This window comes from Gymnoscopelus microlampas (genome assembly GCF_963454915.1).
Source record: "Gymnoscopelus microlampas genome assembly, chromosome: 19".
Lineage (NCBI taxonomy): Eukaryota > Metazoa > Chordata > Actinopteri > Myctophiformes > Myctophidae > Gymnoscopelus > Gymnoscopelus microlampas.
Genome location: NC_139956.1, coordinates 44,671,185 through 44,743,273, shown reverse-complemented (window position 1 = coordinate 44,743,273; position 72,089 = coordinate 44,671,185). Strand labels below are relative to the sequence as shown.

At 41.1% G+C, this 72,089-nt stretch overlaps 2 protein-coding genes across 2 annotated transcripts; both read right to left on the bottom strand.

The window, feature by feature from the left end:
• Nucleotides 1-17,093: 17,093 nt before the first annotated feature.
• ap1s1 (adaptor related protein complex 1 subunit sigma 1) lies at nucleotides 17,094-44,648 on the bottom strand. Its single transcript, XM_084042192.1, has 5 exons — nucleotides 44,463-44,648; nucleotides 30,100-30,278; nucleotides 20,587-20,695; nucleotides 18,293-18,430; nucleotides 17,094-17,296 (listed from the first exon to the last, which is right to left on the bottom strand). The coding sequence occupies exons 1-5, from the start codon at nucleotides 44,463-44,465 to the stop codon at nucleotides 17,249-17,251; spliced, it is 477 nt and encodes a 158-aa protein (XP_083898318.1). The 5' UTR covers nucleotides 44,466-44,648; the 3' UTR covers nucleotides 17,094-17,248.
• A 5,058-nt stretch (nucleotides 44,649-49,706) lies between these two features.
• serpine1 (serpin peptidase inhibitor, clade E (nexin, plasminogen activator inhibitor type 1), member 1) lies at nucleotides 49,707-57,708 on the bottom strand. The gene is made up of 9 exons (XM_084042185.1): nucleotides 57,569-57,708; nucleotides 54,180-54,427; nucleotides 53,403-53,627; nucleotides 52,885-53,079; nucleotides 52,381-52,579; nucleotides 51,996-52,096; nucleotides 51,546-51,632; nucleotides 51,096-51,179; nucleotides 49,707-50,510 (listed from the first exon to the last, which is right to left on the bottom strand). The coding sequence occupies exons 2-9, from the start codon at nucleotides 54,424-54,426 to the stop codon at nucleotides 50,464-50,466; spliced, it is 1,185 nt and encodes a 394-aa protein (XP_083898311.1). The 5' UTR covers nucleotide 54,427; nucleotides 57,569-57,708; the 3' UTR covers nucleotides 49,707-50,463.
• Nucleotides 57,709-72,089: the final 14,381 nt, after the last annotated feature.

Here is a 72,089-nt window from a genome sequence, read left to right as displayed (position 1 = left end):
GCATGCAGGGCTCAGCCACACAAACACAGCCTTGGACAGAGAAAAGCCAATAATGGCTGTTGTTAAAGGAAGCAAACAGGTGAAAAACATATTCAGTTTCATCATCAGCAAACAACCAAGCTTCATCGATTTGCTTAAAGGTCGACTATGCAAGATTTCTGGTTTGTGTGTACAAACAGAAAAGGTGTGTGTTGTTAAACACACTCCCTCCCTGTGTTTATATATATATATATATACACATACATACATACATACTACATATATACATGTTTATATACATATATAAAAGTAAAGAAAAGGCTGCATGCCACGATGCAGGATTTATTTAAATGAGAACCAACGTTTCGACCTGGAACGGTCTTCAGGGAGTGTGCGGCCCTTTCTTTACTTTTACACTTATTTACCAATGTCAGCAGCACCTCACCAATACTGGTGTGCGCCCTCCTCCCTTTTGTTATATATATACACATATATAAAAATGAAATTTACACAGTTGACCTTTAAGGTAAGTAACATGAAGGCTGAGGCTGGAGACTGGAACGTTAAGAGTGTCAGCAAGCTTGCAGTAAAAGTTGCTCATACAGTGTAACTAATTCAATTAAACAAATATAATTTTTGATAGGCCTATCATAAAAAAAAACCTTGTTCCAAGGCTTTGCTCGATTGTTAATTAAAACAGTACTTAATTGAGTTTGACTCAATGAACGTAGTGTCGTTGGTACAGTTATCAAGCTAGAAGTGTAATTAAGGGATTTTAAGGTTGTCTTTTCGAGATTTTTGCATCATCTGCAGCAATTCCACTGTCTGACTATAGTCTCGCGTGGCCAGACTGTTGCCTCCCACAAATTTCAAATGCCTCGAGCACAGGGCAGAGATCATCGTTATACTGTAGCTGCCTGAAGGACAAACTGAACCATAACAAGATAGGCTGTACCAAAACAATAGCTATTAGGCCCAGTGGAGACATTTAGGCTCTTACACGCTGTCAAATATCATAATGTATTGTAGAAGTATTATAAGTGATGGTATAATATAAAGGTTAGATATAAGCAGCCATATAACTTCTTCCTCAAGAGTCATGAGGTTCTGTGAATGCATTGTGAAAACAGTATAGCAATTTGTTTTTTAAAGCAAGTAATCCAGTACTTCAACTTGAGTGAAAGATTCACTGAACAACTGTCACTTGTAGTGGAGTAATATTTAACCAGTAGTATCTATATTTTGACTCAGGTAATGGGGTTGTGTACTTTGTTCTTCACTGAATGCCTTGTAGATGGTCGTCCCATTTGAAAGGCTCCATGCCAGGCCTTTGTGAGCATCGACAGACAAAGCAGCAGTCCTGAGTCATGGCCTTGTACGCTGCCCTCTCAAAAGGTCCCAATCTTGCACCCGTTTCTTCAGTTTAGCACATTTCACAACCTGAATGTCATGTATGTGGACTTCACGCTGGGTTTAAGGTTTCAGAGAAACTTAGTACAGATATATGTTCTTCTTCAGTGAGCAATGAGAGAAGATTGTGTTGTTCTGATACAAAGGGTGATTGGCACTACAAAAAATACAGAGACATGTCCTCAAGCTGGAATATTTGTTCAGACCCTAGCATTAAAGGCTCCAGACTACTAACGATGACTTTGCCAAAATTACCGTCACCTTCTTAAACTAATGGCCTCATTGTTTTTTTTTAAGTTTTTCAGAAAAAAATTTAAACTGATCCAAAACAAAACTATACATTTCTTAATCATTTCACCCAAAACGTTTATAACAAATTATGACCATTAACATAAAAATAACACTGTCTGTCAGTTATGTCACATAAGAGATTTAAATAGGTTTAAATAGGATTAAACCTGACTTAGGCCAAATGATTTAGATTGTCTCCAAACTTTTTTGGCCTAAGTCAGAAAACCATGTGACTAAGGCCAAAAGATTGCCTATTTTGGCCCAAGTCACACCAGGGAGATAGGCCATTATACTAAAAGAAAAGGGAACAGCATGATCCTTTTCAATTAGGAGATATGCGATTTTACCAGAGGTGGCCACTGACATGAGGAGCTGACTTAGACAAAAATATAATTTTCCTCAAAACATGACTTATAGGCCATTAGTTTAGGAAGGTGACGAATATAATGTAAAGATTTATATCTCAAATGGTGGCGGGTCACATGGGCTAAAAAAAAGGCTACAATAGTGTGTCTAAAATATACAATTGTTTGTCCCTAGAAATACACAAAATATAAATAAACATGCAAATTCATATATATGGTTCAAAAATGCTAATTAAAAAAACTATGGCAAACCATAGCATTTTAACAATACACAATCAATTACATCCTAACAAAATAACATAACTTACAGTTTTTCACAATTGTTAACACACGTTTCTCAAAACAATAACGGCTTTCTCAAAACTGCACACCCAAACTGCAAATCTCACTCACAACATGCTAAACCCTACTCTCCCTTTGCAAAATGACACTTTGCCATCAAATCTTTTAACTGTTCACAAAATGGAACTCGTGTTTTCATTTGGTACACACAGCCATATTTTCAAATGACACACACAACATGCTAAACCCTACTCTCCCTTTGCAAAATGACACTTTGCCATCAAATCTTTTAACTGTTCACAAAATGGAACTCGTGTTTTCATTTGGTACACACAGCCATATTTTCAAATGACACACACATACCATTCATTGAGTACACACAACTAAGCATGTGATGCACACTACCAAACATTTACAGCACACTGCAAGGCAAAATTGAAAACACAATCATAGAAATGGAACACACCATATGAATGACAATGACTCGAGAATGAGCCATTTCTCCTTTTGTAAAATGACTCAGTGTAGGCCTACTTTTTTCATAGTCAAACATAAAACAAAACACAAATATGCAGCCAAAAATGTTTTATTTCTCTACATGATTTAGGCATCATGCCTCCGGTTCATGTCTGGCCAGAGGGCCTCATCCACATCATAGGCGATGTTCTCCCTGTCCAAGCAGCGTTGGAGGAAACGCCTCGAGTGGCGCATGAAGCCCTGACAGACCTCAACAGTGACTAGGGCTGCAATCGATTTTCACGATTTTTGTATAATGACATTTTTCAATTTTGATTTTTGATTTCAATATATTTTACTAATCGAGAATCGTTTGTTTTGAAAAAATCGGAAAAGATTAGGAATCGTGACCGCAAGAATCGGAATCGAATCGTGAGATAGCAGAAGATTCACACCCTAACAGTGACGTCGCCACAAGCCTCCTCCATGGCTTGGAGCAATGGGACCCGGCTCTGTGGGTTTCGTTCATTTACCTTCCACCTCCAAGCTCAAAAGAACTCCTCAATGGGATTCAGGAAAGGAGAATAAGGTTGAAGGTACAGAACGGAAAAATGTGGGTGGTTCTGGAACCACTCACACACTGGAGCAGCCCGGTGGTGCAAATTGCTCACCAGACCTGAATGTTTAAAGATTTGACTATTTGTGCGTTGTAGGTTGATGCTTTGAGATTTTATGTGAGAAGTGTGTGCAACAACTGAACATTGTGTGTAGTTTGGACAACAAGGTGTGTTGTAGATTGATGCTTTGAGATTTTATGTGAGAAGTGTGTGCAACAACTGAACATTGTGTGTAGTGTTTGGACAACAAGGTGATAATGTAATTGACATCAGAGTGTAAAGAAGGAAAGTCAGAGTCTAATGCAGATAAGGAAGTGCGAAGTAGTGCCAAATTGGGTGGAGCGATTAGTACATGAAGTTGAGGTTGTGAAAATTGTGCCGAATTTTCACTTTTTGTGTGTTAACAATTGTGAAAAACTGTAAAGCAAAGAGGCAGGGAATATATGGTAACTAACAATTGTTTATTATGTCCTCTAATTCTTCTGTGTGGATGGTATTATTGACCTGTCCTTCAAGTTTATCTTGTCTGAAAAGTAATTTCTTCTTTTCTAATTCCTCCTCACTCAGTTCATGTACCAGTTCTTCTTTTATTTCCCTCTTTCAGTCTGTCTCTAACTGGATTCGTGGGACTTCACTGCAACTCTTCACAAGACACAGGAGATGAGTAGCATCTTTTGTTCTCTTTCTTACATGTTTGTCTTTATTCCATTTACCCAGTGGCGTAAAGTAACTAAGTACAGTTTTAATTTACTGGAGTATTTCCAGTTTTCAGTACTTTTACTCCACTACCTCTCAGAGGCAAATATTGTACTTTTACTCCACTACAAGTATTTGAAAACTTTAGTTACTAGTTACTTAGATTAGATTTTGATTATTACAAAACATACATTAACCACTTCAGCCCTACATTTCAGCCATTTGAAAATACCCGATCTACCAGCTCACAATGTGTCGCATCGCGACACGTTGTTAACTTGTAGATCTGCTATTTTCAAAAAGATTTTCATACAGTTGAAAACTTGAAATGGGACATTCTGCATAATGAGTACTTCCTACTTTTGGTCCTTTAAGTACATTTTGATACCAATATTTTGGTAAATTTTGAATTACAGACTTTTACTTAACGGAACAGAGCATTTCTATATAGCAGTATTGATACTTTCACTTAAAGTAAAAAAAATGGAGTACTTTTCCCACCACTGCATTTACCACCACCAACCTTACGTGAGCCACAGAGAAATGCCTTTGATACGGCATTCAAAAGGTAAACAAACCTCAATATGTGAAATTAAAAAGCACGTCTTATAGCTGAAACCTTGACAAACATTCAAGAGCATATACGCAGCAGTCGTCAAGACATCAAGACAACACGGGACACGGTCATTTACTTTAAAATGGTATTTAATTTCATTATAAAATTACATTCACACATTGAGTCCCTTTTGATGAACCGAAACCATACAACAGTATAGGCTCTATTCACAGCAGCCATATTATGAAGACATTCACAGGTGTTACCAATGATACTAATGAAGGCTCTGTTCCATTCTGCTCAAACAGAGTCAGGGTGCTGATATTGTGCATGGTGGCTCACTGGAAACACTCTTTTACACCAGTGGGTCTACAGTTGGGGTCCAGGGACCCTCAAGGGCTTCCAAATGGCCCCTTAAAGGTGTGCAACTCTGAGAGTGTACAAATGGAACCAAATGGACCCGTAAGGGTCCATTTGGTTCCATTTGTACACTCTCAGAGTTATGGGGGTCGTGGAAACTGTGCTAGACTAAATGGAACAGAGCCTTCATTAGTATCATTGGTAACACCTGTGAAGGAAGTGATAATATGGCTGCTGTGCATAGAGCCTATTGAACATGCCTCCGCTAGCCTGCATGCCGTTAGGGCCCCGTACCAACACTCTAACCCACACCCTGTCTTCCACCGGGCAGTCAAAGACCTTATCAAAGACTATTAGCTATAGGCAGTGGTGGAAAAAGTACTGACATTTCTTTACTTAAGTAAAAGTATCAATACCACAATGTAGAGGTACTCTGTTACAAGTAAAAGGCCTGTGTTCTAAAGGTTACTTGAGTAAAAGTACCAAAGTATTGGCATCAAAATATACTTAAAGTACCAAAAGTAAAAGTACAAAAAATGTTTGAAAATAGCAGATCTACAAGCTCACAGTGAGCTTGTAGATGTATACTATAGAGTGTGCCAACGCGTGGTCACCACGGGGGGCGTTGGCATTGGGCGTGGCATTGGGCAATGTTAAGTCAACCTGGTTTTTACCCCTCAAAGATGTCCGCCGCTACCAAAAGACACTTGTTGACGCCCCTTTCAGGAATTTTGGCACGCTCTATAGGGCGAAAGTGGTTAATGTGTGTTTTATAATATAACAATTTATATCTGCAAAGTAACTAGCAACTAAAGTTTTCAAATAATTGTAGTGGAGTAAAAGTACAATACTTGCATTCCGAGATTGTGGGGTAGAAGTAAAAGTATTGGAAATGGGAAATACTCCAGTAAAGTAAAACAAATCCTCAAAAGTGTACTTAAGTAGAGTACTTGAGTAAATGTACTTAGTTACTTTACACCACTGTCCATAGGTTTATCAGCGTTATTAACTCATCAGAGAGCCCTGGGGCGTAATGATCACTTTAGATAGAATCATCTGAAGCTCAATAGGCTCTCTTCACAGCTAGCAGGGCGGAATTTTGATACCATAGTGCACTTGGTGATACAAGCGCGAAATTTGGCACAGATGACCTTCATATGACCCTAATTGATAATCAACCTCTGGCCACGCGGAATTCCTAAGATTTCAAGATGGCCACCACCAGTTTTCAAAATGGCTGCAACTGGGCCAATGTGTTGGACTATATCGCTTTGCTGGGGCTTATTTTAATATAAGAGAATATGTTCTGGAGGTATTCCTACCATGTAAGATCAAAAATAACATTAGGTTCCAATATGGCGGCATGTATTCCAATATGGCTGCCGATAAATTGCAGAAATGTGCATCTGCTTATGGTTTATCCACATGAGCTTGTAGTACATGTATTTGTATTAATTACCATACACAGAATCCATTTATGGAACATTTGAAAGTGATTTATTAGCTTGGTAAAGCTTAGTGCTTACTTTTTGTTTTGTTATCAAGTCATTATAAACACATTCTCATTTACAATGGTGGCTGGGCAAGTGACAGGCCAGTGTACTAGCAACTGCAACCAGAGAGGGGTGTGCAGATAAGTCCAAACTTAAAGCATTTGCAGTGTCCAGAACATGCTTTTTTACATCCACATCGTGTCAGCTTCTGGCATAATTTGGCAAACAGGACTGCACAAGAGTCACTGGCCCCATATATGTCCTGCTTGGAATGCACTTCACTTGCATTCACTTCCTTGTAGGAACTACTTCTATGAAGTTCTATCGTACATGAGTACTATGAACTCCTCAATGACTTGCATATGTTTATCATTTATTGCAACAGGTGTTGAACCTAATTTGGAGAAGTTGTCTGCCATGCTGACCTTTTTCCCCTTCCATGGAAGGACGAAACTGTGTGGCATCCCCTGAATGCATGAAAGAAGCAAAGACCTGATGACTTTGATTCAATAGCTGATGCAATTTCATGAACGGGATCCATCTGAGATCCTTCCCTCCTTCCAAAGGCAATCCACAGCTAATTCAAGCCAAGTCTTTGAACAAGTGAAAATGTCAGTATCTGAGGCAGAGCTGCAGAGGATAGCATCTGACACACCATGATTCGCAGCTCCGATACTGACGTTGTTGTCATAGCAGTTGCACTTGTTCATATTAAATAAGTCTGAGACTTATTGTCAGTATCAGCTGAGAACGCAGGGGTCTTATAGACCCCCTGGTATTGCTTAGGTGGAGCGCCACACTCACCGTACCTACTCATACACTGATCCTGATCGAACCCATGACCATGTGATCCGAAGGTGAAAGCTCTACCGACTGAGCAACCCAGACACAAAGACTTGGCTTGAAAAAGCTGTCGAAGGACCTCAGATGGACCCCCCTTCATGAAAATGCATCAGCTATTGGATCAAAGTCATCAGGTCTTTGCTTCTTTCATGCGTTCAGCAGATGCCATACAGTTTTGTCCTTCCACGGAAAGAGAAAAAGGTCAGCACCTGTTTGAGAAAATATCCCTATATATATCTAAGTTTTTGTATTTATTGGTGAACATATTGAAAAGTCTGTTGCCCTAGGTCATTAAAAAGCTACCAAATCACTTTAAAATGTGCTATAAACAGATTCTGTGTATGGTAATTAATACAAATACATGTGCTACAAGCTCATGTGAATGTACATCTATGCAATTTATCGGCAGCCATATTGGAAAATATGCCGCCATATTGGAACCTAATATAATTTTTTTTATCTTACTTGGTAGAAATACCTTCAGAACATATTCTCCTATATTAAATAAAGGAGGAAATCAAAGATTTACAGCCCCAGCAAAGTGATATAGTCCAAAATGTTGGCCCAGTTGCAGCCATTTTGAAAACTGGTGGTGGCCATCTTGAAATCTTAGGATTTTTGCGTGGCCAGAGGTTGATTATCAATTAGGGTCATATGAAGGACATCTGTGCCAAATTTCGCACTTGTATCACCAAGTGCACTATCGTGTATTGAAAACGGCAAAATTCCGCCCTGCTAAGCAGCCATATTATGAAGAAATGCACAGGGGTTACCAATGGTACTAATGAAGGCTCTGTTCCATTCTGGTCAAACAGAGTCAGGGTGCTGATGTGGGTCTAAAGTTGGGGTCCAGGGACCCTCATGGGCTTCCAAATGGCCCCTTACGGCTGTGTAACTCTGAGAGTGTACAAATGGAACCAAATGGACCTGTAAGGGTCCATTTGGTTCCATTTGTACACTCTGAGTTATGGGGGTCGTGGAAACCACTGTGCTGGACTAAATGGAACAGAGCCTTCATTAGTATCATTGGTAACACCTGGGAAGGAAGTGATAATATGGCTGCTGTGCATAGAGCCTATCACCATTTCGATTGTTTTTTTTTAAAGCAGAAAAGGAAGAAAAGAAAGGAGACGGGTTAAATGTGCTCAAAGGGGGGGGCATGGATTTACCCACATTAACCCTGGCATCCCTGTTTTGGGCACATTTTGTTCAAAGACAGTGAAAATAGCCAACATACATGTATGCTTGTAGATTGGCTATTTTCTCTATCTGTAGTATAAAGAAGCATCTAGGGCATACAGTACATGGTTAAAGCAAACAATACTCATGAAACAAGAGGGGGGGGGGGTGTATTCAAAATATGATGTATAATAATGGAATGTGCCTTTTTGAAAACAAAATAAGTTGAAGCAAGGGCAGCAGAAGTCAGGTACAAGTACACAATCCCACAAAGCAAAAATACCTTTGACTGCATTTTGGGTCCTCAATCAAAATCAAATAAAAAAATGACCAGCCTTGTCCTCTCCAGCGGGTCTACGGGAAAGGACAAGGCGGTGTTGAAAAAGAGGGTTTTTCATTGATGCAGACAAAACACGTCTTTGGAAAAGCAAATCGCCAAATGAACGAGGAATGTGTGAGCATTTACATTTTTGCATGCACGCACGTACATCATAGACTATCTGAAATGTCTTAAAGGTCATTTATACTTGATTGAAAACGACACTTTCAACTGAATAAAACTTCTTTGAGTCAAAAGAATGCAAAATAATTGTACGATAGTCGTTTGACTAAGTATAAATTAGTCTTTAGTTTGCAGTAGCTACTTGCATACTTTAAAATGGGTTTACTTCCCATTCAATCACTCTTTTTGTTTGTTTTGCCATTAGTTTTTCTTACATGTCGGCATATTAGACCCGACTTTAGCGTCACGTCACGTAACAATCACAGATCGCACATTTCATTGAGCCCTTACTCGTGAAACATGTGTTAAACATTCAGAGTTCAGCAAGTACAGTACATCATCTCACACACACCAAAAAAAAAAAACATAAAATAAACAACATTTAAAAAATAAGCTCGGAGCCTCTGCCTGATGACCACAAAGCCTAATATCTCAGCTGGCCAAGGGAGATTCCCCTTTAGGCAGTGGCGGACTGGCCATTTGGCGTACCGGGCATATGCCCGGTGGGCCGCTGGGCCAGTGGGCCACTGGGCAGAAAAAAAAAAAAAAAAAAAAAAAAAAAACATTTTTTTTTTTTTTTTTTTTTTTTTTTGAGAAATATATTTTTAAAAATGTTTTAGGGTTATTACGGTCATATCCGAGTCGCGCGGCCCAATTATTAGTTACGTTAATGTTTGGGCTGGGATGCTTTCCAGCAGGCGCCTCAGTGCGGCCGCAGAGTTCATGTGCAGGGCTGGGCTGGCTCAGTGAAACGCCCCCCCCCCCCCCCCCCCCGTTGACAAAATGGTGGGGGGGGGGGGGTTGTGGGCCGGTCCGGACCAAAATGCCAGGGCTGAATTTTGGTCCCAGTCCGGCCCTGCCTTTAGGCTAGCGGTTAAGATGCCCACGGCGGGAGATCGGGGTTTGAATCCCATGCGTTACACTTACAGTAATCTCAAGAGTTCACATGGAGCCATTAAGATCGGGAACGCATACAGTGTTTAGATTTCTTTGCTATAATCATTATTTTATACTTTGGGCTATTTGAAAATAGCACATCTACAAGCTCATGAGCTTGTAGATCTGCTATTCTTTTGAAAAATCTTGAAAATTTCTGCAAATCTTTGAATATACATGTTTTTTAATTTAAAGCCAACATTTTTAACTCTTTGCTTCTGGGGATTCTACAAATGTCTTCTAAATCCTGACGGTTTAAAAAGAAAAAAACTTATGTTACTATTATATCAGTGGTTCTCAAACTCTTTTCATATCAAGGACCCCTAGGAATAGCCAAAGAAATCTGAAAATAGACACAGATGCGTTCCCGTTCTTAATGGGTTAATCAAGGCAGCTAGGAGGCGAAACCGAGACTGAGCTGCAACCCAAAAGACGCTTTGGGGGTTTAAAAATTCGATCATTTACAATTAGGGACAGCAACGCACCTCATGCTGTGCACCGGAAATAGCCAATGAATGTACAATACAAGCTCACGATTCCGGTGCGCAAACAGAGTATAAATCAGGCTTAACACTCCCACCACACAAACACACCCTGTGTACACAGTCAAAAAAAAACACTCCATTCCCAACACCCACACCCTTGCGTATTATATCGCACACTTCAAAGCCCATGACAAAATCTGTGATCAGGATGGAACTACACACAAACACAAAAATAGATCAGAAATATCCCCCACCCACCCCAAAAGGCCCATACCATGAAATCCTGTATTAAGTTGAAAAGTCACATCAATTGATAACAACGAAAAACCTGCCAACGTTTTGAGGCAGCAGAGACTTTCATCATGACTGAAAACAGTGACTCAGAGTTAGATAAAACAGACGGGCTACAGGAAATACAATTATAAATTAAGAGCAGCATTTGGTTGCATTTTGTTTGCCTCCGAATGTTTCCCGCATGTCATCAAAAAACAAAAGGACTCCTTAATTCAGACGATGGGTATTTGTCCCTAATATATTATATATACTGTGTGTGTGTGTGTGTGTGTGTGTGTGTGTGTGTGTGTGTGTGTGTGTGTGTGTGTGTGTGTGTGTGTGTATATACACACACACTGAGAAAATTGGTTCCTGGAACAGTGGCTCATGAGAAGTACTGACGTAGTTTATGGACAAAGATCAACTTTCATGTCACATAGTGTTGTGTGTTATTGAATGTACTGGGGTCCTGGCTTCATGCTCGGGACCAAAAATTGGGGTCCTTGTCTGTGAAAACACACCGAGATGGAAATATAAACTCCTACTATAGAGCAGGACATTTTAGATTGTTGCGTTGGCTATTCCAAAATAGCAGATGTACAAGCTTGTAGATGTGCTATTATTTTTTTACATTTGAAAAATCTGGTGTGAGAACTAACATTGACTTATGGTCCCCCAGGAGTCCGTACTTAATCCCCCCCCCCCATCATTGAAAATAGCAGATCTACAACCTCACAATGCGTCGCAACTACGCATCGTGTGAGCTTGTAGAACGGCTATTTTCCCAGAGCGTTCACCCATTATGACATGCACAAAACAGGGACACAAGGGTTCGTGTGGTTTAAACTGCACGCACAAAACAGGGACACAAGGGTTCGTGTGGTTTAAACTGCAAATCAATGTGGAACACCCACCAAGAAAAACTCTTGCTTTGCTCAATACAGCACAATTTAAATGTCTTGAATGTGTGCATTAATTAGCATATTCATTAAGTATTAACTAAAACAGCTTGCAGGGAACTTTTCTTGGCTCCAAATGAGGTTCATGTTAAATCAATGACTTTTATTGTAGAACTGTCCAAACTCAATTGCAATTGTAGATCGCAGTAAAAAGTAGCACTTGATAGCGTATAGCGACTACACACATCCTCTTTTACACCATAGTATGAAGCAATTAGATCATAAATAAGTCAAAACACAGCAGTAGAATACACCAGTCCTCGGATAAAATACATAAAATAGAAAGCTGCAGATGTCAAGATCAATTGTCAGTTCAACTATGTGACAAGTGTTGCACACCTTGGTTAAAAACAGTAACAACGCATTGCATAAAGGACGACCCTGTGAATCAGTGGTTCTCAACTAGCAGGCTCATGTCGAGGCATTCTTCACAAGGCTCACAAGACTTGTTGGAAAGGCTGTGGACGGCCAGCGCCCCCGTGTGGTGGAAGAGCGCAAGCTGGGCACATGAGGTATCAGTAATGTTGACAGTTAGGGGGAAAGCAAGGCACATGACGTGAACTTTACTGCATTCCAAGTGGTGTGATATGTGTCTCTGACAAACTGAATACAGGTAGTTATCGACTAGTTATTAGTAGTTAAGAAGTTATTTACTGCTGAACGGTACGTTTATAAGGAAACTTTCATGGCATATTTGTTAAGTCACTAACGCTGTTCACCTCCTGCATATACTGGAAATAGCCTAGCTACAAGCTCAAAACGTGTCACATGTGACACGTTTTGAGCTTGTAGATCTGCCATTTCCACTATTTCTGAAAAAGTTTAGAATAATCGTTTCCATGTTGAGAAATGTTCATAATATGAACTATTAGGACGATTATGCAAAAAAATAGTGATTATCTCAAATAATTGTGATTAGACAATGATAATTGTGACAGGCCTACCGACAACATTTGTTATCATAAATCATAAAATGCTGCCACAGTTTTAGAATCAGAATCAGCTTTATTGTCACATCACAGGTTTACAGGTGTAAAACAGTGGGTGAAATGCGTTTTTGTGCCAGCGCCATCGTTTTGTTATTTCCATACAAAACAAAAGTGAAGGAGAACAAACTCTTGAGCGGTGGATCACTTGGCTCATCCGTCAACGAGGAACGCAGTTAGCAGCAAATGTCCTTCAACAGGGGGAAATGGACCTCTAGCGCGGCCATTTTAATACCTGGATATCATTCTGACCTGCTGTGGGAGATTTGCGACAGTTCGTGTTTATGCATCGTCACTAGAGAGGAATTTCAGGTGTTTATATCGACTAGAACGAAACCTGGACTTCTATAAATATGTCACCCAACATCTACAGTAGGGGTGCAGGATCGTCCACACAAAGTTCTGAGACCTGAACATAAACCACTCTATAATCGTGTCTATTTCTCTGTACGTATGTGCTGTACAGTATGAACAGTCTGCTCAATAATAACTGAGCATTTGGTGACAATCCAATCACCCTGAACTCTTGCAGTTGAGCCACAATGAGCCAATATAACCAGCTCTTGTGATCAGACGGACAGCTGTGATTATTCTAATATATACACTTATTCGTTATGAGCATAAAGCATACTGCAGCATGCTTGTATCCTTCATAGTACAATGCTCAGCGTTACAAATCCCTTTGGTTACATTTGTACACTGAGTGGACAAACGGATACATTTAACACTGAGGATTTTACTGTGTGTGAGGTATGACACCAGCCAGGCTCAAATTGCATGATGATACGGCAACCCAGGAGATACTGGTTGCGTTCGTTCACCCACTCGGCAGGCAGCCGTCGAGGAGAAGTCAACACGGAGAAACAGTCTGCGATCCCGTTCGGTTTAGCAGAGAGATTAGGAGAGAGCAAACAAAATGGAGAAAGCGGCTCCACCGAAGTCGGTCTCTCGTTTGCCCTTGCCCATGATCTCCACAGAAAATAATGAAAGCCAGAGGTGGTCAGACCAAAGGTAGCAGCCGCTGTCATATAGGCACCAAGAGACCCCGGCTGAAAGTTCAAGCACTTCTGCCTAGACAACCAACAGCGTAGGTCTTGCCCAGCGTGGTCGAGTGTTGGTCTTTTATAATAAGGTTTTAAGCTCCTTGCGAGGACGGGCACAAGATTCAGAGAACATGAAGCCCCAGGTCATAATGGACATCGATCCGGATGCGGCTGGTGCAGTGCAAATCCATTCGATTCCAGTGCCCGGTTTTCAAGTGGACGGCGCACAGCGGAACACCACAGTGGCCCAGTTTTTGCCAAAGGTGGAAAGCGAAGGCCGGTGACCAACAGTATCTGATCTCCAAAGCATGAATAGGCTGTTAAGGAAGCTTTCACTTCCTTAACAGGTGTTACCAATGATACTAATGAAGTTCTCAGATTTTTCAATTTCCACGACCCCCATAACTCTGAGAGTGTACAAATGTAACCAAACGGACCCGTAAGGGTCCGTTTGGTTACATTTGTATATATATATATATATTTGTACACTCTCAGAGTTACACACCCGTAAGGGGCCATTTGAAACCCCCTTAAGGACCCACATTTTAGTCCCACTGGTGTAGCAGTGTTTCCAGTGAGTCGACATGCATAATAGCAGCATCCTGCCTCTGTTTGACCAGAATGGAACAGAGCCTTCATTAGCATCATTGGTAACACCTGTGAATGTCTTCACAATATGGCTGCTGTGCATAGCGCCCTATTGTAACAACAGTGAGCTACGGAGACAGCCGTTACACCTGGTGCAGGAGCACAAGGCCACAGAGACCCTCAAGGGAAAATCAGGAAAGAAAGCTGCAATCTCTAAAAAAGGTGAAGCCGTCTGCGGCCGAATCTGGACTTGTGTCCAGACAAGCCTCAGCTGTGCCCAGACGAAAGCTGGCAGCTCACCAGGAGACTGTAGCACGCCAGAGGGATGAGCTCCAACTTTGGAGAGATGGATCCGACACAACCGTGTTGATTTTGACAGCAACTTTTGATTTAGTTTTAGTCGTTGTCTTTTGAATAACATTTAATTTAGTTGTAGTCATATTTTAGTCATCTGAAATGTTTTAGTTTTTGTCTAGTTCTAGTCGACTAAATATCAAAAAATATATGTATTCAACACAAATGTTCAAGTTCATAGCGCGGTGCCGCGCTATTAACTTGTAGATCTGCAATTTTTAGTCACGGGGAACCAAGACGCTGGACGTGTCCGGCGACACGGAGGCCGACAAGCAGACGGGGGAAGCAGAAGAAGACAGATGTCCTGACAAGGCTTGCACTCAAAGAGCAACTTTGATAAATAAAGCAATATTGTGTTCATAAATACACTGGGGAGGGGGGACGCCGACTGCATGATGAACGCAAAATGCGAGGCCTTTGCACTAAGCCAGTTGAGAACCACTGCTTGAGGGCGTCTTATTCCAACAATGCATCTCATCCCACCTCCCGTATCAAACATAGCTCGTCTAACCTCATGTCCCACTAACTAAAGAGGTTTTCGACGTGTTTATCCAACCCTTTGCGTCCGTAGTACCAATGGTCCGAGCTTTAAAAAAACAAAACAAAGCAGTGATCTAAATGGCGCTTTTCCATTGCATTGAACCGGCTCAAATCGACTAGCTTTGTCCTCCACAGCATGTAGGATCCCCTCAGTGTAGCTGGTCATCACTGCATAGGAGTGTGCTAAACCAGTGATTCTCAAGCTTTTTTATTATCAAGGACCCCAGCTTACTATGCATTATACTGTAGCTGGAAAAGTAGCAGGTGCTTTACCTTATGGAAAACCCCCCCAAAAAAGTCGAGTCGATTCCATGCAATGGACCACAATGGAAATAAGCTCTCAAGCCTTTTTGTGTTTTATCCTTTTGACAGATATGTACAAATAGATGGTCATATATATATATGATTTTTTTTTTCAATAAAAACATCAATCAAAAAGCGCCGTAATAAGTGTGGACCTGCCATTATCCATGGTTATAATTTTGACCTCACTTAAAAGTAGCTGTAGCTGGACTCCTACATCCAGCCCTAAAAAAAACAGTCCACACCGATGATTTCGCAACTCGTAGAGTTGCAGCTTGCAGGGGTGCTCCTTCCATTCCGACATCTCGCCACTCCGACTAGTGGCTTCCGCGTGCCGTTAGGGTTAGGTATAGGGTTCGTTAACGTCGGAAAGGCGACATGTCGGAAAGGCGAAATGCACCCCAGCTTGCAGCCAGGTGCAGCGGGCTAAATCAGTGGTTATCAACCTTTTCAGGCCGTGACCCCCCAAAATAATCATATTTGAACTGGGGACCCCCCAAAATAATCGTATTTGAACTGCGGACCCCCCATTTTGTTTGATCCCTTCCACAGATAAATATCTATCTTCAAATAGCTATTTTCACTATTATATATTTTTTTGTCTCTTTCTTATATTATTTGACAATTTAGCTAATGTTTCACCAGTTTTCATAGTATTGTTTGCTGATTACTTTTGATCCACTAATAGTCTTTTCTGTTTTTACATCCATATCCACAGATATCATCATGTCCTTAAATTGTCACTTTACTATCATCTGGGACCCACAGGTTGAGAACCACTGGTCTAAATGGACCTGTTGCAGGTCGGTGCAGTTTTGGGATTCTGTTGCAACTTTGGTTGCAGTTTCAACTTGTTGCGTTGCGAATCGTCGCTGTGGACTGGGCTTAAATCCCCCGCCCCCAATAGGCTCTATGCGCAGCAGCCATATTATCACTTCCTTCACAGGTGTTACCAATGATACTAATGAAGGCTCTGTTCCATTTAGTCTAGCACAGTGTTTTCCACGACCCCCATAACTCTGAGAGTGTACAAATGGAACCAAATGGACCCGTACGGGTCCATTTGGTTCCATTTGTACACTCTCAGAGTTACACACCTGTAAGGGGCCATTTGGAAGCCCATGAGGGTCCCCTGGACCCCAGCTGTAGACCCACTGGTGTAACAGTGTTTCCAGTGAGCCAACATGCAACAACATCAGCACCCTGACTCTGTTTGACCAGAATAGAACAGAGCCTTCATTAGTAACACCTGTTAATGTCTTCATAATATGGCTGCTGTGAATAGAGCCTATTCATGAGAATCGGTCCCCTCCCCTCCCCCACAACCCAACAGCACACCAAAAAAAAAAGGCCATTTCGCACCCTGTGCACAGGGGCCGTACACGGCCACGCGTGTACGGTGCGAAACTGGCGCGGGGCTTTGCCGGTCCTATTGTTTCATCTTCATCAAGTAGAAAGTGTCTCGTCTTCCCTGTTAAGACTTTTTGCATCTAGACACACACGCACAAAGTCTGAGCCGTCTGGAAGGTTCTACAGTCCTGTATTCTTGTCTGCCGCTGACCCCCCCCCACCCCCATCCCCCCCTCCCACACAGTACCAAGAGCCGCAGATAAAACTGCGTTTCGAATCAATATATGCCTCCCCTCCCAGCCATCCTCTCCTTCCCTGTGCGTGGTTTCTGACTCAGGTTAAAAAGGTGGAACTGCTGTCGGTTCGAAGTGTGTGTGTGTATGTGTGTGTGTGGTCTGTGTACTATGCCAGCCCCATCTCCTCCAGCACGCTCCTTGGTGACTCGTCTTCCTGTAGGGGGAGGCAGAGAGACAGGGGAAAAGTAAGAGAGGGAGGCAGACAGGGAGGAAGGGATACAAACATGATGCCCCACAAAGCCAAAGTGCCGTAACTACGGGGAAAAAAAGTAGCTGATAAATGGGTTTAACCCATTAAGACCTGAGGCCGATTCTAAAAACGCCTTCCAAATCCTGACCCAAGTTTTCTGAAAAACTTCAAATATGTATTTAAAAATTACAAAAAAATGATGTTGCTATATACTGTACATAGTCTTGAAAGGTATACTTACAAATAGGGGTTCCCACCAAAAATGGGTTAAAAGTGTTTCAACTGGTCAGCCAAATGAGATATCGGCATATAAGTGATATTACACTAATTGTATATCTGTTCTTGAGGCAATTGTTTATCCACCCAAATTAACGAAGGCTAATTTGACCTTTGGGATACACAAATAAGTCGGTGTGTCCAAAAACTTTGTTACTGCACTTTGTAGGGCAGAGTAGCCGACAAACAATCACGTAATTTCTGGCTGTCCCTATAAATATGGACGCCGGGGTTGAAAGTGGGTACAGGAAGGGTTAATAGTGTTGCAGACATGAGCTGATACAGTGTCCAGACATGTACAGCTTTGTTCATATGAAATAAAAATGTGGGAATTATTGCTAATTTGCAGGAATATAGAGCCATTTAACAATTATTTTAACCAACAAATATCACTTACATCGCCCCTTCTAAAAAGGCCGGTAGAGCGAGGTTAATTCAAGAGAAACTCAAACGAAAAGGGTACAGTATGAAATATGTGTTCTTTATTGTGATTTTTGGTGAATTCTGACTGGAATTGGAAATTACCTGGGAAAACTGGGTGGTTCTGGCAGCGTGTGTGTGTGTGTGTGTGTGTGTGTGTGTGTGTGTGTGTGTGTGTGTGTGTGTGTGTGTGTGTGTGTGTGTGTGTGTGTGTGTGTGTGTGTGTGTGTGTGTGTGTGTGTGTGTGTGCGCGCGCGCGCGTACCTCTTGCAGCAGGTCAGCTTGTTCGATGGCTTTGAGGACGCTCTTCTTGGACGTGTCTTGGATCTCTCCTCCCATGAGGAACTCGTCCAGGATGAAGTAGGCCTTCTCAAAGTTAAAGATGATGTCCAACTCGCACACCTACGCCAGAGGACACACACACACACACACACACACGTACATATAGCGTCAGGGCTGAAGCCTCTTTCAAACTTTTCAAACACCGTGCTCATGTGCGATGAGACACGTTTCAGGTAAAGAAGTTATTCAGACACCGGGCGCTCCGACTGTTCTGTACCAAACAGAGGTGTAAAGTAACTAAGTACATTTGTTTTTTTAGGTATTTGTAATTTACTTGAGTATTTCAAATACTTTTACTTGTACTCCAGTACATCTCAGACGGGAATATTGTACTACAATTATTTGAAATCTTTAGTTACTAGTTACTTTGTAGATTTAGATTATTACAAAACATACATTACCCACTTCAGCCCTATATACATTTCGGCCATTTGAAAATAGCCTATCTACAAGCTCACAATGCGTTGCGATCAAGGGGCAAGGCTGAGATATTTACGATGAGGCCGACAAAATGGCCAGAGTGGCGCTGTTTTACCCTGCGCCGACCTGTGGGTTCAGAAAGAATTTATTTTAGCGCAAGTGAATGGGTTTTTTGACAAACTTTAGACTAGATTTTCTTACTGTAATAAAAATTGTCATAAATACTATATGCTTCCAGTCGCTAGTTTAAAGTCTCCTTTCAATCATCAGGATATGCGTTTTGCTAAATTATGGTTCTATTTATTATAAAATTGACGATAAAGTAGGCTATTCTCTAGGAGGGGCGGGATGATTTGATTGACACGCTACACAACCAATAGCATTCATTCCCCGCCCCCCCGCTCTTGATTGACAAGTTACCCAACCAATAATGGTCTGAACTCATTCTGACGCGTATTGAAAGATGGCGGACCTACAGTCTTGCAGCAAAGGCTTCATTTTCGGTCTGTAGAAAGCAGCGGAGGGGGTTTGTCCATCTCATTTATACAGTCTATGGTTGCGATGCGACTCATTGAGAGCATCCTATACCCATAACTTAGATATTGGACTTGGTCGATACAGAGTACCTTAGTCGATACCAGTGTGTAATAATAAATAAAAAAACTAGGGCAGGGGTAGCCTGGTTCCAGCCCTTGGCAGATTAGGTCTGGCTCCTCTCAACAGAGATAGCATTTCTCTCCCTCCGAAGTTGTGAGGGACCAATCAGGGCCCAGTATGCAAATATGGGGCGGGTTTATCACCAGAGGCATTTTTGGAATTTGCCCCTCGGAAATGCAGGTTCCATACAGAGATTCCAGACTAGTATCTACTCTGTGATATTAGTCTGGCCATGCCAGGCTAGGGCAGGGGGCCCAGGGACCCTTAGGGTTCCTTGTGGGGGGGTTACAAATGGACCCTTACAGGTCTGCAACTTTGAGTGTACACAAATGGAGTCTCAGAGTTAAGGATGTCCTTGGAATTAAAACATTTTAGAACCACTGAAATAAGATTTAAAAAATCACACCCTGTGTGAAGGAAGCGGTGCCTTTGATGAGTGGCCTCCTGGTGGCGCTATAATAGGGCGGGGCGGGGCTTCAGCAATTAATGCTCGTCCCTATTGGTGGTGTAAGTCCACATACCAAATTTGGACTTGGTGCCATGCTGCAAACTGGAGTTATAGCTGTTTAAAGCCAGTGGCCTCCTGGTGGCGCTATAATAGGGCGGGGCGGGGCTTCAGCAGTCAATGCTCGTCCCTATTGGTAGTCTAAGTCCACATACCAAATTTGGACTTGCTGGCATGCTGCGAACTGGAGTTATAGCTGTTTAAAGCCCGTGCTCAAACGGACAAACGGACAGACGGACATACATAGTCAAATATAGAGCGGCTGGCACCGCTAAAAAGAAAATCCATTAACAAGTTGCAGCTACAAATCAGTAAAATAAAAACGTACTCTCTCGCCATGCCTTTCGGCCTGGCGGAGACAATAATGTAAATAGTACAGTAAGAGTATTAAACAGTCGTGCAACATCAACTGAGGCATTCAAAATATTACAGTAAACGAAATATCATGTGACAAATTACGTGGTATCGGATCGGCATACTCGCCGATACCAGCATTTTGGACAGTATCGGCAGCTTTTCCGATACTGGTATGGGAACAACAGCAACTCTAGTTATAACACGGAGTGAAACAGGGACGTAGGAGTGCTGCCTGCGGCAGTGAAGAGAACGAGATGAGAGCGGAGGAGTGACTCACGCTGCCAAAGTATTTGTCCAGCAGCTCCACAAAGCGATGGATGACCTCCAGTGTGATCAGCTCATTGTCCTGTTCCTCCACCGCACAGCAGAAATACAGGCTGGCATACCTGCACACACACACACACACACACACACACACACAATCAGTAAACATCCATATCCACAGATATCATCATCTACGTCAGACAAACCACACAGGGTTAAGTTTAATTTACAGCATACTCCTTTGCACAACGGTTGCTTGCCGAAAATATTTTTTTTCACACGGTTTTTCGGCAAGAGACACTGTCATACGATCATTAAGAATACAGTAGTGCATTATCAATATCGTCGATCTATCATCATGTAAGAATACATAAGTTCTAATGGCAAGTACTGGTGTTTAATAGCTGCTATACACCAATAGCCATGCTACCATTAAAAGAAAGTTAGCTATACTTCAAAATAAAGGACCCATCTTATTCAATAATCGATTGATTGATTGATTGATTAACACGCTTGTAGATCAGCTATTTTCAGAGAAGAGGTTTGGTGCAGAGGTGAAAAAGAGCTGACCAAGTACAGCGCCAAAGGTAAAATGTACTAAGTATTGAGGGTTTAAGTGGTTAAATGTCTGAACATACATTAACACATTTACTGCCAATCCCGAGATATCTCGGGACATTAAATCCACCGTTACCTGCGGATACCGAGATATCTCTAAGCTAATCTAAGATGGCCAGTGGGGAAACGTCACAGCCACGTCACAGCCAAACGGATATGACGTTTGCAGCCTGTTATAGCCGCTGATACCACAGAAGAAGAAAAAGATAGAAAAGTGTAAACATTATGAGGGCTCGTACATCCGTCGTTGCTGTTTATAAACACCATCCGATCGCGGATTTTAATGGATATAATTTTTTTGTGAACGGTTCAAAAGGCTATAAAACTCAAAACGCTGGCAGTGGGTGAGTACCTTATGAATAAACTCTAGCGGTGAATGTGTTAACATGGATCCAACATAGTAATAGAGAAGATAATGTGTATGTGAAACAAACCAACAACAAGTCTATGAAGACATCTATGAAATATATGACAAAGTTGAATCTGCAACACAATGTTATACAATAGTAGTATATCATCTCTCTCTCAGCTACGGGGTCCTTGGTCTAAAAGATGTTGAAGACCCCTGCCCTGGTCTATGGGATTAACACCATGTGGACAACCTTTCACTAACAACCGAAAGCATCATCACTTCCTGCACAACTTATTTTATTAACTTTACCAGAAGGCAAAAGGCAATAGGCTGCAGCACTCAGAACTGACACTAGATGGTGGGGAATCGATTAAGAGCTCCAACACAAACAGAAAACCAATGGCCAAGCCAACTTTGCCCGGGACCCAATCTAGTGAAAATAGCAGATCTACAAGCTCACAAGGTGGTGGGCCACGTTGTGAGCTTGTAGATCTGCTATTTTCACTTGGAAATTAGATTTTTTTCATTTAATTTATGAAATAACCCTAATCCTAATGGTTTCTAATTGATAAAAAGTTGCGCTCTTTGTGTTTAAACCTTCTCTTCTCTTGAATTAATCTATATTTTTTAAATGTAGGGGAAACAAAAAGGGGACATTTACTCGCAACCCACAAATGGATCCCGACCCACTGTTTGGAAAACAGCGATTTAGCGTACAGAGAGACTGATTAATCATTGGATCACATCACAACACACCGCCTACGCCACCCTGTATAGGGAATCCCTCTGTACTCCACTAACAACCCCACACACACACACACACACACACACACACACACACACACACACACACACACACACACACACACACACACACACACACACACACACACACACACACACACACACACACACACACACACACACACACACACAGGGGGATGGTGGGTGGAAAGGCTTGCTGTCTTGTTTGCCCGCCTCTGCATTCTGCTGACAATAATGAGCAATGGCAGGCAGAGAGAGAGCAAGAGAGAGAGAGACGTTAAGAGGTGGTGTTCCTACAAACAGCAGTCAGATCAATGCTGGAGGCTGGAATAGTGGGGTTTCACCCTGTGTGTCCACCCACGCTCATTACACTGCTGTACACACACACAGTTTTATTGGTGTCTGGGAGGATGACATGAAGACTAAAGTATAACACAGGCTTTTATGAGCGTGGGGGCACACACCCTTACAGTAAATCTCTACAAAATACACACCCACTCATACTTTACCAGCGGTGTAAAGTAACAAAGTACATGTACTCAAGTACTGTACTTAAGTACAATTTTATAGGTATTTTTTTTACTTTACTTGAGTATTTTCAATTTTCAGTACCGGTACTTCTACTCTACTACATCTCAGAGGCAAATAGTGTACTTTTACTCCACTACAATTATTTGAAAACTTTAGTTACTAGTTACTTTGCAGATATACATTATTATACTATAAAACATACATTACCCACTTTAGCCCTATTTTATACCTAGGCTATTTGAAAATAGCAGATCTACAAGCTTGTAGATCTGCTATTTTCAAACATTTTAGTACACTTTTACTTTTAGTACTTTAAGTATATTGCCGAATTGATACTTTTACTCAAGTAAATGTTGAATTCTGGACTTTTACGTGTAACAAAGTATTTCTATATTGCCGAATTGATACTTTTACTTAATAAAACATTTGAATACTTTTTCCACCACTGTATTGAGGTTGTACATGGTGCATCAAAGGGGGGGGGGGGGGGGGGGGGGAAGGGGGGCAGTCAATGCTCTGGTGCCACTGCCCCCCAGTGGTCAAATACATGTATTCAATTACTCTTCGGAAAATGGATCGTCTAATACTGTACATGAGCTCAATTACACTGCTGAAAATAATACTCATCTAATCGAATGATGAACAAGTCTTTTGGTCAACCCCATGAAATAAAAATAGAATGAATATGCACAAAACATGACCTAACTCTGGTCTTACCGGTATTACAGAGGATATAGGCTCTATGCACAGCAGCCATATTATCACTTCCTTCACAGGTGTTACCAATGACAGGGTTCCCACACATTTTTACCAATGAATTTCCAAAACTTTTCCAAGACTTTTCCAGAATATTTAACCCAATTTCCAGGCCTGTATAACATTATTATATATAACATTCAGCGCAATAACGAGTCTCTTACTCTTATGTCCAATGCCCAAAGACAGGCAGTGTAGCAAAAATAAAGAACTAAACTAAAAACAAAAAATTGACTAACTACGCATCACGCTGCAGCACGTTGTGAGCTTGTAGATCTGTTATTTTTGTCACGTCCGGTATACATTAGGCTGCAATCACGCAGCCAGTTCGGAAAAAAAATACATATTTTGTGTAATGTTATAGATATTTTGGGGAAAAAATGCCAAAAACAATGCATAGCCAAATATTTTTCCAGGACCCTTGATAAATTCCAGGACCCTAGACAAATTCCAAATCTTTTCCAGGACTGGAAAAAGATTTTTCTAATTTCAAAATATTTCCAGGAATTTCATGACCGTGGGGACCCTGCAATGATACTAATGAAGGCTCTGTTCCATTTAGTGTAGCACAGTGGTTTCCACGACCCCCATAACTCTGAGAGTGTACAAATGTAACCAAATGGACCCGTAAGGGTCCATTTGGTTCCATTTGTACACTCTCCATTTCCATTTGGTTCCATTTGTACACTCTCAGAGTTACACACCTGTAAGGGGCCATTTGGAAGCCCATGCGGGTCCCCTGGACCCCCACTGTAGACCCACTGGTGTAACAGAGTGTTTCCAGTGAGCCAACATGCACAATATCAGCACCCTGACTCTGTTTGACCAGAATGGAACAGAGCCTTCATTAGTATCATTGGTAACACCTGTGAATGTCTTCATAATATGGCTGCTGTGAATAGAGCCTATTGTTTCATGCAGGCTACATTCCCCTACCATTTCTAGTTACTTACATAAGGGGCAGAAAACGCCCGAGGACGGTGAGCTAGAATCAAAAACCACGAGTCTTGGCAGTCACACTTACACCAAGGATTTGACCCAAGGACACGCAATGAATTATGACCTTACGGTCCCGATGGACAGCCAAACGCTGCGTTCAGGTACAATGCGCTGTGGCCGACTCATCTACGGGCCCTTGTGAAATATCGGGAAGGCATCTGTGTAACTTTAACCATTATTTTATACTTTGGCTATTCAAAAATAGCAGATCTACAAGCTCACAGCGCGTCACTACAGTACGTGCCACACAATGAGCTTGTAGATCTGCTATTTTAGAAAAATCTTGAAAATGTGTGCACATTTTTCTTCAAGCGAACATTTTGAACTCAAATCTTTCCTTCTGGGGGTCCAATGGAACAAACTATTTTGAGATGGGGGTTCGCAGTCGCATACATATAATTCTGGGGGTCCTTGACATGAAAAGGTTTGAGAACCACTGATATAGAAACATACTTTTCTCAGGAAACTGTTAGGATTTAGAACGCATTTGTAGAATCGGCCAACAGAATCTAATTATCAGACTAAATAATAGACCGTCAGCTTTTCACCATGAGTCACGTTTAAGACCACCACAGTAGACCCCTGACACCAGCACAAAAAAAACGTTATCTCACCGTTCAAATTTGTGCAGTGCAGATGTGGGTTGGACATGTGGGTTGGAAAGTGGGCGAACGCTGAGTCATTTCCCCAAATGACTCAGAGACAGTAAAACATAGAGTTATACCTAGCTGCGCGCCGGTGCCGTGCACCCAAAATAGCCGATGTGCAAGCTCACAACGCATCGCAGTGAGACACATTATGAGCTTGTGGGTCGGCTATTTTTGGTGCGCGGCAGGATGCAGCTCGTTCTACTAGAAAAGCATGAGAGCTTGTGTGTGAGATACATGATTCTCCTCCGGGGGAGATGCAAGAAGGATGAGATAATCAACTGTTAGATCAGTCCGTCCCTCCTGTCGTTTCGCCCCCAGGATGCTCCCTGAGGTACTTTGTACATCAGTGCGGTCAGCACAATGAAAAACAGAATAAACGGCTTTTGAACTTTTGAAGCTCAGTCCCACTAGCCATCTGAGGTAAATGCCTTATAAGAAAGATTGACTTGAAATGGCGGAAAGGGAGACGTGACGGTAGGCACAACTAGCACAACTTATTTTCATTATGTATAAATATGTTGATTTATTTGTTATAATTCAGATAATTAATTATGACCATAAAATTACAGTAAAGAGTAATGAAGTACAATATGCTGGTAAACACTCATTTACAAGTTAACTGAACCCAAACAGACATACTGAAATTCCTTAACCACTTAAACCCTACAGTATATACATACTTTGTTGACTGGGGTCCCCCAGGGCTCTATACTTGGCCCCATCCGTTGTTCCCTCTACATCCCTCTTTGCTGAAAATCTACAAACAACGCAAACAAACCATTGTCACCAATATTCAGAGGCCAAGATAAACCTGCCTTTTTGTGCACTCCCGAGTTCTCCCAGAGCATAGCGCTCTGTATTGTAGAACAGTAGTTTCCAAAACCTTTTCATGTCAAGGACCCCCATCAGGAAATATTTTGGGCCTATGACCCCCATGCAAGGCTTGTGTCGTTGTGAAAATAGCAGCTCTACAAGCTCACAACAGATCGGCTATTTTCAAATAGCCAATGTATGTAGGTGTGGCTAAACTGATTTTGATGCTATACTAACACAATTTGCTGGGGACCCCCTGGAACCCCTTCAAGGACCCCACTTTGAGAGCCACTGCTTTGGAACAACCAGACGGCACTCTGGACGCGCTCCGGTGCTCTCAGGGATTATTTATGAACACATCCTAATTGATTGGCTCCACCCCTTCAGGCACCTGCTGCCTTTTGGTCAACTCACCTGCATCCAAACACAGTAAACTTTCACCTGTCACTAGGCCTGTCACAATCATTACATAATCGTCTAATCGCAAATCATTTGAGATAATCGCAATTATATTGCATAATTGTCATAATCGTTTCCATGTTGAAAAATGTTCACACATTTGAAGACCTGAAGCCGATTTCTACAAAATGTCTTCTAAATCCCAACAGTTTTCTGAAAAACCCATGTAAAATATGTTGTTCCAGGGACCCCCAGAAGCAAAGATTTGAGTTAAAAATGTTTGCTTTAAAATAATATAAATATATTAATTTGCACACATTTTCTCGATTTTTCAAAAATAGCCAAAGTGTAAAATAATGCTTTTTAGCGCAAATGAAAAAGTGACACAGATGCTTCTTCAGGTCTTAATGGGTTAAAAAAACAGAAATAGCAGATCTACAAGCTTACAACGCGTCACTTCGTAAGCTTGCAGATCGGATGAGCCCTGAAAGCACATGGTTGGTGCTACAGACTCACGCAGATAGCTCAGACCTTTGCCTACGTTCTTAGCTAGGCTTCGACCCGACCCGATATGCGGTTTTCCGGAACTAACGCAAAAGGTTTGGAATCTCCGTATGCGGAGATGACTGACATCGGGCTGTTTCGGAGCAAGCGCTGACTCATTGTGACATCACTTCATAAAAGGCTCTGACATCACATACGCTAGATGAGTCAACACAAAATCTCTCTGAGTGTCCATATATGGAAACATCAACGTGCTGACCTCAGTATGACATCAGACCGTACACAGATGATGACGTGTCCATCTATAAAATAGTTTGATTTAAAGGGTGGAGCATTCATTCCCTATTTACATCGTTCCTGTGTAGGCCGGTCCCCGACTAGACCCTCGGCCACCCGAAGGGCTAGACCCTCGGCCGCCCAAAGGGCGGCCGAGCTTCTAGTTTAAGTTATTTGTCATATCTACCCTGTGCAATTTTTGATTACGAAGCCTAAAAGGCGAACAGATTTTTTTTTTCATTCATATGCTTCAATGCCAAACACACAATTAAAATCGTTAATTGCAATTATTTGAGTGACAATTAATCGTGAACTTAAATGTGTAGTCGTGACAGCCCTACCTGTCACAGCCGTCACAGCCCCACCCCAAAACATTTTGTCAACGGATTATGCATGAATCATGCAGATGATTCTGACTCAATGCGGCACGTTTTTTGTGACAAGTTTGCGTGCCTGTGATTTCCATGGGGTAAAGGGCTTATATTTACTCAAGCGAAAAAGGGGGAAAAAAAGAAAAATATAATATTCATATTCACATTTTGATGGGCTTGTAAATAGCACATCGAAATATTTAGTTACTGTACATCACTAACCACTTGGCCTTGTACAGACACAGGCGATATATTCTCCTCCTGGGCAATACAACTTAAAATGTAGTGTCATATTGTCCATGATATTTATATACTAAATACTGTTGAAATTCAATCTGTACTGATATCATATGTCACGTTTCCTCTAAACCTCCTTACACAACTGAGCAATCTACCTCCATGTTTTACATGTCTATCTATCTACCAAAATCCTCTTGGAAAATGAGAAGAAACAGAAAGGTTACATTTATGAACAGTATTTTATATACACTGTAAGATACAAACGTATTCCATAGCTCGATGGTGACTTCTTCATATTGGTCATGAAAATGTATCTGTCACAATAGACGCATGGATATTATGAGAAGCCCTACCAGGGAATAATATAGTCAGTGAATGTGGCCATGTATTCAATCGTGGGTCTTTGAACTATTAGTTACTAATGGATGAGTTGTGTTCTGATTCATCGTCAAGTCACAACTGGTTGAGGAATGACTACAGAGAACATGGATAACATGACAGGACCCAGCAGAGACACACAAACAGCTCAATATCTGCCGTGTGTATGTACGTGCGTGCACATAAGAGTAAAGTTCAGAAGAGCGAGACAGATGACGAGCAAAGATGAACATGATGACCCCGTCATTACAAGCATGTCTTCTTTGTATGCATGTACACTTTGCTATGTACACGTTTGCTTGTTCTGCCCTTGTGTGCTGTGTGCATGCATCAACATAAACCTGAATACACATACACACACTGTGTAGTGTGTGCACACACAGAATGTGCACTTGTGTGCTACGTCAACAGAACATGCCTGTATGTCTTGGCCGTTTACAATCAATCGCTAAGCTCCTCTCACTCCAGAAGGCTTAGGCCTTGTTATAGGCTCTATGCACAGCAGCCATATTGGAAAGAAATTGGGCCTCTTCTTACTTCCTTCACAGGTGTTACTAATAATACTAATGAAGGCTCTGTTCCATTCTGGTCAAACAGAGTCAGGGTGCTGAGGTTCCTTGAGGAGGTTATAAATGGCCCCTTACAGGTGTGTAACTGAGAGTTATGGGGGTCCTTGACATTAAAAAGTTTGAGAACCATTGTGCTACACTAAATGGAACAGAGCCTTAATTAGCATCATTGGTAACACCTGTGAAGGAAGTAGGGAAGAGGCCCAATTTCTTTCCAATATGGCTGCTGTGCATAGAGCCTATTCATTGTTTCATATTGTGCCGAATAGGAAACGTACACTTTGATGGGGTACATGTAAACCATCTCGAATGTGAAAAGTATGCACATGCCATGATGGGGGGCCCCATTTCATATACATAATTAGATATTAATTTACATGCCTTTAACCTTTTCATACGCATAACCCCTACAATTTGTATCCTGGACAATTCGATTTTTTTCAGCAGAAAATATTGGGAGCACATTTTGCCTCCATCTCTCTGACGTCAGGGACATTTTGAGATTGCGGGGCTAGAAAAGTGTTTATCTTATATGAAACCTCATGTCCAAAACTGTTTCAAATTCAAATACAGCAAAATTAGCAGATCTACAAGCTCAAAATGCGCCGCATTTCGAGATTGTAGATCTGCTACTTTTGATGCTTCTGTGTGACGCTGTAGTATGATCAAGTAGGACAGTAATGTACAAAAATATTAAATGTTGACCAATCCCAGCTCAAGCCACTAAATGCATGATGACGTCACGAAACACTAGCACCTCCGGCCATGAAAACCTGAAGTGCCTGCCTGGTGAAGTGAAGGTGAAACTTAAGAGGACTGTGAAAGTAAGGCCATTGATTCCGAGCCATGCAAAGAGCTCTCCCCTACCTTTCCTGTCCCTGTATCTCTCTCTCAATGTCACTAGTCAATGTCAACTATCTATTCTTTTCTGAGCGATTATTTTATCGATAACTTTCGATTGAGTAATCGTGAAGCACGTTTTTAAAATATTTGTTTGTAAAACTATCAAGCAATCAATTAACTACAGTACTTCAGCGTTTTATACTTACTCGCACAATGGTGTCATACAAAAATAGTGAAAATAGCAGATCTACAAGCTCACACTGTGTTTCCAATGAGCTTTTAGATCGCTATTTTTTTTATATTTGACTAAATTACCAATTATGTTTTTATAATGGATTACATTTATTACTTTGATTAAGTGTTGCACCGGTAACTGTCACTATCAAGAACGAAGCGGAAATATCAGAAAAAAGAAATGTACAGGGAAACCCCACCGTTATTATACTCTAGTTTTTTTTGTACCTTTTATATACAATCTTGAGGTCCCGCCACTCCAGGAAGCTGCACATCTTGGGTTTGCGTGCGAGCACCACCTGCATGAGTTCTCTCACCATCTTCTTCTTGTCTCGCTCCGCTGTGGCCGTGTACCACTTCTGGAGACGCAGCTTTCCCTGTCGACTGAATAGCAACATGAAACGCATCTGCAACAAAACAAAACACACACACACACACCATGGATTAAAGCAGAATTCACGACTGGAAACTGTTGTCCTAATGTGCGATTTGGGAAACAAGTGTTGAAAGGAGTCCTCCACACTAGCGCCGTTTCCTAAACAATTAACCCTTTAAGATCGGGAACGTATCTGTGTCATTTTAAGATGTCTTTGGCCATTCAAAAATAGCCAAAGTATAGAATAATGGTTAAAGTGGTTACACAGATGCGTTCCCGGTCTTAATGGGTTAACACAGTATGTAAAATTATGATGTTTTAGTTCATATTGTTTAGGGCTGTCAAAAAAAATCGATTCATGAATAAATCGCGATTCTTAATGCCACGATTTTAAAAATCGATTCAAAATATTAAAATCGATTTTTTTAATTTTTTTTTATTTTTTATTTTTTAATTTTTTTTTTTTTTTTTTTTTTTTTTAATAAAATCGCAATAAATCGCAGAATCGAATATCAATTAATCGCAGAATCGCAATTTTAATCGAATCGGCACCCTAGAAAATCGCAATAAATCGCAGAATCGCAATTTTAATCGAATCGGCACCCTAGAAAATCGCAATAAATCGCAGAATCGAATCGAATATCAATTAATCGCAGAATCGCAATTTTAATCGAATCGGCACCCTAGGAATCGATTTTGAATCGAATCGTGAGGTAAGTGAATCGTGACACCCCTGTTCTTGCTGTTCTACAAACTGCCAACCAGGTGACGAAATCACAGATTGCGGCTTTGCTTTCATGAACTATCCGAGACCATTAGTATGTTATGGAAGATGCTTCTGAACATACTGCTAGTTTGACCACTTCAAATGCTCCAATCTTAAAATTAGGGCTGTCATGATTACAACATTTAAGTTGTGTGTATTATTTGGCATTGAACATTGGAACATACGAATAAAAATCAAATTTCTGTTTGGCCTTTAAGGCTTCGTAATGCAAAAGTGCACGGGGTAGATTTGACAAATAACTTACGGTACATATTCAAAGAAATTACCAACATTTTCATTTTAAACTACAAAAAAAAAGTTTAAAAAGCGGAAATAGCTGCGACGCTTTGTAAGCTTGTAGATCTGCCATGTCTGCTTTTTCTATATTTGAAAATGTATGGACATTTATTTTTCAACATGGAAACGATTATGAAAAATAATTGCGATTATCTCAAATAATTGCGATTAGGTAATAATTGACAGGCCTACTTAAAATAATAACCGAAAATAGCCAATCTACAAGCTATTGAGAACACACACACACACACACACACACACACACACACACAATTATGGGACATTTAGCTCATGCGCTTAACCAGAGTGATTAACGTCAAAGTAGAGCTGGCCGGTAGGACCCTAAAAAGATTATACCATAATATACCTTATGGCCCAATGTTACCATCCTTATGGCGCAATGTTTCATAATATGGTTTCCATATGCCAAGTGCATGTATAACATTAGATTATTTTAAGAATGACATGAAAACATTTTGGATCCATTTAGCAAAAGCATCTCTTCTATAATTAATAATCTCCAGTTATCGTGGTTACAGAGAAGAGTGATAACAGTAAATAAAGACATAACATGCAGAGGTACACTGATTAACTGTGCCTTTAAGAATATTAGAAAAGAAGCGTGACAATATTAAGACTTGACTAATTGTGCAGTTTGAATTGCTGGGACTGGGACACTAACTGAGTACTTCTGCTCTTTCCAGTCATATTAACGAGAAAGCTACTGGCCCGATGCAGACGGTGGAATTAACGGGTTCAGGGTTGCATAATGTTGAAGTCATCACAACAGCTCTAACAAGCTCATTGTGATGATTGTTAGGGAAGAACCCCCAGGAGAGCAGCCTTGGGGAGGGGGGGGGGGGGGTGGGGGTCTTTGAAGGACCAGTGATATAACAGCACAACATACAGGAAATGAGGGAAACATTGGAGGGGCAGAGAGAGAGCCCAGGAGAGAGAGAGAAAGGAAATGAGAGAAATGGAATGAGACAGGGGGGGAAGAGAAGGAAGAAGAGACAGGAAACATGATAAGAGAATAATGCACGTCGAGAGAAAGGCTGACAGCAGAGCGGAGGTTGACAGACATATAGCAACATATAGCCTACACTTACAAAAGGGAGAAACCTAGTAATCATTACCTCAAATCACCACATCTTTTACAACAGTCCACTACTTTGCCTTAAAAAAAGACAACAAAGGGGAATGAACCTCGCACAAACAAGACTCTCTCTCTCTCTCTCTCTCTCCCCCTCTCTTACACACACCAAATGCTGGAAAACTATGAATACCACTCGACACAGTTCCCAAAGGACTGTCTGTCCTAGTTAAAGACCTAGAGTTACATTAAAGCACAGTTAGATCATCAGAACTAATCCGCAGTGCTTTTTTAAACTGTGGCGTCACTCTCCTCCGCACAAGGTAACAGAGGCCTAATGTAGGCCCATGCTGGGCTGTAATACAGGAATAATAACACAGCATACTGAGGCATGAAGTAGGCTTAAATTGTCACCATTATCACTTAAATGCCTGATCGCAATTATTTGAGCTATTTGCACATAATCATTATCCATCTGTAACAGCAGCAATGTCGTTGTCCACGCTCTTTAAGACCTGAGGCCGATGCTACAAATGCCTTCTAAATCCGTAGTTCTCCATTTTTGGGGTAATTGCAATATTGCATGTCTGCCAAGTAACAAAAGCTAAGTTTGTCCCAACTACTGCATGTTGTTCAAACAGTAAAGTAGACCTTCTTCCAAACTGTGCGACAGCCTTTTCCTCTATTACCTGCTGCTACTTAAGAGCACTGCTAAAGTTCAGTCAAATATTATGGCTGATGCCTGCTGCTGGCTTACAAAGTCAATGACAACATGTCTGTGTGCTTGTTCTGTCTCTGATAAGGTTTACAACATTGGGGGGTTTATATAAAGCTTTCCACAGCTTTATTCTCAAATTCAGGGTTTGCAGAGAGACAGTTTTATTAACAACCAGTAGTGAGAGACAGCACTGGAAAAGAAGACGCTTAGGTTGACGTGGTGTTGGTCTTAACACATTGCCTGCCTGAATTATTTTCACTGCCTATTGTTATTCATGCCAGAGATTTTTCAATGAAAAAAAAAAGTACTCAGGAGCCGAGATACAAAATTTTAAAGTTTTAAGTTAACAAGGAAGTGGATGAGAGTAAAGATCTTCGAAAATTCATATCTCCTTTTTTTTCTTTGAAAAAATATTTTTTTGCTAAAATCGAGTTAACTCGATCTTGGCAGGCAAGTGATGAAAAGCTAATATCGAGTTAACTCGATCTAGGCAGTCAATGTGTTAACGGGCACACTAGGCTCTATGAACAGCAGCCATATTGGAAAGAAATTGGGCCTCTTCTTACTTCCTTCACAGGTGTTACCAATGATACTAATGAAGGCTCTGTTCCATTCTGGTCAAACAGAGTCAGGGTGCTGATATTGTGCATGTTGGCCCACTGGAAACACTGCTACACCAGTGGGTCTAAAGTTGGGGTCCAGGGACCCTCATGTTTCCTTGAGGGGGTTCCAAATGGCCCCTTACGGGTGTGTAACTCTTGAGAGTGTACAAATGGAACCAAATGGACCCGTAAGGGTCCATTTGGTTCCATTTGTACACTCTCAAGAGTTATGGGGGTCGTAGAAACCACTGTGCTACACTAAATGGAACAGAGCCTTCATTAGTACCATTGGTGACACCTGTGAACAGGGCCGGACTTACCGTTGGGCTAGGGGGGGCTGCAGCCCCCGGGCCTCCAACTGGGGGGGCCTCCGATTTTTTTGGTAATTTTTTTTTTTTTAATTTTTTATTATTATTATTTTTTTTATGATCAAATATTTTTTTTACGATCAAATTGTAAAGTATTGCAATCCAATTCAAGTGAGATGTGTGTTTAGTTATTGTATATTTAGTTGTTTTATGGTTAAAACATCGAGAGCCTCTGCTATCCACACTGTCACTGACACTGAAGACAATGCCTGTAGTGGCTGTCAAAGCCTAATCCGGTCTAATAGCCCGCTATAAATATGCATCCATATACTACTCCACTTTGGACCGAAATAACCGAATTAAACCCGAAATTAAAAGAAAAATAACCCAAAAAACCTGAAAAAAATTACTCTAGCCCACGGGCCTCAACTCCTATAAATCCGGCACTGCCTGTGAAGGGACTGATAACATGACTGCTGTGCATATAGCCTCTTCCTGGCCTTCTCTTCCACCTGGTAACATGAAGTTCTTTGATGGAGCACACAGCACACTTGGTGAACTGCTTAGCAGAAGTTGAGTTAGGGTGTTGTGTCCATATAGGACACTTGAATCAAATTGACACGCCTCATCTTTGCAGTGCCAGCTTAACGGAAGTGTTTTAGGTGCTGAAGCACAGGCCACCAACCTTGGGGGGGGGGGGGAGACACCAAACAGCGTGGAGAAAGTGAAAGAAGACAGAACTATTGCCGAAAAGCAATAGTTCTGCATCTTTGGTAGTTTTTGAAAACTTTACAAGCCTCTCTCCCCTCCCGAGTTCATTTGAGGAAAATAAACTCTGGCAGAGACCCTGGTTTTAGAGTGCAGAATTTGAGGGTATGTTAACACAGTGTGTACTGTATGGTGCCGGATTTCTCTCACAGAAGCTCTGGTCGCCATCAATTAATCATGTCCATCCCTCGATATCTTTCTAAAGAAGGAGAGGACGGAGTTAAGTCCTGGCACTTTAATCAGCTAGGTTCACACACTTGAAGCACACACTCAACTCCTGGGTGCGATGATGACCTGGTCGAATCCTTAAAGCAAACATTGACAAACTGCATTTTTTATTACACTGCTGGAAAACATCTCCAAAACTTTTCCTCCCTTGTGATTATGAATGGGCAGCAACTGGAGTACGTGTTCCACATGATAAGGGTGCAAATCTTTGGAGTTGAACCACCTGATTCGGATGCTATCAATGCATAGAATGGGAGATTATCACGTTCTATCAGACCATTGAATGGGCGAAGTAGGCGACCTACCGTCTACCCCGCGATTTATCAGACCATTCAGTGGGCGTAATCAGGAGCTACTGACCTACCGACGGAGATGACTTAAATACTTTAGTTTCGGTTTTGGTTTTGGTTGTTTCGGTTTCGGACCATGACGGAGGCGCGCAGTCTCAGGCGAGGTGGAGCCCCGCGACGGGCCACCGAAGGAGCTAAGGCGACTGAGTTGCCGTCCGGAGCGGTGCGACCCTCGCCTGTGCCTACTCAGCGCCGTTCGAGTTATGTACCGATATGGACAGAATCGTAAATATTGTTGTGGGGACTGCTCCGCCTCCGTCGGTAGGTCAGTAGCTCCTGATTACGCCCAATGAATGGTCTGACAAATCGCGGGGTAGACGGTAGCTCGCCTACTTCGCCCATTCAATGGTCTGATAAAACGTGATAATCTCCCATTCAATGCATTGATAGCATTCGAAGCCGGTGGTTGAACTTAAGTCATTCACTTTGCACGTTCGGTTGGTTTGTATCTCTCCTGTTTCTGAGCCAAGTTTCACAAGGTGATTTTTGTGATTGAAGTATTCAATGAAAAGCAAGCCTTTGTACACACACAGATCTACAAAACGTGCGTACGAAGACATCAATCTGGGGCCAAAACCGTATTCACATCTTATACAACCCATTAAAACTGGGAAAGCATTTAAAAATGTTCCTATACGTTATACTTTGGCTATTCAAAAATTGCAGATATACAAGCTCATACCACTTTACTTCATGCCACACTATGAGCTTGTAGATCTGCTATTTTTTTTAAATCATGAAGATGTTGTGCAAATCTTTGAATATATATGTATTTTTTAAAGCATACATTTTTTTACTCAAAATCACACACGTAATTTTGGGGGTCCTTGACATGAAAACATTTTGAGCACCACTGATATAGCAACATCAGGAAACTGTGTTTAGATGGATTTAGAAGACATTTTTAGAATCTGCCTCAGGTCTTAATGGTTTAAATTGTTAATCGCAACTATTTGAATAAATAAGTGATTTAAGTAACATGTCATAATCGTGACATTCCTACTCCCTGTGCATGCAAGGCAGCTTTACTGCCCAACCAAGGATACACATTAACTCAGCAAACCCTCATTCTGCCAGCCCAGAACACATTTTTGGGGCACTGTCCCAGTTACTGTGATCTTATGTTAGACAAGGTCACCACACCTTAAAAACCCTTTACAAAATGGAACGAACAAAGTTGATCAATGAGGCCTATTAAACTGAACTAGGGCTGGGTGATATGACTTCAAATCAATATCATCACCAATCACCATTATTTCAAATGTTTTGCCTTGATTACAATTATTGAACGATTATTCTTTTTTTAAGTGAAAATAGCAGATCTACAAGCTCACAATGCAACACGTGTGATGCATTGTGAGTTGGATCGGCTATTTTCACTATTTTAGATAGGATTATAAAACATTAACCCATTGAGACCTGAAGCCGATTCTACATGTCTCCTAATAAACTCAACAGTATTCTGAAAAACGTATGTTTCTATGTCAGTGGTGCTCAATCTTTTCCATGTCAAGGACTAGGGGTGGGACGATATATCGATATATCTCGATACTTTATCCCGCGATAAATAATCGATATTATTTTTTTTTAAATCGATATTAAAAAAAAAAAAAAAAAGTTTTTTTTTGTTTAGTTTGTGATACGTTGTTTTTCCAACTCTGTATTTGTGTAATGATGATTTTGAACTGTTTGGTGCTATTTTATGTGTTTATGAATTGAATACAAGGACTATCGTGATATATCGTTGGTGAAATTTCTTGCAATATATGAATAAATAATAATATATATAACGAATATCGTGATATCGCAATATATCGAATCTTGTCGAATATCGTGATATATGTTGTTATCGTGGGCCTAATATCGTGATATATATCGTATCGTGAGGTACCCATATCGTCCCACACCTATCAAGGACCCCCAAAGTTATATGTATTTTGCCGCGGACAACCATCAAAATATCTTGTTCCAGGGACCCCCCAGAAGCAAAGTTTTGAGTTAAAAATGTTCGCTTTAAAAATATATATATATTCAAAGATTTGCACACATTTTCACGATTTTTCAAAAATAGCAGATCTACAAGCTCGTAGCGCGGCACTCGGTGCCACGCTATGAGCTTGTATATACTATTTTTGAATAGCCAAAAGTGTAAAATAATGCTTTTTACTGTAGCTCAAATCTAAAAATGACACAGTTCCAGGTCTTAATGGGTTAAAATCTCAGATTATTGAGTTTTTTTATCACGATAAACGATAATAGCGGTCATCGTCCTATCCCTAACCATTTGTTAGCATGGAGTAGACAACAGAATGACTGATGTTTTGGGTGCACCTGTTCTCACAGAGTGTGGTTGTAACGGTATGTTTTTTACAATGTCAAGTTCAAGCAGTGACGATGATGGACACATCCTGCATCATGGTGGATAAACGCTGATGTGTCAGGGACACGTATTCAGTTGACGTGTTGCCTGACTTGCCTCAATAGGCTAGCAATTGGTCTACAGTTGGGGTCCAGGGACCCTCATGGGCTTCCAAATGGCCCCTTACAGGTGTGTAACTCTGAGAGTGTACAACGGGTCCATTTGGTTCCATTTGCACACTCTCAGAGTTATGGGGGTCGTGGAAACCACTGTGCTACACTAAATGGAACAGAGCCTTCATTAGTATCATTGGTAACACCTGGGAAGGAAGTGATAATATGGCTGCTGTGCATAGAGCCTATCGTGTTTATTCACTCAAACTAAGAGCAGATAAAGACTCAGTCTGGGGCCAATGCGGCTCACGCCAGTTTGGATATCACTCTGACTCTCAAGAGTTACAGACCTGGCTTTAAGGGTCCATTTAGTTCAATTTGTACACTTTCGGACGTAACAGACCCGTAAGAGTCCCTTATGTTTCAATGTGTACACTCTCAAGAGTTAAATTAACACTCGGGACTGTACACTGTACAGAGGTGTTCAAGTAACTTGGACAGTGAAGTCGTGCGGGTAATTCAGTTGTTAACCTACACTCTTAATTCTTGGGGAGGAAAAAAAAATGCTCGATGTTTTTTTTAAAACACTAAATAATTCAGCATTCAACTTGACCTGATGAAAATAAGTCTATTTTGGAAGATGTGGGGGCCGTGTTAATGCATCTGAAATGTCAGACGCGTTTTAGACAAATGAGCTGCTATTGTCAGGCTGCCAACTGCTCCCTGTGGCCGTGGGTGTAGAAGTACAGAGTAAATGCTGGCGCGGTGACTCCATTAACCTTGGCTGACATCTCCCCCACCCCCCTATCCGTGTCTGAGGCTGTCTTCTTGGGGCTTGACTGTGAAAGTCACTTTCCAAAATAACTTTTTGACTGATTGTGCGAAAGAGAAGGGGGAGAGAGAGAGGAGGGAGAGAGAGAGAGAGAGAGAGGAGGGGAGGAGAGAGAGAGAGAGAGAGAGAGAGAGAGAGAGAGAGAGAGAGAGAGAGAGAGAGAGAGAGAGAGAGAGAGAGAGTAGAGGAGAGGAGAGAGAGAAGCTCAGAGAAAACAGTGAGGCATGAAGCAGGGAGGATGCTGTCAGATCGCTGAGGGGAGGCTGCTGGATGAGCCGTGTGTGTGTGTGTGTGTGTGTGTGTGTGTGTGTGTGTGTGTGTGTGTGTGTGTGTGTGTTTGCCTGCCTGTTATACACACGTGTATTTGCGTGTCAGTGTGTTTGTCAGTAGATATTATGACATCATCCACGAGAATGGCTCCTTTTGGGAGAATGTGCCTATTCTTAGCCTGGTTGACGATGACAGTGCAGCGTTTAATGATGTATTTGAGGTCAATTTCATGAAGCGCAATGAATTCCATGGCTAAATCTAGACCATGAACAGGTTGAAGAAACTCAGTTTCCGCATCACACATCGGCTTTTTATTGCTTTACTTTGTTCAGACCATGTCCATGACAAAAACACACTAGTCTAGTTCACAGTTAGAAGTGGTCAACAGAGGGAAGCTACACAAGCTGTTATTTACCAACAAAAATCGGGAAAGCCTCCGTGTCATTTTAAATCTGCCATTTTGAAAATGTGTGCACATCTTTGATTATATTATATATATATATATATTAATGCGAACATTTTTAACACAAACCTTTGCTTCTGGGGGTCCCTGGAACTAAATATTTTGAGATGGGGGTCCGCGGGCAAATACATATTATTTAGGGGGTCCTTGACATGAAAAGGTTTGATCACCACTGATATACCAAAATATTTTTTTCAGAAAACCTTTTGGATTTAGAAGACATTTTTAGAACCGGCCTCAGGTCTTAATGGCTAAACTGTCTGGTTGGAGCAGAGGTTACGTTCCAACCCACAGTCCATGGTGCCTCTGGCTTGGCCGGGCACTCCAACAAACACAATAGGCTCTATGCACAGCAGCCATGTTATCACTTCTTTCACAAGTGTTACCAATGATACTAATGAAGGCTCTGTTCCATTTAGTCTAGCACAGTGGTTTCCACGACCCCCACAACTCTGAGTGTACAAATGGAACCAAATGGACCCATTTGTACACTCTCAGAGTTTTACACACCTGTAAGGGGCCATTTGGAAGCCCATGAGGGTCCCTGGACCCCAACTGTAGACCCACTGGTGTAACAAAGTGTTTCCAGTGGGCCAACATGCACAATATCAGCACCCTGACTGTTTGACCAGAATGGAACAGAGCCTTCATTAGTATCATTGGTAACACCTGTGAATGTCTTCATAATATGGCTGCTGTGAATAGAGCCTATTGGTTTGCGGGCTGGAAGCTGCTCAGGCGCTTGTGCGTCGCCGTCGCACCGCCTGAGCCTAGCGTGTTCCTTATCCGCACACGCAACGCCCTCAACATGAAACTCCTCACTGTCAGATGAAAAGAAGCGACTGGCATATTACATGTATTGGAGAAGACACGTGGTTGTCTACACGCTCCCAGAGAACAAACAGTAGGGATTGGCAATAACAGGGAACAGAAAAGTGAATACAACTATTCAATGGAACAATGAGACTTACGTGGGGACTTTGGGACACAAAACTAATAATACAACTGAACAGTGTACACACACTCTACTGGTTACACAGCCGATACATAACATCTACTGCCTGCAAGGTGAGTTTACTTACTGCTGCTCACAGCTTTCTCTCTCTGTCCTCAGTCTAACAAAGAGAAGGAGAGAGGTGTGTTTTATGTCTGTTTTACAACGGCAGGATGCTTGGATGTTTGTGTTGAGTACATTTACATTACGCCTCAGGAATTGTGTGCCATCTCAATAACTTGCTCTGTACACAAACGGTAGATGCAGGTGCTATGTTCAAGGATTGTGAATTCCACAACTCCACTTCAAAGCTAACCTTTAACAAAGCACGCCGGGCTAGTGCAGCTCATTAGCAAACTTTTTTACGCAGGTTATATTATACACAGAGAGGGTAAAGTCTGTAGACTGTGCCCCATGCAAACATAGACATGACAAGTTCCCTATAATAGACAAATAAAACTATAAAACTTGGCATCTCTCATAATGCCCGTCAGCTCAGGACCTTACATTTTCACTCTTATTCAGCACAACAACCTCAAGGAACGCCCGGTCACGCATATATGTCACAAGCGGCATTCTAGGCATCAAAGAGGTTGTCACGTGAAATGCGTGGAGTTCAACATTGTTGAACCTCTTTGACTAGGCGTCATCCAATAGGAGACAAGTGCGTGGTTGACCCCACATGCTTGTAGTTTTCTTTCACTGAGCCCAGGTAAAACGAAAGTACACACAAGCAAATCAGCACTGCCCAAAATCCGCAAGACAACCTGGGTGACTGTCTGACATGTTTGACGCCTCTGCATGCGTTGACTTTGGCTACTCCCTGTCAGACATGTATGTGTGACTGTGCCCCTATTCATTGATTGCAGCAATAAGGTTGTTGCCAAATACACTTTAGAGAGAGAAGGTATTGAACTATAATAACGTTGCAGTCGGGTGGAAATCTTGTATGTCCAAAACCGTAAATGTTTTACTATTATTTGTGAACATAGCCAATCTACAAGCTCACAAAGCATCGCAGCCCAATACGTTGAGAGCTTGTAGATCAACAATTTCCACTATGTTACCTTTTGTTTTGTTTCACACTATTGTATGATGAAGTAGGGCATCGATTTAATTAGAGATAAGCGGTTTCCTTCTGCCTGACAGCAGAATTAGGTTACGGTATATAGGGTACAGTATATATAATTATGTCACTGTGCACAATCACAATCCCATGAAACTTCATATGGACTTCACGTACATGGCACCTGACCTTTCTCCAAAGCGCCTTTACAAAGTATTTCAAACTGTCCCATTCACACACACACACATACTCACACACACGGACAATGGAGGCAACCTGGCGGTACCAACTTGCTCATCGGGACCAGTGCAGGGGTTTTCAACAGGGAGTCCGGGGACCCTAGGGGGTCCTCGGGGGGCCGCCAATTCTTTGTGTGATAGGACTTTTTTTTTTACATTAACCCATTGAGACCTGAAGCCGATTCTACATGTCTCCTAAATCCCAAAAGTTTTCTTAAAACTGTTGGGATTTAGCTCATAGTGCGGCACTCGGTGCCGCGCTATGAGCTTGTATATCTGCTATTTTTGAATAGCCCAAAGTGTAAAATAATGCTTTTTAGCTCAAATCTAAAAATGACACAGTTCCAGGTCTCAATGGGTTAACCACTTGAACCCTAGCATCCCTATTCTGGGGGGAACATTTGCCAAAAAATGCAGATCTACAAGCTCAAAACACTGAGGCCTTAAAACCATTAATTTAACACTGATAGTCTATGAAGCGATCTATGAAATCTATGAAAAGGTTTAATCTGCAACACAATTGTATACAACATGTAGAGGGGGGGTCCCTGCTTCATCTCTCCTTCAGCTATGAGGTCCTTTGGCCTGAAAAACATTGAAGACCCCTGATTTAGGGGATAAGTGTCTTGCGTCTATTCCAAGACGGCCGCGCTACCTCTTGAGCCACTGCCAGCCCCACCCGCCTCATGTTAGATCCAACTTGATATCCGACATAGTATGGTGCAATTTGGTGGTCAAAGATCAAGGTGAAGGCCAATCATTGTAGTAGCACATGTCTGATGACAATGAACTAAGTTCCTAAGTACTCGTCATCACCATAGAAGGATGAGACTGACTGCATTTGACAGCTGGTCTCAAGCCATTTCAGTCACATCCCTACATTAACCCATTAAGACCGGGAACGCATCTGTGTAACCACTTTAACCATTATTTTATACTTTGGCTATTCAAAAGCAGATATACAAGCTCATAGCGTAGCACCGAGTGCCGCGCTACGAGCTCGTAGATCATGCTATTTTTTGAAAAATCGTGAAAATTCGCTTCTGGGGGGTCCCTGGAACAACATATTTTGAGATGGGGGTCCGCGGCCAAATACATATAATTTTGGGGCTCCTTGGCATGAAACAGTTTGAGAACCACTGATTATAGCGACATGTTTTTTTTTCCTAAACTGTTATTTTATGTTAGATTTAGAAGACATTTGTAGAATCCCCCAGAAGCAAAGATTTGAGTTACAATTAGAATAGTTTTTCATTATTCTGACTGACAGCAGTGGTAAAAAAAAAAAAAAAAAAGTAAGGTATATATAATTGGAGGGAATACAGCATTGTGTAAACAGAGCTATTATTGCAACTTGGAAAACCTGCCTTTACAACAAACCCCCACATTAAACAAGCAGGCAACTCGCGTCCAATGCTCATTTACAACAATGTTCTTTCCTCCGATAGGTTCTATGCACAGCAGCCATATTATCACTTCCTTCACAGGTGTTACCAATGATACTAATGAAGGCTCTGTTCCATTTAGTGCAGCACAGTGGTTTCCACGACCCCCATAACTCTGAGAGTGCATAAATGGAACCAAATGATTTGGTTCCATTTGTACACTCTCAGAGTTACACACCTGTAAGGGGCCATTTGGAAGCCCATGAGGGTCCCTGGACCCCAACTGTAGACCCACTGGTGTAACAGAGTGTTTTCAGTGAGCCAACATGCACAATATCAGCACCCTGACTCTGTTTGACCAGAATGGAACAGAGCCTTCATTAGTATCATTGGTAACACCTGTGCATTTCTTCATAATATGGCTGCTGTGAATAGAGCCTATTCCAACTTTGCCGATATTACGAGATGAGATATTTGGAAATGCAAGATTTTTTTTTTGAGAAACACTGATATAGCAACATTATTTTACTTAAGTAAAAGTAGCAATACCACAATATAAAAATACCCTGTTACAAGTAAAAGGCCTGTGTTCAAAAAGTTACTTGAGTAAAAGTACAAAAGTATTGGCACGAGTTGTGAGCCATTTTCAAATAGCTTTGTAATATTTGCCTCTGAGATGTAGTGGAGTAGAAGTAAATGTATTATAAATTGGAAATACTCCAGCAAAGTAAAAGGACCTCAAAATTGCACTTCAGTACAGTGCTTGGGTAAATGCACTTAGTTACTTTACTCCACTGCAGTTTGCAACAACTTCCTTTCCTCCAATTCCAACTTTGTAGACAGTAAGATTAGATATAAGGGAATACAAGACTTAACAGAGCTACAAGTGGCTATCAATGTCATTTGAAGACATGCAGAGTGTAGACCATGTTTAATGTTCTTAAAATGGCCTGGAAGGGAACACACAGGTGTCCAGTGGTGTAAAGTAACTAAGTACATTTACTCAAGTACTGTACTTAAGTACAATTTTGGGGTATTTTTACTTCACTTTAGTATGTCCAATTTGCTGTACTTTTACTCCTACTTACAACTTAAGTGAAAAAAATCTTTACTGCTACTACTTCCACTACTGGCTACAAGTGGCTATCAATGTCATTTTGAAGCCATGTAATAGAGCCTGTTTTATGTCCATATACAGGCCTGGTTAGCATCGAAGCTAAGCGTGCCTTTGCATCCAGGTGGAAGGAGGAAGGGAACACAGGTGTCCTCTTCTCTTCCTGATTGTAACCCGAAACACCTTGGAGGCTAACGCTAGCCTCCTAGCTTCCATTCCAACGTACAGTATAACAAGCAGCTATACTTACCATTGTCTGCAGTCCGTACCCCCCCAACAATGAAACGTTTTATAGGAAACAGGAGGTGTTTTCTTCTCGTATTAACGCACAGAGCAACGTTAACATTGTTTAATTGCGTCCATTAAAAAAATAGAAAAGAGAAAAAACCCGACCCGGTGAGGTGACAGAACAGCAGCGCGCGCGTCAGCTGTTCTGTTCCACATCCACCTCTGTCTCTGCTGTGTGAGCGTTGCCAGGTTTGCGAGAGAAACAAGCAGCCAGGTCTGGGAAAACAACCCCAAAAGAAGCACTATAGTCCATTATGAGCACTTTGACTTTAAAAGGATCCCTGGCTAATAAGCCTTATATGCCTTAATGCGTTTTCAGCCCAAGGACATGCTAGCTGAGAGAGAGATGAAGCAGGGACCCCCTAGCTGAGAGAGAGATGAAACAGGGACCCCCATATTGTATAAAAGTGTGTTTCAGATTCAACTTTTTTTGTTTACGTGGTCTGCTCTTTTTTCTCTCTACACCCATACCTCTTTGCCAAAACTAGCCGATCTACATGTGAGCTTGTAGATCTGCTTTTTTTGGCTAAAGTTCTCCTCAGAAAAGGGATGCTAGGGTTATAAGTGGATAAGGTAAAAAAACAAACATACACCAGACCCCCTGTTGAAGACCCCTGCCTTAATGCACTATAATGTCCCTCTTTAACTAACATTAAAAATGTAATATAGCCTAAATATTGTATTTATTTTAGAAACAGTAAATGTTTTACTAAAGAGGGACAATGCCCGCCGTAAGTTCGATTCCACAAATTCCATAGGGCTAGACCACACATGGACAAATGACATCATCAACTTGCGACGGGCATTGAATTGATTAACTATTTCTAAAATAAATTAAGTATTGAAGGTGTTAAAATTTTACATTTTATTTATAGAGGGCAATTATAATGTATTAAGGCATACAAGGCTTATTAGCCAGGGATCTTTTTAAACCTATATAGGCCTACTGTTTAAACATCCATCAAGGCAGAATAGGATTTTATTGCAACACAATAAGAACGCTCACTTCTGGTCAGACGAAGGAGGAGCCACTCCAGGCCCGGAGGTAACCCACAGTGCCTAGACTAGAGCCTCCTGGTGTCACCAACACCGGCTGCCAACATCTCTCCAGCCACCCTAAGCCCCCAAGAGACAGTATAGGGGCAGTAGCATGCCACTTGGACACAGGCCGGGGTCTGATCAGCCTCGGTCGGGTCGCCTGGAGGACAGTGTCATGTGGCAAGACCCGAAACACCCAGTGACTCCAGGGTAACAACACTGATGATGTGTCCCAAATTTGTGCATCAGTATATGTTTTATTAACTATACATTAAAAATAGCCGATCTATACGCTCAGCTTGTAGCTTAAATGCGGAATATTTGGAAGATTTTTTGAAACATTCTAACAAAACAAATCTGTCTCTCCCACTAGTAAGGCTACTTCTAGGCCTCAACCACAAAGCCCATCTAACCCCTGCTCACTTCGCTAGGGTTGGATGGCTCAGGGTTGAGGACAGAGTACAGCAACTTGCTATGGGCCTGGTCTACAAGATTCGACATTGGGATCCCCCTGTATTTGTAAAAATACTTCCAAAACGTAAATGAAGTCCACGATCATAACTCCAGAGGCAGCTCCACGGATCATGTTCAACCCAGATTTGGGTCAACAAAGGGAATGAACTAGTTCTCATGCTATTCAACAAAAATGTGGAATGCCCTACCAAAAGGAGTAAAGTAGTGTAAAGCCCTACTCACCCCTGTCAAAGTCTTAACCTAACCCCCCCACCCCCCCCTCCCTGAACTCTTCTTCTCTTCTACATATTTTTTACCTTTCATACCAGTAACCTGTAAGCTGATTGTTTGACGTTCTATATAGTAGTGTGTATATCTGTCTGTCTCTTATGTCATCATGATTTGTGTACATGGGGATCTCATCTTAAACAAGCTCAGTGCTTAATGAGTCTCCCAGTTTAGTAGACCTTGTATTGTGAATTTGAACTTTCATGTACTGTTGTTCTCATGTCTTACTAAATAAAGTACAGCAATCAATCAATCAATCAATCCCTGGCACAAAACATTGTCAGATTAGGACAAATATACATATTCATTTGGGGGTCCATAGTCCATGACATGAAAATGTGTGAGAAGTGAGAACCACTGGTTCAAATAATTATAACATTGGAACAAAGTAATAAGCAACTACACTTTAGAAACAAGCCCCAAAAAAACAAAACCCGCAACTACCAATATTTACAAGCAACTTTACAGAAAAACAAGCCCAAAGTCGCTTATAGTAAGCCGACATGGCAACCCTACTCGCGTGTGTGTGTGTGTGTGTGTGTGTGTGTGTGTGTGTGTGTGTGTGTGTGTGTGTGTGTGTGTGTGTGTGTGTGTGTGTGTGTGTGTGTGTGTGTGTGTGTGTGTGTGTGTGTGTGTGTGTGTGTGTGTGTGTGTGTGTGTGTGTGTGTGTGTGTGTGTGTGTGTGTGTGTGTCTTTGCTTGCGTGCGTGCGTGTGTGTGACACATGCGCATTGCGCATTCTCGTGCGTGACCGTGGGAAGTGACGTCCAATGGCCGGGAGGGATGCTAGCTAGCGCTGTGATTGGGCGGGTCGGGTTGTCAAGAGCGACCGCTGCGTTGCCGTTTCACGTTTCGTTCGAGTGGGTGGGGCATGGGTACCCCTGACAACCAACTCAGCCAATCACAACGCAGCATACCCTCCCAGGCAATGGGATCACAGAGGCTCTGAAAAACAGCTGATACACAAGCTCACAGCGACAGACGCTCTGTGAGCTTGTAGATCTGCTATTTATATGGCATTACTGTATCATTACTGTATCTTGTTATAGTCGAGATACAGTAATACAGTGTGTGTATATATATATATATATATATATATATATATATATATATATATATATATATATATATATATATATATATATATATATATATATATATATATATATATATATAATGCTTTGGTTGCCACAGCTGAGTGGGTAGGGTGCTGAGTTCAAATTGTTTCCAAATGTTGTTGCCATGACAAAATGAAACGGTGATGCAGTTGCTATGGAAACGGTAGCAATAAGGGGTGAAGGCAACAGATGTGTACAAAGACATGTGGTGTACTGTACAGTAATGAGTCAATTGCAGCATTTCTGAATGTGTTATAATTAAATAACACATGTTTTTTGTGACATCTTGTCAGCTGTACTGTGCCCTACTGTATGTTGCTCTTTAACATGCCCTTCACAGTACACATTGTATTAAACAGAGACCACATTGCAGTGGTGTAAAGTAACTAAGTACATTTACTCAAGTAATGTACTTAAGTACAATCTTGAGGTATTCTTACTTTACCGGAGTATTTCCGATTTTCAATAATTTTACTTCTACTCCACTACATCTCAGAAGAAAATAGTATACTTGTACTCCACCACAATTATTTGAAAACTAGTTACTAGTTACTTTGTAGATTTTAATTATTATTACAAAACATACATTACCCACTTCAGCCTATACACAAACACATCATCTACAAACTCACAATACAATCGCATCACTTGTAGATCAGCTATTTAAAAAAGATTTTTATACATTCGAAAACTTGTGAAATGGGACCTTCTGCATAATGAGTACTTTCGACTTTTGATATTTTGAGTACATTTTGATACCAATACTTTTGTACTTTTACTCAAGTACATTTTGAATTCCGGACTTTTACCTGTAACATAGTATTACTACAATGCATTGATTGATTGTATTGATAATTTTACTTAAGTAAAACATGTGAGTACTTTTCCCACCACGGCACAGCCACAAGACAGTGTCTTGCCTTTTGTATCACAAACTTTGAGTGAACCATGTTCCGCCTGAACACAAGAGGTCAGCGTTCACCTGCTTCCAGACACTGAAATACTTAGACAAGAGACAGTCAAATGAAATGTTGGTTTAGATTTTCATTTCCTTTTTGCTTGATTTACTACTTTTCTTTGTATTCGAGGAAACATAGAAGCTAAACAAATATAATTTATCTTACAAGAAAAAAAAAACTAAAAACACTAAAATATCCTGCACTTAATTTAATAATATGACTAGCACATTGTGCAGTGGTTGGAGGTGGTCTATCCTCTCTTCAACTGAAACATTTCAACACACACTGGTGGACAATGTCAATAAGTGATGTGAAGCAGACGGACACAGCACACAGCACACTGGATTGGACACTACTGCAGATTACCTCTCTTCTGTTGGGACTAACGGATCTAAACCTTACAGATTACAGCTTTAAGTCTGTATGGCTCATTTAGTGTTGAATCTCATACACAAAGCTTTGCCCAGGTCATAACTGCGAGTCAAGAGTCAAGTGAAGCTCCATGTTGATCCACTATACTTCAAATCAAGCCCTTGTAATGGCCTGGATACTTATTTATGTTCATGGGATATTCCACAAGCTATAAGGCAGGGGTCTTCAACAGGGGGTCCTCAGAGTTACTACAGAGGGTCCGCCAAATCTTTGTGTGATATGTTTTTTTTTTTACCTTAACCACTTGAACCCTAGCATCCCTTTTCTGAGGAAAACTTGAGCCAAAAAATAGCAGATCTACAAGCTCACAACGCCTCGTGCTGCGAGGCGTTGTGAGCTTGTAGATCGGCTATTTTTGGCAAAGAGATATAGGTGTAGAGGGAAAACAGAGCAGACCAAGTAAAAAATAAAAAAAGTTTAATCTGAAACACAATTTTATACAATATAGAGGGGGTCCCTGCTTCATCTCTCTCTCAGCTGGGGTCCTTGGCCTGAAAACGTTGAAGACCCCCGCTATAAGGGATAGGTGCAGCAGGGAGGGTTATAGCAGCCAAATACAGCAGTGATCTCATGCAGGGTCTGTATACCAGCTGTGCCTGGGTCATCAAACAAGGGGGGAGACACAACTATCCCTCCCTTCTGAAGATGTTTGTACCATGGTTATATCTAAGATATCGCGGTTATATCAGAAATGTAAGCAGCACATGGTACAGTCATTAAAGCTAAAAGAATAACACAAAAAAGTCCTGGGGACTTGTTTGCATTGTGGTCCTAATGTATTAAATTGATCACCAAGGATGGTAGGTACAGTATGTGGCCTACCATTGTACTAGTATGGTATACAGTATGGTATACTACACTACAGTTTGATATAGTTGATAGGTTATCATGAAAGTAATCACAAGAGTATATGGCTTTTGTAAAAACAAGTTTTTATTTTAATAAATATATAAATATTGTAAAAAATACAACTGTATATTTGCAACGATAAAGAAATAATGAGACAAACATTGTAAAAATAGAAAACAAAATACATTTTTTATGTCAACATCATAACATTTTTTCAACAGTCAAGCAGCCATAAAGGTGCATTTTACAAGTGTTTTTCCTCGTTAAAGAATGACCTGTATTCGCATACTGTCAAATATGCATCAGTGCCTCCGAGTTCAGAAAATGGTAAACAATGTCATTTTCTTTTCAATTTCCTTCATATAATTTCCATCTTGTCAACCATAACCCATCAAAAGAAATAAATTAGTAACATACATACAACCGAGAAATACTGTATCTTTTCTCTGTTATTCTCTCATGTCAAACACATGTGTCTTTATCTCATTAAAGCTGCAATCCGGAACGTATTTCAATTAACAAATGATATTTTGACCATTCTGTATGATAGAGTATGGTAATACTATATAACTTGGTCTCCCTACTCTTCCATTGACATATTTAGACCCTGGTGCTGGGACCGGTGCAAATCCATGGGTAGGATATGACATTTACGGATTGCAGCTTTAACATAGACAAAGCATTATCAATACACTCTTGAGTCAGTCAGGGAAATATTTTTTTGTCACGTTCAAGTTCTCAGTAGCAAGTTTGACTGGCAGCGGACGCCGCCAATGGAATGATAGGAGTCGGTAGTTGGTGTGAGTCGAGTGGCGGCCGATGGGCCGCTAGTGTTCCTGGGGCTGGTTGACCTGGCCCATGAACAGAACAGCACCTAGGAGGAGAAGAGTGTGGTTTTGCATTTAATATGCTGTAGTTCAATGTAACATGATCATACTGTACATGTGATACGGTGAAATCCTCAGTCTTAATTTAAATAGGCTCTATTCACAGCAGCCATATTATGAAGACATTCACAGGTGTTACCAATGATACTAATGAAGGCTCTGTTCCATTCAGGTCAAACATAGTCAGGGTGCTGATATTGTGCATGTTGGCTCACTGGAAACACTCTGTTACACCAGTGGGTCTACAGGTGGGGTCCAGGGACCCTCATGGGCTTCCAAATGGCCACTTACAGGTGTGTAACTCTGAGAGTGTACAAATGGAACCAAATGGACCCGTAAATGGACCCGTAAGGGTCCATTTGGTTCCATTTGTACACTCTCAGAGTTATGGGGGTCCTGGAAACCACTGTGCTAGACTAAATGGAACAGAGCCTTCATTAGTATCATTGGTAACACCTGTGAAGGAAGTGATAATAGGGCTGCTGTGCCCTATTACAGCAACACTCAGGATTTTGACAATAACAAACAATATAGCTGTTTAACTTCAGTTGTCGCATGTTCCACGGTCTCACCTGTGGCTTTGTGCTGGATGAGGAACAGGAAAGGTCTGTCCAGGGTGAGCCTCTCCACAGCCATGCGGGAGAACATGATGGCACCTGTAGCAGAGAGACAATTACAAACTAAAGTTTAAAAACTAACAATAAGCAACGCAAAACTAACTAAAACTAGATAGACTTGCAAGTATAATCATCTTTGTTTTACCATCATATGTGGTGTCATTCTTTCATCCTACATTTTTTAAGTTTCTATAAATTAAGTCTTTCATCACAATACCTGAAAAACTAAAACTAGATAAAAACTTAACTAAAACTAGTCAATTCCAGACACTAAAACCAAAGCTACTTAGGCTATGCACTCACAAAACGAGCTAAAACAAAAACTGAACTCTAACACAAAACTGACTCAATAAAAAAGATGAGCAGATGAGAGAGAATGAAAGAGAAGGTGAATGCATGTCGTACTTGTTGCGGCAGCTCCCTTGGTGCCCTCCTCGTTCACCTCGATCTTCACTCTCTGCAGAACCTTGGAGACACACAGTCTTTCCTCCGCTGTAGAAACAAGCAACGCTACTTTAGATACACAGTAACCCGAACATGCACACACCGATCACTCTGACCGCCTGAACGGCGTAAACATGTACACTGCACACAGTGTAACATTGACCAATACTTCAATGCATTTACTGCGTTATTTGAAGCAGAGGTCACACTGTATTGGACACTAGCTATGACGGCCTCTTTATTTTAGTTTGTACATCGTTCAATTAGCTCTCTCCTTAGCTCTCTCCCCGGGAGAGGGAGTCAATGCACACTTGCAAATTGTAACTTTAAGTGATAGACATTTTGAATCTGAGTTAACAAGTATACACACGTTCATATTACACTTCAAATACATCTGCCAGTTGAACTTACAGGTGATGCGTGTGAAGTCAGCGGTAGCCAGGTTGAACATGTCTCCCAGGCCCAAGTTGGTGAGAGCGGCCTTCAGATTCACATCAGTGTCCAGGGTGAACCTACGCAAACACAAGCTGTTAATATCATATCTGTGACACACATACTGCCAATACCATTTCTGTTTTTGTAACCTAACAGTCCAGATTCCCTTGACAACACTCCCACATCTTCTACTGCAGTGGTTCTCAATCTTTTCAGGCCGTGACCCCCCCAAAATAATCATGTACCCAGATACCCAATGTTCTACAGTACTTAATAGCCATGTTTCACTAAAGAACTTCAAAAGTCAAACACGTGTCCCTCTCTCTCTCTCTCTCTCTCTCTCTCTCTCTCTCTCTCTCACCTGGGCAGGGACAGCTCTCGCTTGAGGTTTCTGAACTCGGCCCTCCACTGCTCTATTCTCTTGCTGCTCAGCTCCTTGATGAGCGCGCTCGCCGGCACCGAGGTCTCGAAGGGAGACACCAGGAGCATGCTCAGAGAGTCTCCTTCATAGGGAACCTCGATGACGTCATAGTCCAGACCGTCGGCGGAGACAAACTCGCCTGTTGATTGTGGGAGAACCCGGAGAGAGGATGAAGAGAGTTTAGAATGGGGTTCGACAAAGCACACAGTGGATAATAAAGGACTCAAAACAATGTTTACAGTGGTTATATTTGTTGACCCTGAGATACACTAGAAATGGATGCATTTTTTTTATCATTACTATTGTTTTCATTCACAGCAACCCTGTTCTCTACCACATGTTATGTATTCTCTTATATTTGCTCTACATGTGTATTTCGGCTATCCCTTTTGTCTCCTGTTAGTATAAAAAAGTGCTTGACTTGGAAGGACTCCGTTGACCTACCGACGTTGAAGCGGTTGGTGAGACTCATCATGGGAACGGGCACGGAGCTGCCGTTGGCACAGTGGAACATTCTCTCCTGGGTCAGCCTGGGCTCAAAGGGCACCTTCCACAGGCCTTGGAAGTGGATGGCGTTCAGGATGACCATACGGGTCTGGTCAGTCAGGGCTCCAGAGGTCAGGAACTCCGGGATGATGCCTGCAAAAAAAAACAAAGAATAAAGAAGATTAGTGAGGGAATTCTAACGGACAATTCAAACGCTGAAGCACTTATACTCCTTGAGATCCAATTTTCCGACTTTGTAGAACAATAGAGTTCATCTTTAATATTCAATCTTGATATTAAAATGCATATCACAAAAACAGTAACTATATTTCTCGATAAGTGTATTTTTCATAAAGACATTTTATACAGGTGGCTGGTTCACACCGGGAAAATAAATATTTGTCTGCTATGAACCAGCAAGTTCTTCCATCATAGTTAACCAGGGAAAGGTCATCGGGGTCACGTCGTCCAAGTACCTGCGGTGTGGTCAGAGACCCAGGCGTTGATGACGGCGAGGGCCTGCTCAGGCCGGGCGAAGTCCACCTGGTGCGGCTCGCCCTGGAAGGCCTTCATCAGCGACCTGCGGTAGCTCTTCTCCAGGCTCATCTTCCTCTCCACCATCACGCCGCTCGCCACCTCCACGCCGTCCTCGCTGGACACGTCGCGCTGGAGCAGGCGCTGCTGCCGAGACATCCCACGCTCTGGACGGGAGAGAAGGACATAATGTAACGATGAATCATCGGACAAACAAAATACAGTGTGCAATTTAGCCACTTTAAGCCCTTACATAATTAGTCATACGATGAGTGAAAACAGGTGTTTTACAAGCTCACAACACAGTGCTGCGACACATTGTGCTCTTGTAGATCTCCTATTTATTAATTTCTTTGCAAATTTGGATATTTTTTTAAGTTTTTGCATTATTTCACAGATTTGGGGAAATTTGAAAGAACCTCTTAAACCAGCATTCATATTGTGGGGAAAACCTTCACAGACAATAGGCAATCTACAAGCTCACAATGTGTCACATTGCGATGCATTGTGAGCTTGTAGATCAGCTATTTTCTGCAAACATATTTCATGTAGGGTGAAAACATAAAAATCGCTAGTATTTATCCCTGAGAAGGACTCTGTTTAACACGTACAGGGTTTCTATGGTTAATGCAATATACTGTCAAAATGTAATCTGGCACATGTATAACTTGTCACAGATGTACACAAATATGACATCAGGAGCCGGCTGGGATATATACCTTGCAGAGTGAAGCCCATGGCGGCGGTCAAGGCCCGGCGGGTGTTCCCCCCGGCGCCCAGCTGGGCCATGCCCATGACGGAGGCCACTCCGTAGGGGGAGAAGGCCAGGTTCTCTCCCTTGGATGCCGAGATCTGCGCCAGCTCCGAGAACACCCGCAGTCCGAAGTCTGTCTGTCGCTCCTGCAGGAGGCTGCCGAGCCCTGCTCCGCTCAGGGACATGAAGAGGAACACGTACACGCAAAGCATCCTGGGAAAGAGAGAAGAGTATATATATGTTGAGGTTAGTATTGTTTCGAGAGCAGCGATTCGCAACAGCTTGTGGAACGGTGCCCAAATAATTGGCAAAAGACGAAGATTTGAACCCATTAAAATTGGGAAAGCATCTGTGTTATTTTAGATTTTAGCGTTGGCTATTTAAAAACAGCAGATCTGCAAGCTCGCTACGAGCTTGTACATCTGCTATTTTTGAGCATTTTTCGAAAACTCTTGAAAGTGTGAGAACTACTGATTTAAAAGGCATTTGTAGAATCGGCCTCAGGTCGTAATGCGTTAAAACCTTGAAAATGTTTTCATTGCAATACCGATACATAGGAACTTGAAGTATATTACGTTAGTTCCACTGATCCAAGCTGGAACACAAATCAATTGATCGATCATTCAAATAAATGCTCTAAAAAAATGCACACGTCCATCTTCAGATGGGTGGGCTGCGAAATCCTTTTGAGATTTCCATGTGGGCCCCGATCCACAACAAGGTTGAGAACCACTGGTATATGTTGAGCGCAGTATTCTTTCTAGAGTCAGTACTCATGAGGACGCACAGTCACATATCTGAGTAGAACCACACAAAGCTTCCTGTTTGATTTGCCTCTATGGCTCTATCTCTGCTGAAACATGGAAAAACACATCAGCCACAATCATCTAAATATAGTTTTAACATACAGCTGAGGCTGTGCTAAATATGCTGTGGATGAGTATAATCTACTGTTGCAAGGAAGCTGTTAACCCAAGAAGTTATTCTAAGACGCTACAATTTTCACCGAAATAATACATGGGTTGGTTGCTGACTTGTCAACTTTAGTAACAAGAGCTGGCACATTTTCTGCTGTGCTGCACCAACAAAAATGCTTCAAACGTTCTGAAATTGAAAAACAAACCTTCTGAATGGTGGAAAAAACAAAATGTTCCTTGGTGTCATTGAGATTTTGAGTTGCTCAATAATAAATAAACCAGATAATACTGACTCACAATACATCATGCACAGTTAAAGCCTCCGTGTCAATCCAACTCCAAGAGTTTACAAATGGAAACAAATGGATCTGTAAGGATCCATTTTTTTCCATCGTGTACACTCTTAAGAGTTAGATCAACACTGAGGATTTTGCGGTGTAGGCTGTGTATTATGTTTCATCTTGGCCTTCAGGCTTTGGAATGATCTCCCCCCGAAGACTAGTGAGTTTACCATCCCCTCTACAAATCCCTTTTTTGTTTTTTAAAGTGCAATATTCCCCTATGCATCACTGTACGTTGTCAGGTTTAGAACAAGTTTTGCCTCAGAAGGCCTGGAAGAAGGCATGAGCAACAGAGAGGACTGCAGTTCTAGCTCAGCTCTCCAACTATGAGAAGCTTGCATAATACTTATCACACCTACGCCCACTGCTTCGAAAAATCAGTCCCAGTAGTAGTAGTAGTACCGTCCCAATATGAAGGATCATCCTGAAGTATTTGCATTGGTTCTGCGATGCTGCTATTCATTTAAAACAGGGGTCTTCAACGTTTTCAGGCCAAGGACCCCCTAGCTGAGAGAGAGATGAAGCAGGGACCCCGTACTATATATTGTATAAAATTGTGTTTACAGATTAAAGTTTTTTTTTACTTAGTCTGCTATTTTTTCCCTCTACACCTATAGCCTCTTTGCCAAAAATAGCCGATCTACAAGCTCTCAACGCCTCGCGCTGCGAGGCGTTGAGAGCTTGTAGGTCGGCTATTTTCGGCTAATGTTCCCCTCAGGAAAGGAATTCTAGGGTTCAAGTGGTTAATGTAAAAAAAACTAAATCCTATCACACAAAGATTTGGCGGACCTCCTATAGTAGCTCTGAGGACCCCCTGTTGAAGACCCCTGATTTAAAATTTCAGAGTGGTTTCCATCCAGTTTTAGTCCATTCATTGAATATAGATGTCATCTATCAGTAGGTGGAGATCTCAGATTGTCTGGTTACGCAAGACTAGGATAATTCCAATTCCAGGCCTTGGAAGGAACTGAATGCAGACCTTGGCACCGATATAATATCTTGGCACTGGCAGTAGACTGCTAAATGCCCCACATTGTAGACAGTTACAGCTACAAATAAGGGGAGGGAGGCATAACAAGCACCAGCTGCCAATTTTGGACCAACTCGGAGAAGGTGTGCATGCGTGCGCGCGCGTGTGTGTGTGTGTGTGTGTGTGTGTGTGTGTGTGTGTGTGTGTGTGTGTGTGTGTGTGTGTGTGTGTGAGACACGCCTGGCTGTGGACGCCTATGTGCTTACTGGAAGTGAGTCACTAAGGCCATACGTTCCTACTTTTCCACTGCATACATACATCAATAGCGTATCCATGCTACATGCTGTCTCTACATGGAGACAGCATCACAGAGGTGGTTCACTGTGGCCACAGGCCTCTGTTTGCATAACCTAGCTCACACCCATCATGGTACAAGACCCCTTTCACTGACACTGAAACCACTGACTACACAGAAGCTATACACACGGCACTTTCTGAGCTGAAGTTAACCACTTTAAACCTAGCATCCTATATGAGCATGTCATTTCAGGTGACAGTTTACAAACAATTTTTAAAAAATGCAATAATATCAAATATATGTTTCCACAGAAAACTTTAAAATATAATTTGAATGTAAACTGAAATGAAATTCAGACATAAAAAAATAGCACACTAAAAATAGCCATCAACAAGCTTATGTATTGCCATGAATGAATGAATTAAAAGGTACCAGACAGCACATTCAACAGATGTGATTCTACAGCAGTAGCATGCTGTTGCATCACTATTTCCATTCACTCCTGTCATTTATCCTAATAACTATAACTGACTATTTTAAAACAGATACCAAACCTGTGATAATACAGTGAATGAATTATGGATCATTCATTTCTGGAAAAGGATATTATGCAACTAATCAACTGAACTTAGTCACACAGACAATCAAAGATATAGCCTATACTGTATCTTCCAACATTTCTTGTTGCTCTGACAAAGTTCTACAAGATATTTACAGGGAGCTTTGTTGAAATTTGCATCCTGTAAGAGTATATTTTGAGCATTTTCTAAACTGGCATTGTGAGGATAACACTGTTAAGAGAAGTTCAGTTCAGATATAAATCCTTACCTTGTAAGTTGAAGTGTTTGAAGTCAGAAGTTTGAAAGTGTAATTAAATAAGGAGTTGAGGAGTTGTGGTAGTTGATGTAGTAGTAGTTGAGAGTCTCCTGATGTTCCTGGTCTTGTACAGTGTTAACACCGGTTTAAAGTGAAGAACTAACGGAGCTCCTCTCTTTATATAGAGGGGGAGACACATGGTTGGAGCGTGTTGTTCTACTGCCCCTCCCACTCACTCACTCTCTCCACCCTCACTTTCTTCACACATGCACACACACACACACACACTCACGTACACGCACACACACGGAAGTCATTACTGGGTATGAGGTCACCCGACTGTCTGGACAGGCACCCTTTCTCTTGAGTACACACACTCTCTCCTCTGGGCTGTTTGACTCTGACACATTCTCTCTCTCTCTGTGTTGCCCATGCATGCACACATAAAATAATTCTCCCGTTATTGATCAGCGCTCATATCAAATTTCACTCAGTGTGCTTTTTTTTTGTCATGCCCTCAAGGAAAAATGGGCTTGATTTTAACATGTGCATGTACACACACACACACAAACACAAACACACACACACACACACACACACACACACACACACACACACACACACACACACACACACACACACACACACACACACACACACACACACACACAAACAGAACTCTTATTCTTGTCAATTACATTTCTTATTCATGTACTGTATTTATCTTCATTTTGATTGTTTTGTGTCAGCGTGATGGCACTACAACAAAAAGAAAATACTGTCTTTAACGTGTCTGAATAATTGCGTAAGTGACCAGACACCAAAATAAATAGACAGTTAATTCATTCATTCACACACACACACACACACACACACACACACGCGCGCGAGTGTGCGTGTATGCACAGCACGCACGCACGCACGCACGCATGCACGCACGCACACACATCGCGTCGGTATGTTTGACTAGCATTTCTCTCAGGGGAGAAAGTCCAGTCATGGTGTTTAGTCAAGGGATCCCCCACTGTCCTCCTGGGGGTGACGGGGTCACTAACGGGGTGAAATCATTGGCCAGTGTTTGTTGACACACTGACTGTGACAAATTCCAGTAGCTCATCAGCTGGCCGACAGCCCAGACACGGTGACAGTATACATGGTCAGTACCAACAAACTGACAGTATTAAAGGACACTATACAGCACGTATTGTACGTACTGTATGACGCATGTGGAAAAAGTCAACTTCTGGTGTTTCTTGCGGACACGTTCTTGACGGAGCTGCGCATCCTCACTAAGACGTGCACGTGTCACATGTGGTGAACTGATAACCCTGCAGTATGACCAACCAGAAATTATGTCATGTCTTCAAAATAGTGAGACACACACGCCGTGACTAATTGACGAAGACTCACATTAGCAGGATATATTGCTTTTTAATCTAATTTAGCCCTTCTACAATGAACTTGGAAACCACACAGGTTTTATGCTCCATAAACAATATTAATAATAATAATAATAGACCAGATAAAATAAATATGATGAATGAAATATAATACATTAAATATTTCTGCTACAGCATTGGAACAAAGGAATAAAGAATTAAACAGATTTGATGCATAGAGTAATAGCAGACTAATGCTATGTTTTGGCCCTAGTTTGGGCCTCTCTTATGCACCTGTCACTCTGTAGCTAAAAGGCTTGTTTTGCATAGAGTAACATAGAAGACAATATAATTAAAAACCTACATATTGTAAAACGTACATAATGAGCTTTACAGTAAGAAGACATTTTAAAGACAATGTGCATTTTATTACTATTTTAATTTGTATGTGCTGTAGCATATTCAGTGGTGGAAAAAGTACTCACATTTTTACTTAAGTAAAAGCATCAGTAGTGCAATCTAGAAATACTCTGTTACAAGTAAAAGTCCGGAATTCAAAATTGACTTGAGTAAAAGTACAAAAGTATTGGTATCAAAATGTACTTAAAGTACCAAAAGTAGAAAGTACTCATTATGCAGAATGTCCCATTTCACAAGTTTTCAAACGTGTAAAATGTATAAAAAATATTTTGAAAATAGCCGATCTATAAGATCTATAATTGTTGATCGGCTATTTTCAAATGGCCAGAATCTATATAGGGCTGAAGTGGTTTTGTAATAATAATCAAAATCTACAAAGTAACTAGTAACTAAAGTTTTCAAATATAGTGGAGTGAAAGCACAATGTTTGCCTCTGAGATGTAGTGGAGTAGAAGTAAAAGTACAAAAAAAATGCAAATACTCCAGTAAAGTAAAAAAAATACCTCAAAATTGTACTTAAGTACAGTACTTGAGCAAAAGTTACTTTTCACCTCTGCTCATATTACATAATACCTGCTACAATATTTTCCATATGCCACTTGTTTACATGCAGTAGTTTTCCCTCCCATTACCAAACTCATGTAACCTACTCTCTCTCTCCAACTTTGACACGCTGGGGGGTGGGGGCGGATAGTTGCTGTGACGCAGCAAAAAGTCCAAATTTGGTTCAGTTGAGTGGTGGCCCATGCATTCCATGTCCCACTACTCACGATGCCTCTCTGCCAGACATGAGCGGGGGGAACAGGCACAACTCACTGTTTCCAAATATCTCTGGTATGAAGGCATTGTCAGGCCCGAGCACGACTCGACTCTGTGTCTATACCGGTCTAGACCGGCTTCTCTTCTTTGTAGGAAGTTCCACAATAAGAAAGCAGCTCATTAAGTTTGTGTCTTCCGCAACAGAGCCTTTGTTTGTTTTTCATCCCAACAGTGTCGCCCGCCAAAAAATAACAAACTGTCAACTGAAAACAGTGATGTGGCTTTTTTTTTAACGCCGTGGCTGTGGGTCAGTATAGTCCTAGTCCTCATACATTTTCATGTACAAGATGCCCAAACTGCAAAGGTGGAAAAACTTAAGTAAAAGTAGAAATACCACAATATAAAAATTGTCTGTTACAAGTAAAAGGCCTGTGTTCGAAGTGTCACTTGAGTAAAAGTACAAAAGTAGCCTATTGGCATCAAAATACAAAATGTTTGAAAATAGCAGATCTACAAGCTCATAACAGCTTATATATAAAACAGGGCTAAGGTGGTTAATGTACAGTATGTTTTGTAATATAATGATTTATATCTGCAAAGTAACTAGTTACTAGTAACTGCAAATAGTAGTAGTGGAGTAAAAGTACAATGTTTGCCTCTCAGATGTATAATGGAGTAGAAGCAAAAGTATTAAACATTGGAAATGCTTCAGTAAAGTAAAAGTACCTCAAAATTGTACTTAAGTACAGTACTTGGTTAAATGTACCTAGTTACTTTACACCACTGATCAGCACATGCTGCTACATGCATGACATCATGAAACAGCGGCAGGCAGCGACGTGTGAAAGTGAAACTGAAGGAGACATTCATGTATTCATGTACAACATGTCTATGTATAAAGAGCTGTATTTCCATTTGGCCAAATGATTCACAGAAATGAAAGTGCAACTTATGGAAAGCATAAACATTGGGTCATAGTTGGAAATCTACTGTAATTATGTAAAAAGAAAATGTTTTCAGCAAATCGTTGTTCTCCTGAAGCGCCTTTGATATCATTAGTCAGTGGTTTCCAAGCTTTTTGTGGCCACGGTCAGTGGTGGAAAAAGCACTCAAATGTTTTACTTAAGTAAAAGTATCAATACTGCAATGTAGAAATACTATGTTAAGTAAAATTCCAGAGATTCCAGAGATTCAAAATTTAGTAAAAGTACAAGAGTATTGGTATCAAAATGTACTTAAAGTACCAAAAGTAGAAAGTACTCATTGTGCAGAACGTCCCATTTCACAAGTTTTCAAATGAATAAAATGTATACAAAATATTTTGAAAATAGCAGTTCTACAAGCTCACAATGCGCCGCGATGCGGTGTTTTCGGCCTGTGATCTCATAGTCTGTGGACAGCTTTTTTGTAAACTTATCTACAGTAGAGTATGTCTATAATTTATTTTACAGTGAAGGCCAGACATGTTTTTTTTTATTGAAACAGGAATCCTCAAAGACTCAATGACTGAGAGCGAGAGATTGTGTAATGGGAGAAGGGAGGAGAGAGAGGGGAGAGTGATGTTTGGAAGATGCTGGAGAAAAACTTCTGAACTTCTGAAATCTTCTGAAACTCCTTCATGACAGAATAGGCTCTATTCACAGCAGCCATAGTGTGAAGAAATGCACAGGTGTCACCAATGATACTAATGAAGGCTCTGTTCCATTCTGGTCAAACAGAGTCAGGGTGCTGATATTGTGCATGTTGGCTCACTGGAAACACTCTGCTACACCAGTGGGTCTAAAGTTGGGGTCCAGGGACCCTCATGGGCTTCCAAATGGCCCCTTACGGGTGTGTAACTCTGAGAGTGAGTTACGGGTCCATTTGGTTCCATTTGTTCACTCTCAGAGTTATGGGGGTCGTGGAAACCACTGTGCTAGACTAAATGGAACAGAGCCTTCATTAGTATCATTGGTAACACCTGTGAAGGAAGTGTTAATATGGCTGCTGTGCATAGAGCCTATTGTTTTAGTGGTTCGAGGAGAAACGAAACACACACAAAGTTGCGTCTGATGAGTTCAAAACAACAGACGTCTCGCCGAAATTCTCACGTCCCTTCTCCCCGTCACGTCTCACTCTGTTGCTATGGCAATAAAGGCATGGGTGAAACAACGTTATAACTTAAAGATGGCTTGGGTGCTCGTTAAACTTGGGAGTCTCGTCAAGACCGTGATGTCATTGTCTACGGAGGCCGTTTGATTCTTTTTGGGGTGTCACGGTGACAGCATGTTTTATAGTCCTCATGGTTTTTAATGCCTCTCACTTAACAAACTGAGCTTAGCTTCTGTTTCTGTGTACCTTAGGTCTGCTGTATACAGCGTTAAACGAGCTAGCTTGTTAAAATACATCAAGCATCAATTTAACACGCGAGGTGTTTACCACTAACGAACGTGGAAACACGCTCAAAACTGCTCACACTCACATGCGCTCTCACACACGCACGCACGCGGCACACACACACACACACACACACACACACACACACACACACACACACACACACACACACACACACACCACACACATACACACACACACACACACACACACACACACACACACACACACACACACACACACACACACACACACACACACACACACACACAGAGAGACCCGCAAATAAACGAATGAACTTGGAAACATAATCAAAACTGCTCACACGTACATGCGCTCACACACACGCACGCTCACACGCGCGTGCGTGCTCACACACGCACACACACACACACGCACACACACACACACACACACACACACACACACACACACACACACACACACACACACACACACACACACACACACACACACACACACACACACACACACACACACACACAGAGAGAGAGAGACCGGCAAATAACAACAAAAGGGCACAATGATCTCTCTGGGGATTAAGATGAGCTCATGTGTCAGTTATTTTAGTGGATAGGACACTGCAATTATGTTCTAAAAAGGCATGTCATTGCGGTGTTTGTTTACACAGCAATACTGAATTCCATATCATGTATATTTAGACCACATTTTGACCCCCCCCCCCCCCCCGACCTTGAAGATTTGGTACATAATGTTCCATATAAGGTTGTAAGTGGAGATTTGGTCTGTACCACCCACTCAGTTCTGTCTGACGAGGGGGAGAGATGAGCCTGCTGGGAACTGATTGTGGAACAATGAAGCGTATGTTCCCATAGCAACAGTCTGGGATGTTGTTGCTGATGTTGTTATAAACTACAAACAGACAAAAAAAATTGGACTTCACCTAACTGGTTTCACATAGACATACTGTACTTGCTGTGCACATGTAAAAACACCAGTGTGTTTCACCACTGTCGTGCCCACAAACATCTACTAATCTCACTATTAATCCAACCCCAACCCCTAAACCTAATTGCCCAATACTTAACCCTAACCACAACCTGGATCTTTTCCTAACTGTAATTCTAAAGGTGCGTTCCTATCATAAGATAGCTTAACTCCTCAAATATATATCCTTTTTTTAAAATATATTTTTGGGGGCTTTTTTGGGGGATAGTGGGCTGAAATGGGGAGAGAGATGGGGGGGGGGGGGGGGGGGGGGGGGGACACACAGCAAAGGAATCGGGAGTCGAACCCACGACACACTGTCAAGCTGTACTACCAGCATGTGGTATGCACCTGGACCGCTAGGCCAGCGAGCACTGCATATATATATTTTGTTTTTAATCTTTTTTTTTTAATCATTAATTTAACCATCAAATTGGCTTGATGTCTATTTCTCAAACTCTACTATACTTGTGGGGACATTAGGCCCTCACAAGTATAATGAGGAAGAAGTTATATGGCTGCTTATAGCTAACCTTTATATTATACCATCCCTTATAATACTTCTACAATACATTATTATATTTGTCAGCTTGTAAGAGCCTAAATGTCTCCACTGGGCCTAATAGCTATTGTTTTGGTACAGCCTGTCTTGTTATGGTTCAGTTTGTCCTTCAGGCAGCTACAGTATAACTATGATCTCTACCCTGTGCTCGGGGCACAACTACCGTACCACTGACATGAGTGTTAATGTACTTCTGACCATGATATCATGTACATAAGGCATAACCACCACCACCTAGAATATTGTCTCGACTCCTATGTGCCTTATTGATTGCTGATTGATCCAGAATTCCACGACAAACCACTTCAGCCCTATATACATTTCAGCCATTTGAAAATAGCCGATCTACAAGTTCACAATGCGTCGCGATGCGACGCATTGTAAGCTTGTAGATCTGCTATTTTCAAAATATTTTTATACATTTGAGAACATGAAATTGGACATTCTGCATAATGAGTACTTTTACTTTTGGTACTTTAAGTACATTTTGATACCAATAGGCTACTACCAATACTTTTACTCAAGTAAATTTTGAATTCCGGACTTTTACTTGCAACAGAGTATTTCTACATTGCCGTATTGATACTTTAACTTTAAGTAAAAAATGTGAGTACTATTTCCACCACTGCGAACAGACACAAGACACAGCTCTGGCAGGCTAATTGATTAGACATTTGTCTCAGCTGTGTCTGCTGAACAGGCCCTGTGATTAGTAGGTGTTGGGTAGAAGAAGCTTAACACGTGTCAAGGAAAACATCTGTCCGACATGAACGTTTCTGTCTAGTCTTATTAAATCATAAAACAGCTGCCACAGGGCAGCTGTTTTGGTGCGTAAACAAGCACCAAACGACTTTGACAGCCAACATCTTCTAGTCGTGATGTGTGGGTAATTTCAAGGGGACCAAGAGGGACATGCCAGCCATGCATACTGTAACTCTCAATACATAGGATAGGATCAATGGTTCTGTCAAGGATGCCCATATTAATATGTATTTGGCTGCGGACCAACATCTGAAAATATCTCGTGCCAGCTAGGGACTCCCATACAAGATTTGTGTTGTTAAAACGTTTCAAACCCTCACAAAAAAACATGCAGTAATCCTGACGGAGGGGAAAGGAACTGGCTGGAATAACGTGTTCCTTCCACGCGCTACGTCCTATACCGGGGAAACTCCCCTCCGTCGGGTGATAAGAAGGCTTGTTAGCCCTTAGGCATTGAAGGAGGCATGAGTTCATCTCTGGGCTCTCCCCATAGGCAGAGGGAGTGTAGCGCCCAGGATTACTTAGAAAATTGGCACTGCATGGGTGAAAGAATGGGATTACAAAATTGCGCGATAAAAAAATTTAAAAAGAAAAATTCAAGTGTTTTTGAAAATAGCAGATCTACAAGCTCACAACGTTTTGCAGTGCGACGCGTTGTGAGCTTGTAGATCAGCTATTTTCAAATAGCCAATGTACAGTAAGCTACAGTACGTATATAGGGTTAAATTGGTTAAACTGAGTTTGATGCTATATTACTGTAACTAATTTTGCTGGGGTCCCCCAGCAAAGACCCCCTCAAGGACCCCTGGGGGACCCCAGACCCAACTTTGAGAACCACTGTATTAGTGAACATAGTATCCTGCATGTCCAGAGATAAGCTAAATATCATACTAAATATGAAGTTGCTTTATTTTCAGAAATATGTTGAGATAGACATAACAATCAAACTGTTGTGTTGTCAAGTCAATGTTATTTCATTTATATAGCACAAAGTGCCTTGAAAACAAAGGTTATCTCAGGGCACTACATGTAGAGCAGGTAAATACTATAAGCCACTTAAAGGGATAGTTCACCCACAAAGTGACTTTTTTTCTATCGATTAGTCACCCCATGGAGACTTGAATTCATTGATTTTTTTTTGTTTTTGTCGCATTCCTAAGCCAATAATTTGATGGCCAGCGGACCGGTAGGAGACACAAAGTCTCCTTTGTGTCTGCTATCGGAACCGTTGTCTACTGGTCCACTGGTCATCAAATTATTGTCTTAGGAATGTGAACAAAAAAAAAATCCATGAATTCAATTCTCCATGGGGTGACTGATCGATAGAAAAAATGTCATTTTGGGGGTGGACTATCTCTTTAAACCCTATATACCTCGTTGACTATTTTTTGCAGAATGTTCGCGCCCAGAGCTTGAAGATCTGGCATCTGAACCGTTCCTCCAAGAATAGTGTGTGACTGAATGACTCAGGATTCATGTGGTTCATTAATTTGGCAGATTGCTGACACCGAATAACACTTTCTTCACTGGAATTTCCATACTCAAGTTAGGCAATTCACAGCACGCTACTACTGCACAGCTCACTATGTGTATTAGTGAAAGGCTTTCTCCATGTGACTGGAAGGTGACATGACGCATAAAAAAAATACACAGTGCCTGTCAGGATGGTTTATGCAGTGCTTTACATGATTTATGTGCTACTGCTGAATCAGCTAGCTTGCTATTGAACAAGTTCTTGAGTGTTATTGAGAAATGTTCCTGAGCCATGTGTCCCAAAGGGCAGGAGTCTATCTCCTGTTTCTGTTGCTTTCAACCAGTGGTGGAACAAGTGCTCACATTTTTTACTTAAGAAAAAGTATCAATACTGCAATATTAAAAAGTCCGGAATTCAATACTGCAATGTAGAAATATTCTGTTACAAGTAAAAGTCCGGAATTTACTTGAGTAAAAGTACAAAAGTATTGGTATCAAAATGTACTTGAAGTACCAAAAGAAGAACGTACTCATTATGCAGTATGTCCCATTTCACAGGTTTCAATTGCAATGTGTAAAAATCTATTGAAAATAGCAGACCTACAAGCTCACAACGCATCGCATGAGCATGTAGATCGGCTATTTTCTAATAGCCAATGTTCAAATAGGGCAAATATATGTTTTATAATAATAAACCAAATCTACAAAGTAACTAGCAACTAATAATAATGTAATTGTAATTGAAGAGTATATTTTTTTATAAGAGTAGTATAATGTGAAGCACGGAAGTTAGCGAATAATTTAACTCACAGGTAAGGGGTGGGAGTTTATAAGTTTTACTTCATCTCACTCCTTTTCGGATATGTTTAGATTACTTTCTTTATTTCTTTTCCTCTTTTTTCTTTTTTGCCATATTTTAATCTGGTTTCATTTAAATTTCAATTCATTTAAATTGTTGTCTTTGTGATCTTGAAAGTGCAAAAGAAAATAATTCTGTTTTTATTAACATATTCGAAATAAACATGACAAATAAACAAAAAACAAACTAAAGTTTTCAAATAAATGTAGTAAAAGTACAATATTTGCCTTTGAAATGTAGTGGAGTAGAAGTAAAAGTATTGGAAATTGGAAATACTCAAGTAAAGTGCAAATACCTTAAAATTAGCTTAAATATACTGTACTTAAGTAAATGTACTTAGTTACTTTCCACCACTGTATATAAGTCATTATAATTCATCATACCCATGTTCATACTCATGTACTTTCTTGGATTCACAAGAAAGATGTGCAAGACCATTAGTCTAGGACCTGGCTAAGATATGTATGCACTTCATTTAGGAGAGAATATCTCAACTGTTCTATGCTAATATGACCCCAGGGAACAACTTAGGAACTGTGACTAATTCTCTATCCGGGACGAAATACCCGAAAATGACCACGCCCTTTTTAAAATGACCATAACCGGTGCACTTCTTCCAACATGGCTCTATCTGCTAAACCGTTGGAGCTACAGATTTACTGAGGTGCTCAAAATGTTCAGAATACTTATGTTTAGGGAAACATAGTAAAGTGTAAAATTTCTAATTTGCAAATCAATCTAAGAGCACCACATTTGTCCCAGATTTAACCCAGGGCATGCTCTAATGATTTAGCAAGGGCGCCCGAGCCAGCGACCTTCAGGGTCATCATAGTGGCCAAATCCAATATGGCTGCCACCTGACAAAATGCTATAACGTTTGAACCACATTTTGAGCTATGAATGCAAACTTGGTATCTAAATCATGTTTTTTGACAATTAGAAACATGTTTGAATGCTTATCTTTATGATTTAATCCATCTAGAGGACACTAATTTGATTATCACAAATATGGCCACTATGTTATGAAACAACCAATCTATCTTACGATGTAATCGTATTGAAACAAGAATGATTTAACAGTAGAACCAATTCCTATGATGATAGGCCTACAGCTACAGCTAATATGTTTTATAATGTAATCATTTATATCTGCAAAGTAACTAGTAGCTAAAATTTTCAAATAATTGTAGTGGAGCAAAAGTACAATATTTGCCCCAAGACTGCACTCTGATCTCTCTGTGTGTGTGTGTGTGTGTGTGTGTGTGTGTGTGTGTGTGTGTGTGTGTGTGTGTGTGTGTGTGTGTGTGTGTGTGTGTGTGTGTGTGTGTGTGTGTGTGTGTGTGTGTGTGTGTGTGTGTGTGTGTGTGTGTGTGTTTGTGTGTGTGTGTGTGTGTGTGTGATGCTTTATTCATATGTCCTTTCTGTAAACTAACACTGCTCACCTATGCAAGACGTAAGAACACACACATTTTTTTTAAATATTTGTATTAGCTTTTCCTTGAATGTCACAATGCAACTTTGGTTCACTGTTTCTCTCTCAGTCTCAGCCTCTCTCTCTCTCTCTCTCTCTCTCTCTCTCTCTCTCTCTCTCTCTCTCTCTGAGCCCCCCCCACTCTGAACCCCACACCTCCCATTGTTTGAACAAACCTCTAATTTACATATGTAAGGGAGATTCCCTAGCAGAGAAAAGTGAGAGGCATATCCAGGTATCTTAAAGGCATTTGAAGGTAAACAGTCCTCTCCCGCATTCATTGAAAAACTCCCACCAATCATTTATGTTAGGTGGGTGTATGCCTTGTCCACGTATCCAGGTATATCACCTTTTTCACCCAGTGACAGTATGTTCAACAATGCTCAGCATAACATGTAATACTATATAGTATTACTATTCTATACACCATTGACTAGTATGATATTATACAGTAATAGTCAAAGGTGTATAGAATTGTTTACAATATGTTTATATCACATTATGGTCTTGGTGTTACAACAGCAACAGCTTTACTGGCAAGATAGATCCAGGTTCACACTAGTCATGGAGTCCCAGTACCAGCCCAATTTGAAATCTGGGATATTTTGTTGGACGGAGGTTGTCTGATTCCAATAGGAGCTGGTCTGCAGCAGTTTTTACATGCTGAATCAGTGCAGCTTGGGTGGGAGGAATGTTCTTGAGGGACTGAGAAAAGCCACTGTCAGGATTCATCTACTCTGCTGTGGCCACCACGGCTCTTGCCGTACAGTATATGATGATGACCATTCACTCCAGTCTTTGGACATGGAAAGTCGATCTTTTCAGGCTCCAAGGATGACCAGAGTTTCTTTGAGATACCTGCACTCCTTTTCCCATAATCAGGGAAGGCTGATGTTGGTCAAATGAGAACCTTCCTCCCACCTAAGCTGCACTGATTCAGCATGTCAGAACCGGGGAACCGTACTGGACCCATCTTGCAGATGCCAGTAAAGCTTGCGCCATCCTCCATTTCTTTCTTTGAAATATGCAAAATGGAGGTCCAGCCACACCCAGTCATAAAGATAAGCATTCCAACATGTTTCTAATTGTCAAAAAACATGATTAGACACCAAGTTTGCTAATTTATAACATCTGGTTCAAACGCTTTAGCCAAAACCTTTTTCAGGTGGTGGCCATATTGGATTTGGCCACAATGATGACCCAGAGCGTTAATGGCTCAGGTACCCTTGCTAAATCATTAGAGCATGCCCTGGGTTACATCAATTTAGGTGCTTCTAGACTGATTCACACAAAATTATTCCTATAGCCCTGCCTGGACTGTAATGGCGGGGGTGGCCATAGCTGAATGGTTAGTGAACCTGCCTAGGGAGCCAGAGGCCCTGGTTGCCCCAGGTTCGATTCCAGGCCAGGTCAGCATATGTGTCGATGAAATGAAATTTGTCCCTGAGCAAGACTCTTAACCCCTAATTGCTCACAGGTTCTCATTGGAAACAAGACCGCAAGGACTTTCATGAACGACCTGTTAAAAGGAATTATCCTTTAATATGTTGGCAGTTTCTTTTGCGTTTTTTAGCTGTTCTGTCATAAAATATCAAATTAGAAATATTACACTTTACTATGTTTCCCTAAACATAAGTATTCTGAACATTTTGAGCACCTGTCTGTAGCTCCAACGGTTTAGCAGATAGATTCATGTTGGAAGTATAGTGCACCGGTTATGGTCATTTTTAAAGGGCGTGGTCATTTTCGGGTATTTCGTCCCGGATAGAGAATTAGTCACAGTTCTTAAGTTGTTCCCTGGGGTCATATTAGCCAAGAACAGTTGAGATATTCTCTCCTAAATGAAGTGCATACTTATCTTAGCCAGGTACTATTGGCAGATTCTGCCCCAGAGGTAAAATAAAAGTGCGGTGGGACCGCGCCTTAAACAAGAGTTTGTACATTTGCACAATCCTTACCCAGCCACTAAGCTAAGTGTATTTATAATATATGAGGTGTTTGTAAAGAGAATAAATGTTGCTTCATAAATGGTTTCACAGAATTTGGGAGCATCACACATTGCTCAGTTGAAAGCAGTGGTGTAAAGTAACTCAGTACATGTATTCAAGTACTGTTCTTACAGTAGGTACAATTTTGAGGTATTTTTTTTACTTTACTGCAGTATTTCCAATTTTCAATACTTTTACTTCTACTCCACTACACCTCAGAGGCTAAATTATACTTTTACTTCACTACAATTATTTGAAAACTTTAGTTAATAGTTACTTTGTAGATTTCGATTATTATTACAAAACATACATTAACCACTTCAGCCCTACATTTCGCCATTTGAAAATAGCCAATCTACAAGCTCACAATGCGTCTTAATGCGACGCATTGTGAGCTTGTAGATCAGCTATTTTCAAAAGATTGATATACATTTGAAACGTGAAAATGGGACATTCTGCATAATGAGTAGCCTACTTTCTACTTTTGGTACTTTAAGTACATTTTGATACCAATACTTTTGTACTTTTACCCTTACTTTTTAACTTTTACATAAGTAAAAAATGTGAGTACTTTTTTCCACCACTGTTTATATATAATTACAACAACACTCGTAGCAGAGAGAGACAGAGAGACTGGATTCAAATAGGTGGTTTCAATGAGGCTAGACATTTAAAGATGAAACTTCTATGTCGCCCTATACTGAGACCAAATAAAAGTTTAAATCAAGTTTAAATTAAAACAATCACATGATAGAGCCCTTTAAGTATCTCGTTGCAGATACTTAACTTAATTAACAACGAGGAAAGAAATTGGCAACTGACCCCTTCAAACCACATGACATGAGAGAGACATCTGCATTCAATTAAGTAATATTCTGTCAAATATTATTATTTCTATACATGATCTGATACTGTGGCGCCATCAGGGACAATAATTAAAATATGCAACACAGAATTGAGTGTGAAACAAGAACCCTCAGTGTTTCTCCTTGCTTTAACCATGAGCTACAAAAAATAAATGGGTTCAAATCCAACCCCGCCTTGTCTGGCAGGTCTTTCCTGTATTCCTACTATATGTCCTTGGCAGTGGTGAAAAAAGTACTCCCATTTTTTTTACTTAAGTAAAAGTATCAATACTGCAATGTAGAATTACTCTGTTAGCGGTGGGAGCGCGCCATAAAAGTACAAAAGTATTAGCATCAAAATGTATTTAAGTACCAAGAGTAGAAAGTATTCATTATGCAGAAGGCTCCATTTCACAAGTTTTCAAAATGTATAAAATAATTTTGAAAATAGCAGATCTACAAGCTCACAATGCGTCGCATTGTGAGCTTGTAGATCGGCCATTTTCAAAATGGCCGAAATGTATATAGGGCTGAAGTGGTTAATGTATGTTTTGTAATAATAATCAAAATCTAGTAACTAAAACACAAAATGGTAGTAATACAAACTACAGACCTTTAACAAAAGGGGCATGTCATAGGCAAAAATGTTCAAACATTTGAAAAAAAAAAA

Excerpts from the sequence above, each read along its gene's own strand:
- ap1s1 (XM_084042192.1), bottom strand. Across the intron at positions 20,696-30,099 it reads CTCAAGATTGTATATAAAAG|GTATGCCAGCCTGTATTTCT; the intron begins GTACAAAAAAAA and ends GTGTGTGTGCAG. Across the intron at positions 17,297-18,292 it reads AAGCTGACCTGCTGCAAGAG|GAAGACGAGTCACCAAGGAG; the intron begins GTACGCGCGCGC and ends CTCCCCCTACAG.
- serpine1 (XM_084042185.1), bottom strand. The coding sequence starts at position 54,426 with ATGCTTTGCGTGTACGTGTTCCTCTTCATGTCCCTGAGCGGAGCAGGG. Across the intron at positions 53,628-54,179 it reads CATGGGCTTCACTCTGCAAG|AGCGTGGGATGTCTCGGCAG; the intron begins GTATATATCCCA and ends TCTCCCGTCCAG. Across the intron at positions 50,511-51,095 it reads CATCCAGCACAAAGCCACAG|GTGCTGTTCTGTTCATGGGC; the intron begins GTGAGACCGTGG and ends TTCTCCTCCTAG.